The sequence below is a fragment of the Benincasa hispida genome, chromosome 3 (genome assembly GCF_027475165.1).
Source record: "Benincasa hispida cultivar pf3 chromosome 3, pf3_genome.v1.1, whole genome shotgun sequence".
NCBI lineage: Eukaryota > Viridiplantae > Streptophyta > Magnoliopsida > Cucurbitales > Cucurbitaceae > Benincasa > Benincasa hispida.
The window spans coordinates 28,976,369-29,048,457 of NC_143480.1; the positions used below are offsets into that span (position 1 = coordinate 28,976,369).

Genomic DNA, 72,089 nt, shown 5'->3' on the forward strand with positions numbered 1-72,089 from the left:
GAATGGGTCTACCATCGATGAAGGCAGCTAGGTTAGCATAATCCTGCATTCTTTACGTGAGAGCTTCCTGCATTTTGTTAGCAATGTGATTCTTAACAAAGTGAAATATAACCTTACAACTCTCCTCAATGAGTTGCAGACATACCAATCTTTACTGAAAAGTAAGGAGAGGCAGAAGGGTGAGGCAAATGTTTCTTCATCCTCCAGGACGTTCCATAGAGGTTCAACCTTAGGAACGAAGTCTACACCTTCTGCTTCTAACTCTGCAAAGGGGAAGAAGAAGAAGGGTGGTAAGGGAAAAGGGAAGGCACCTACTAACCCACGGCCTGTTGCCCCAAGGAGGCATCCACAAGTTGCTAAAGGAAAGTGTTTCCACTACAACCAAGATGGACACTGAAAGAGAAACTGTCCTTGGTATCTAAACGAGAAGAAAGTAGCCAAGGCTAAGGCCAAGCCCGATAAAGGTAAATGTGATTTACTTGTGCTTGAAATTTGTTTAGTGGAGAATGATGATTTTGCCTGGATAATTGATTCAGGCGCCACTAATCATGTTTGTTCTTCTTTTTAGGGGATTAAATCTTGGCGATAGCTGGAGGCTGGTAAGATGACGATGCGAGTAGGCACCGGGCACTTCATCTCAGGTGTGTAGTGGGAGGACTCCAGTTAGCTTTATAGAATAGGTTTCTTGTTTTAAATGATGTATATATTGTTCCTGAACTAAAAAGGAACCTTATTTCTGTAAAGTGTTTATTGCAATGTAAATATACTATCTCTTTTGATATGAATAAAGTGTTTATTCATAAAGATGGTGTTTTTATTTGCACAGCAAATCTGGAATCAAATTTATATGTGCTAAGGCCGTTAGCCATTAATTCCCTCCATAACACTGAAATGTTCAGAACTACTGTAACTCAATCAAAACGTCGACAAATTTCTCCAAAAGAAAATGCCCAACTTTGGCATCTATGTTTAAGGCACATCAATCTCAATAGGATTGAGAGATTGGTGAAGAATGGACTTCTAAGTGGGTTAGAAGAAAATTCTTTACCTGTGTGCGAATCTTGCCTTGAGGGTAAGATGACTAAACGACCTTTTACTGGAAAAGGTTCTAGAGCCAAGGAGCCTATTGAGTTAGTACATTCTGACATTTGTGGTCCTATGAATGTGCAGCCTGAGGTGGCTATGAGTATTTTATCAGTTTTACTGATGATTACTCTAGGTACGGGTATATTTATCTTATGCAACGAAAGTCTGAATCTTTTGAAAAGTTCAAAGAGTTCATGGCTGAAGTTGAAAACGCATTAGATAGACGGATTAAAACACTTCGATCGGATCGGGGTGGAGAGTTTTTGGACTCCGCATTCCAAGACTATTTGATAGAACATGGAATCGTTTCCTAACTCTCAGCACCGGGTACACCTCAGCAGAATGGTGTAGCGGAGAGGAGAAATAGGACCTTGTTAGACATGGTTCGCTCGATGATGAGTTACGCTTCCTTACCGGACTTGTTTTGGGGTTTTACAGTGGAGACTACGGTGTATCTACTCAACTGTGTTCCCTTCAAAAGTGTTACAAGAACACATCTAGAGTTGTGGAACGGGCGCAAAGCTAGTTTACATCACTTTCGCATTTGGGATTGCCCTGCACATGTGCTTGAGGCTAATCCCAAGAAGTTGGAACCAAGGTCGAGGTTGTGCCTCTTTGTAGGCTACCCCAAAGGTACACGGGGGGGTTATTTTTATGATCCAATGGAAAATAGGGTGTTTGTTTCAACAAACGCTACTTTCTTGGAGGAGGATCATATAAGAGAGCACAGTCCATGAAGCAAAGTCGTGTTGCATGAGCTTTTCAATGAAACTACTGAAACTTCAACAAGAGTTTGAAGAGCCTACTACATCAACAAGAGTTGTTGATGGGAGTTCATCCAGTAGCTCGGTTCCACCTCAAAAGTTGAGGGAACCTCGACGTAGTGGAAGGGTTAGGAACCCACCCGTTCGCTATCTGGGTTTCGTAGAAATCCTTGCTATGGTAGCAGATGGCGATGTTGAGGATCCGTTATCTTATAAAAAGAAAATAGAGGATGTTGACAGGGATGAATGGGTCAAGGCCATGGATCTCGAGATGAAGTCGATGTACTTCAACTCAGTATGGGATCTTGTAGATCAGCTTGATGGGGTCATCCCTATAGGTTGTAAATAGATCTACAAGCACAAACGGGGTGCTGATGGGAAGGTACAAACCTTCAAGGCTCGACTTGTGGCAAAGGGTTATACCCAGGTAGGGGGAGTCAACTATGAGAAGACTTTCTCGCCTATTGCCATGTTAAAGTCGATCCACATCCTTCTGTCCATTGCAGCTTATTATAATTATGAGATCTGGAAAATGGACGTCAAGACGGCCTTTCTGAATGGCAATCTTGAGGAGACCATTTATATGGTGCAGCCTGAGGGATTCATAGCTCAAGGTCAAGAGCAAAAGGTTTGCAAACTGAATCGGTCCGTTTTTGGATTAAAACAGGTGTCTCGATCTTGGAACATACGGTTTGATACTGCGATCAAGTTATATGGCTTTGACCAAAACGTTGATGAACCTTGTGTGTACAAGAAGATCATCAACGCTTCAGTATTCTTCTTAGTGTTGTATGTAGGCAATATCCTACTCATTGGGAATGATGTGGGTCTACTGACTGCAGTTAAGAACTGGCTAGCAACCCAATTCCAAATGAAAGATTTGGGAGAGGCTCAGTTTGTTCTAGGTATACAGATCTTTCGGGATCGTAAGAACAAAGTGCTAGTACTATCTCAAGCATCATACATTGACAAGATGTTGCTCAAGTACTCGACGCAGGACTCCATGAGGGGCCTACTGTTGTTCAGGCATGGAATCACTTTGTCTAAGGAAATGTGTCCTAAGACACCTCAAGAGGTTGAGGAGCTGAGACGAATCAGTCTCACCTAGGCCATTTTAATGTTGCTAACTCGTTTACGAAGGCTCTCACAGCTACAGTATTTGAGGGTCACCTACAGAGCATGGGTCTACAGGATCACCTGCGGCTGGACTAGGGCAAGTGGGAGATTTTCTTGTACTGGGCTTTTATGCCCTAGTATATTGTTTTGTACTAAGTTTTTTGTACACCCCATTTTGCTTTAGGACAAGTGGGAGATTGTTGGGGTTGATGCCCTAAAGTCTCGTGTCCTATAGTTTGTAAATAGTATGTACGAACACTTGTGTTGTTAATATCTGATATTTACTTCACATATTGTATTTTGCTCGGTTAATTGTTTTATTTGCTTTACCACAAACCAATAAACATAAAATCTCTGGTTATTTGTATGTGACTCAAGCATGATGTGGTGACATACAAGTGGATCATGTCATGAGTGATAACCAAAATGGTCTGTAGTATATGGATATAGAAGGGAAACCTTATCCTGGTAACGCTACGGATGCGGCCCGCTTTGTGGAATGGTCATAAGTGTTGTGACTTATCACAGATGGTTTGGTCCTGATCATTCGTGTTGGGGACATGCGAGCGGGGGCATCCTATACAAAGAGTTTGTATAAGACCTGACCATGAAGTGTTAACGTCTCATTATATAACACCGTTTATGATAGAGACTTCACTTCACTAGGATGACCATAGGTAACATGACCTAAATCCTGAGTGAGTTGAGAATTCCTGCCATTGAGGGCGGTCCTTTGATTTATATGGGTGCGAGTGGCTAGGTCGCCGATTCAAATCTACCATTTTGGGGATTCGTCTGATTTGGGAGCTGGGAACTCAGCTACATAAGAGGGAATTCACTCCTTCCTCGAGGCAGGGGTAAGTAGATAGATGGCTCCCTTAAGGGCTGATTCCGGGGCTTGAACACTGTGACGCCACACACCTTCTTTTGGTCCGAGAGGTGTTTACATATAGTTGGACTATGTTGTATTGTTCATTAGAGGAATCAGTGGTACTTAAGAAGTGAGATGTAACTACAAGGGCAAAACGGTAAATTGGCCCAGCTATACTTACGAGCATCTGTGAAGGGTCATCGTACTCATGATTGGTTATATCCGATGGACACAGAAATATATCTGTGGTAAGAAGAGTTCAGCTGTCGGTCCTTAGTGGAATGCTTGACAGTTAACGGATGGTGGATCTCATGGCTAAAAAGTTTAGTCAGCTATTCACGTACCGTTGGAACTTCAAGCAATAGGTTCATTAAGTCCCCTGGGTAGCTTGGATAAAGTCGAGAACCAGTATTTGGGTTAATTTGAAATGTTCAAATTGACAAGAGGAAGTTCGATTATATATGATATAATTGGACTGGTTAATTATATAAGATATAATTGGCAAATGTATGAGATACATTATTATGGAGGAAATTAGATATAAATATGATTTATATCAAGTAGAGGAGAAAATACTATAGTAGATATGTGATATCAAACAATAGGAAATAAATATAATATGATTATATTGATTAATTAATTAATTGATTATATGATAATTAATCCTTTTTCCATGTTCGGACGTGGGTTAGTGGGCAGCGTTGGTTATAGTAACCGATAGGTTAAAATAAAAAATATTTTCATTTTTGAGTAGTCGTTCTACCACCCAAAAGATTTCGTGAAGCGCGTGTTGGTGAAAGAAAACGATCGCTCGAGAGCCTATACGATAGTCGTTTCTCCGTCTAAATGATCGTCCATCTCGCGCTAAATGATCGCACACTCTTGCCTACATGATCGGATAGCTTCTCTAAATGATCGTATAGTGTGACGATTTAACTAAACGATTGAATACCTTTTCCTAAACGATCGTTCAGTAAAATCTACATGATCGTGTAGCTTCTCTAGACGATAAGCACTTCTGCTATGCAATAGCATTGTTTTCTCTCCCACTTGCTATCGCCTACACGATTTGTATTTCCTCCGTCTTCTAACAAATTCACCAAAGCCCACCCTTTGGGTTTTCACTCCGAGAATACCCGGGACTCATTAGTGGTGGTGTCGTCCCCGTTGTGGTCGTGAGTTCGCATTGTTCGTGCTACTGCAGTTGACGTTTTCCGTCGAGCATTGGTAGAGCACTTGGAGGGTTCCGTTGCGTTGGAGTTCCGCAGTGTGAAGATTGTCTTCAACTGGTATGGAACTCTATCCCTTTGTTATTTTGTTGTTCGCAGCTTGCCGTTAATCAGAGTTTATTTGCATAACTGTATATGTTGAATGTATAATATTATATTTCGGTCACGGTGAGATCGGAGCGATCCGAACACGCTCATGGAACTCTCGGTATGAGATCCTTCATATTAGACGTCATATTATCATATCTTCGTTTTGTTTGGTAAACACGCACCCACCTTTCAAGACCAATATCCTCCAAATATTTCGATACTGCACCATTTCGAAAAGTACGTAGTTGGTCCCAGTGTGCTTGGAACTCTGACATGCGAAATGCCCTGGCTGCATCCTTGAACATCCCAACAATCGTGTTGTTCTTAAAGTTGGAAAGAATATTATTTTCTAGGTGGTAGGTGCACAATCCATGAAATGCTGTGGGAAAAACTACACGAATGGCATTGCCAATAGATACTGTTCGATCAGACACAAACACCAAGTTAGGGGGTTCTCCAATGGCGCACTTCAAGTTCGACATAAACCACTTCCAAGCTCGATCAATTTCATTGTCCACTATGGCATATGCTAGTGGGTAAACTCGGTTGTTGCCATCCATGGAGATGCCGACCAACATGGTCCCTTTGTATTTTCCTTTCAGATGCGATCCATCAACAATTATCACAGGCCGAAAACTTGAAAAATCTCTAATACAAGGTACTAATTCCATAAACATGTACTTGAAATGGACATCATTTTCAAGTTCAATTTCAAACCTTGTACCTGGATTCTCCATCTTTAACGCTTCACCATATGCAGTAAAACAATGTACGACTCTTCTGGAGTACCCTTGGAGAGAGCATAAGCGGTTTCCCTTGCACGCCACGCCTTATCGTAACTTATGTTTACGTTGTACTCTTTCCTCATATCCTCGACGATGTGACGAGGTTTATAAACATGTCCTATGCCTGTAAACTTGTCTTTGATTAGTTCACCAACTACCGTAGCTGTTGCTTGTCTATGGTCATGATTTAAAATTCCAATAGAACATGTGTGCGACCGCATATACTTCGTGATCTTAAATATGTCAAACCCTGGAATTTTAACTGCACGAAGGCTCCACTTACAATTATCCTCTATACATTTAACAGTAAACAAAGACTTAGTTGACTTCCTTACCTTATATTCAAAATTATTGTTTATGCACATAATAGACAATCTCATTTTTAAATCACTCTTTCTCAAAAAAATTCGACCAACTTCAACATCTTCTCGGATGAAGAGGTGGCAGGCATAATCAATTCCCCTCTACGACATGAAGACATGAAATTCAATCCTACTGATCTCTCAGTAACAACCACTGCAGGTTTATGCACCTCTGAAGGACCACACTCCGTAGAATTTAATCATACTGATCTTTCATTATCGACCACGAAAGGATCACGCTCTTCTGAAGGACCACAATTCATAAAATTCAAGCCTGTTGATCTCTCATTACTAGGCACAGGTCTGTTACATTGAGTTTCTCTTTCCAAGTCCACTGCACGAATGATATCATTGTCTATTGATAATGTTGATGGTTGAGTGTTCATAGACAATGGAATATCACTCTCTTCTCGATTAAGCTCATATGATGCCTCGTATTGTCATGTCTACATCTATACCATCATCACTCATATTCACATTTTCATTGTGGTATGATTTTAGTGTTACATATAGCTGAACTGTAGAAAGATCGTCCTGGCAAAGAAAGAAGTAAACCTCATCGTCATTCCGTATGTACTATGGAGGGGCTTAAAAGTCAAGCTTATATTTAACTCTCATAATAGCATCAAACTTTGAGCAACTTACATTTGAAATCCTGTAAATGTGAGCTTTAAGTTCTTCATACTTCAAGGTAATAGGCACAACGTTTCCTGTTAGCTCGCCTCCAACATATTTTGGTTCTTATCCCAATGACCTCCGTATACACACTTTTTTGTCATCCTACAAAGCAAGAGAACATTTTTTTATTAAGCAGATAGTAATACACATGGGTCTCTCTCACTATTGCTCCCACGTGCTCTCGCTCTCGCAGCTCTTGCTCCCAATTTCTCTCGCTCTCGTGCCTCTCACTCTCGCGTTTCTCGCTCTCGCACCTCTCGCTATCACTCAATCTCACTCTCTCGCTATCGCTTAATGTCGCTCTCTCCACCTTTCTCTTTGTCCCTCTTTCTCACACCCCTTTCGTTATGCTATTTTACAATGTCTATTTACATACCTATTTTGAGACCATGTTTCTACAAACACCAATAAGACCAAGTTCAAGAAAAATTTGTTCCGTTCTGAAAACTTCGTTTGGTTCCGAAAAACTCCACTTTAGAAAATCTCGTTCAATAAATCTCCGTCCAACAAAATGACAGTTCAAATGAAGTTTAGATTTTAAAGAATACACCATTTTGCTGTGTGTTAACGATTTTAAGTTGTAGACAAATTTCATGAAAATTGTCAAATCAATCGTACAGTGACAAACAATCACATCACGATGGAAGGTGAACAGACAGTGAAAGCGAGACGGTTATCAGGGGCAATTTTTGTAATCTCATCCCATGATGACGTAAGTAGAGGGTCAATTGACATTATTTTTTAAAAACGGGTCATTTGTCATTTGATATTTTGGATCCAAAAATTGGGTCATTTGTACAAATTTTCCTTTTCAGCTTTACAAACTCCTTTTTTTTTTCTTTTTTTTTTTTTATTGAGAGAAATTCCTACAAAATCGATTTTGTAAACCTTGATGTGAGGGAAGTGAAGATGTTGATTTTCTACCATAATTATCAGCCTAAAATTACAAATTTGGTTTTATACAAATATATATTTATTTATACAATTTGGGTGCACAAGGAGTTAAATAGATTTTTGGGGTGAAAATCTAAATTAATTAGGGAAAAGGGATGATTTGAACTTATTTAGGGAAAAGGAGTGGATTTTTTATCCTTATCCGAAGAGACGCATTCCAGATTATTTTATTATTTTTTTTCATATATATATATATATATATGTCATCTTCCTTTACAGTTAACAAATTTTCATCTTTCTTTATCTACAACAAACACCCGAAAATTCCCTTCATTTCTTCCACCTTTTCCCTTTATTTTCAAATACCGATCATCTTCTACCTTCATTTCCACCTTCATATTATTAATTTATTTCAGTATATTATTTTATTTGGTAAGTTGATATATTTTTGTTATTTAACAAAAAAATTAAGTTTTTTTATAATCTTTACTGATTTTTTTAATATTTATTTTGTTTACCATGGATATTATATTAAAGAAAAATTCTACAAACCATTATTCAAAGTTTTTTTTTGGTAAGATGCAATATTTTTCTTTTAATACGTTGATATATTTTTTATAGTAGGTTAATTTCTTTTGTATTGATTCTCATAATTTTTTTATATTGGTTTAATTTCATAGATTATCATAAGGGAGAATAACATGTGATTAACATTGTGTTATATATGTTCAGGTTAAGTATTAAAAATATGTTATTAGACTACTAAATGATTCTAGATTTTTTAATGACTTAATAGGGTATTATTGTTATTTATATTGAAATGATTAGCTTTGAAAAAGAAAAATTTTATATTTGAAATCATTAATAATTTATCTTTCTCTAATTTTTTAGCATCATACGTAATAAAAAAATAATAAAAATTACATTTTCCATATCTTTTAGCATAAAATTCATATTTAAATTTTTTTTCATTTGCCAAAATTTTAAAATTTATTAGTAGTTTTAAATGTAAAATTAAGAACATGTTCTTAATGAAAAAAAATAGTGATATTACGTTATTTTGTGGAGAAAAGAAAAAAAAACTAAAATGAATTAAAAAAAGAAAATGAAATCTAAAAATAGATATTTAAATAAGAATTTAAAGTTAATAGACAAAAATAATTAGACAAAAAGATACTTTATAAAAGAAAAATTTCAGACAAAGGTACTTTACAAAGATAATTAGACAAAAAGACACTTTTAAAACTATTTAGATAAATAAGGTATTATTTTTGTTTATATTGAAATGATTAGCTTTGAAAAAGAAAAATTTTATATTTGAAATCATTAATAATTTATTTTTCTCTTATTTTGTAGCATCATACGTAATAGAAAAATAATAAAAATCAAAATTTTCACATATTTTAGCATCACATGTAAAATGAGTGATTTTTTTACAAGAAAAAAAGTTCACATTTTCTCCATACTTTTAGTAAAAATAATCTAACTCAAATTTTTAAAAATAAAAAATTATCTTTAATTCACATTCAAAGAAAATTTTACGAAATTTAAAAATAGGTATTTAAATATGTTCCTAATGGAAAAAATAATTCTTTTTAAATGTAAAATTTATATTTAAATCTTTTTTTCATTTTGCCAAAATTTTAAAATTTATTAGTAGTTTTAAATCTAAAATTAAGAATATGTTCATAATGGAAAAAACAGTGATATTACTTTATTTTGTGGAGAAAAAAAAACTAAAACGAACTAAAGAAAGAAAATGAAATCTAAAAATAGATATTTAAATAAGAATTTAAAGTTAATAGTGGTATTTGATTTAAACTAAAACGTTTTATTTTATAATGGATTAATTGGAGAATTTATTTTGTAGTAGATTAATTGGAGAATTTATTTTATAGTCGGTTAATTGGACGTTTTATTTCTGAAACGAAACAAAAATGTAAAATGTCCATAATTTTGTATTGATTTTTTTTTTTTTTTTTTGTTTACGATGGCTATTATTTCTGAGAAAAACTCTACAATCAAGTCCTTCAAAAGTTATGTATATAGTTATTTACTATTATTTGGAATGATGTATTGATTATTGAATATTGAATATTTGAATGTTAATGTTAATGTTATTGTTGGTATTATTGTTGTTGTTTTGTTTACTATTTATCTAGTCAATTTATTTTTTATTATTCACCTTAATATTCTAAATTTTATGATGATTAAAGAACAAAGATTCATGTCAATATAAAAAGAATATTTATCATTGATTTATGGTCAAATGATGATGCATGACTTTAGTAACAATATTTATCATGACTTTATACCTACTTTTTATTATTATTTTGTTTGAAGGTGGATATTATTTAAATAAAAAACATTTCTTTATACAAATAGTAATAATACATTAATATAGTTGGCTAATATATACTTACATATATTATGATAAATATCAAATTGCATTGGCCAAATTACGACGGACGTTGTGGAATTTGTATGTTATATGCATGGAAACATTGTTAATGGGCCAAACGGGATAAAATATGATAGGTAACCATCACTTCATATAAACATGCATCGTCAAGTTGACTTCAACACATTAATTGATGGATTATGTGATGCATTATCCATAAATAGAGATGATAAGGTAGAGGTAATATTTAGATATGATAGTTATGTAGCGGGATCTACTTTCTATATCCCCATCTCATTACGAAGTGAGGCTGATGTACAGTTCATGATGAGCAACGCTCCATACCCTCCAAATAGAGTTGAGCTATATATATCCTAACCCAGTGTCCCAGGTCCGGCCTCAATGAGAGAAGAAGTTGAAACTACTATTGAGTTGGAAAGTCATGATGTGCAGGATGAGCATTGTGATCCAACTATTACCACAAACGACGAAGAAGTTGAAATAGATGATGATGATATCGATCTAGATCAACTACATGGTCAATTCTATGGCGTTCATGAAGTCCTCAATACATTTATTGAGATAGACCTGAACGAGATGAATATTGAACCCGATTCGACAATAGGGGAAGACAGTAGTATGGGGTCTGATTCACTGCTTAAGGGGATGATATTAATTCCAAATTGGATTTAAAAAATGCAGTGAAAAACTATTCAATCATTCGACATCAAAATTTTGAAGTCATTGAGTTGAAGAAAACAACATGGGATCTTAGGTGTAAAAGATATGGCAATTGGTGCACATGGAGACTTCGCGCTGTTTGCCGTAAAAAAACACCGTAAATTTGAAATTACCCAGTATAATGGCCCGCATTCCTGTGTGTATGCAAGACTGAGTCAGGATCACAATCAATTGGATTTAGATCTAATTGCATCTGAGGTAAGCAACATAGTGAAAAAAATCCGTCAGTTGACATCAAAACATTACAAGAAATTATCTTGAAAAAGTATGGTTATTCCATTAGTTACTGGAAAGATCTCTTACCGAAGAGTTCCATGAGCACGTTCGGATCGCTTTAATCTCACAGTGACTGAAATACATATTATACATTCAAACGCGTAGTTATGCAAACAAATTTTAATTAACGGCATGCTATGAACAACAAAATAACAAGGGAAAGAGTGCCATACCAGTTGAAGACAATTTTCAAACTTCAGAACTCAAAGCAGCAGAACCCTCCACCTGATCAACCAACGGCCAGCAGCAGTGTCGACTACAGCAGCACGAACAACCGCACGAACAAAAACGCCGTAGGGACGACACCACCAAAAAAGAACCCCATGTATTCTCAGAGTGAGAACCCAAAGCGTGGTCTTTGGTGAATTTGGTAGAGGAAGAAGGAAAACTAGATCGTGTAGGCGATAAGCAAGTGGGAGGGAAAAAGGTGCTATCGCATAGCACGATACTTATCATTTAGGAGACACTACATGATCGTGTAGGTTTTACTGAATGATCGTTTAGGAAAAGGTATATGATCGTTTAGGAAAATCGGCACACACTATGATCGTTTAGAGAAACTATGCGATCGTGTAGGAACTAGTGTGTGATCGTTTAGGGGCGAGGTGGATAATCGTTTAGGCGGAGAAGGACTATCGTATAGGCTCTCAATTCTTTAAGCGATCGTTTAGGATATCACCAATGCGCACGACTATTTCTTTTTAGACGACGATTCAAAATGAAATAATTTCATTTTTATTTTATCAGTTACAATAACCGACTCATTCCCACTAACCCACGTCCAAACATGATTTTTGGGTTAATTATCATATAATTAACCAACTAAAATATTAATAAATATAATCATATTATATTTTTAACCTATAGTTTGATATCACATATCTATTATAGTATTTTCTCCTCTACTTGATATAAATCATATTTATATCTAATTTCCTCCAAAATAATGTATCTCATACATTTAGCCAATTATATCATATATAATTAACCAGTCCAATTATATCATATATAATCGAACTTCCTCTTGTCAATTTGAACATTTCGAATTAACCCAAACACTAGTTCTCAACTTTATCCAAGCTACCTAGGGGACTTAATGGACCTGTGGCTCGAAGCTCCAATAGTCCGTGATTAGCTGACTAAACTCTTTAGCCATGAGATCTACCATCTGTTAATTGTCACGCATTCCACTAAAGAGCAATAACTAAACTCTTCTTACCACAGATATATTTCTATGTCCATCGGATATAACCAATCATGAGTACGATGACCCTTCACAGATGCTGGTAAGTACAGTTGGGCCAAATTACTGTTTTAACCCTGTAGTTACATCTCACTTCTTAAGTACCATTGATTCCTCTAATGAATAATACAACATAGTCCAACTATGTGTGAACACCTCTCGAGCCAAGAGAAGGTGTGTGGTGCCAAATCGTTCAAGCCCTAGAATCAGCCCTTAAGGGACATTTCTATCTACTTACCCCTGCCTCGAGGAAAGAGTGAATTTCATCTTGTGTAACTGAGTTCATAGCTCCCAAATCAGACGAATCCCCAAAATGGTAGGTTTGAATCGGCGACCTGGCCACTCGTACCCATACAAATCAAAGGACCACCATCAATGGCAGGAATTCCCAACTCACTCAGGATTGAGGTCATGTTACCTATGGTCATCCTGGTGAAGTGAAGTCTCTGTCATGAACGATGTTATATAACGAGACGTTAACACTTCGTGGTCAGGTCTTATACAAACTCTTTGTATAGGATGCCTCCGCTCGCATATCCTCAACACGAATGATCAGGATCAGACCATTTGTGACACGTCACAACACTTGTGACCATTCCACAAAGCGGGCCACATTCGTAGCGTTACCAGGATAAGGTTTCCCTTCTATATCCATATATTACAGACCATTTTGGTTATCACTCAAGATATGATCCACTTGTATGTCACCACATACATGCTTGAGTCACATTCAGATAACCAGGAATTTTATGTTTATTGGTTTGTGGTAAAGCAAATAAAACAAGTAATTGAGTAAAATACCATATATGAAGTAAATATCATATATTAACAACACAAGCGTTCATACAAATTGTTTACAAACTAGAGGACACGAGACTTTAGGGCATCAACCCCACTTGATTTTGTACTTACAACACAACCACATATCCGAGGCTATTTGGGAAGGCGAGTATATCGATGTTATGCATTGTCGAGGAAGAGAGATTGTTATTCGAAGGCAAGAGAACCCAGACCCTCATATATTGAACTATCTACGAGCAGCAGGATTCTACGGAGTCTCTTATATAAAATTTATACAACTAGATTGACATCTGATAACGACATTAGTGGAATGATGGCGGCAAGAGACACACACTTTACACATATTGCATGGAAAGTGTACAATTACACTTCAAGATGTAGCTATCCAATTTGGACTCCCGATTAATGGAAGACCATTGATCGGGTCACTAAATTATGACTGGGAACAACTTTGTGCCCTTCTTTTAGGTGTAACCACAAATGACGCTGTTCTTAAAGGAGTCATCTAAGCCTGACATGGTTAGCTAATCAATTTAACAACTTCGCCCATCTACCAGATAATGCAGATGAAGAGGGCCTGCAACGATGTGCTCGAGCATATATTCTCACATTGATTGGAGGATTGGTATTTCTCGACAAATCCAACAGCAGAGTGCACCTGATTTATCTTCCTCTCTTGGTAGATTTTAATGTTGTCGGGACTTACAGTTGGGGGGCTGGATGTCTTGCATGGTTATATAGGCAACTTTGCAAGAGTGCAGTTATAGATGGAAAAGACATTGCATGCCCACTTCTATTGCTGTAGATTTGGGCATGGGATCGATTTCCTCTTCTAGCACTTCGACGACTCCATCGAAATGAGAAAAACTTAGATGACAGATCACTTACAGTACGATAAGCATATTTACCTCATTATTGTGTGTTCATTATGAAATACTAATAGCTAAAATTCAGCTTGTGATTGTTGTATATGGAATGACAACTATTCTGTAATTAGAGCGCTGGCGCATGTTCTAGTACAGTATATGCACATACTAGATACGCATATGCCTAACCAGGTAATATTTTATTCATTCATATATCATATATTCATAATGTTTCAATCTTCTGGTTCATTCATATTTTGACATATGCATGCAGATTATTTGGGAGCTATATAATCATCTCATCCAACTATTGTTGCCATATTGTCTCGATGGTAATGAGATATGGACATTTAGATGTCCACTTATATGCTTCTTTGTTGTGAAGTGGCATCGCCCAGATCGTGTGATGCGTCAATTTGTGATGTTGCAACAAATTCCTCAACCTTGCAATACAGACACACGACTTCATTCACACGATCTAAGGGACATGCATGAGCGAGACTGGATTGCATATTTAGCTCCTCAAATTTCAATATGGGAAAATCGTTGGAGTTTGGTTGTTAATGGACCTCCTATTAACAACGGTGTAGGTACTGAGCCTGGATATATTGACTGGTATTCTACTGTGAGCAGACGGTACATACCTAAAGCAGGAGCATCCTATCACTTGTTAGTATGAGTTTATTGTTTACTAGGATTGTTTGATTTTATTTTTTCATTGCACACCAAAATAAATTTTAAAGTCATTAACTTGTTATTCAATTCTTTTTCAACCTGAGCTTCCAAATTTGCCATTATCTGCTCAAAGAGCCTTGCATAGACCCAACTCTATATATCGAGTGCGATATTTCGATGGTGATGTTCCAATGGAAGAACAAGGTGATTCAACAAGACATCAGGATATTCCTATTCGACCTAATGTTCGGAATGAATATCCAACAACGCCACTCGATCATTTTACACATACATCTATGATGTCCTCTCCCTCAACATTTAAATTTTCTCCAACCACCCTCAGTACACTAAGTATGGAAGAAGGACAAACTTCACATGTCCATCCAGATGTCCATGATCAGTATGTGACATATCGACAACGTAATGAATGTATACACTTCACAGAGAAAAGTCAACCATCAAGTGTAAGAGGACGTAGCGATCATGGACACTATGTGACTCAACATGATCGATCTAGGCATAATGGAGGATCTTCTTCTAGTCGTGAATAAAGAACATTGTACATATAATTAAATTTACTAATGAAATTCAATCCGAAAATGCACTTGCAGTCTACAACACATCCTAAAAAACCTTGAATATTATTTACAATAGTCAAAAGCTAATATCTATATTTTTGCATAAGTTTCTAACAACTTTAAACAAAAACAATAATTTGAAATTAAAAATTAATATTGAGTATATCAAATCAATCATAGAAATTTCTTAATCTCAAAGTAACATTATTGTTTATACTGTTAAAAAACTAGTAATATTACTATCAAAATAAAAATAAAAAATAAAAAAGGAGATTAGTAAATAGTTGATTTTAGGTAACAATGATTTAGAATTAAACAAATGGAATATTATTAACTGTAAGAAAACATAAGTAATGAAAGAGTTGGGTTTCGGGTTATTAAAATAATGAAAAAAATAAAAGTAAAAATATTTTATTAATTTATTAATGAAAGAGTTGGATTTTGGATTATTTTGTTATTATTATTATTATTATTATTTTAAGAGTGCATCTCTTCAAGAGACGCATCCTTATTTTATTTTATTTTTTTTAATGAATGCGTCTTTTCAAGAGACACATTCAGTCGGGAAAAAAATAATAAAATAATCTGGAATGCTTCTCTTGAGAGACGCATTCGGATAAGGACAAAAAATCCACCATTTCTCCTAAATAAGTTCAAATTACCCCCTTTTCCCTAATTAAATTAGATTTTCACCCCAAAAATCTAATTAACCCATGCACAAGCGTAGGTGGTTTTAAAATTACAATTTTTGTTTCTTTTATATTTACTTTACCCTTTGTAATGATTTAGCCTAATTGATAAACTAATTAAGATAACAATTTATTTATAAATTATAGAAAGTTATTCATTTGGTAATTATTTAGTTTTTTATTTTTATTTTTTGAAATTTAAACCCATAAACAATTCCTTTCATCTTAATTGCTACAACTTGTTCTTGAATTTGTTTATGTCAATCTCTTGATTTTGAAATTCTTGTTTAAATTAATTGCTAGAAAAAAGTTTATTAATTTATTTAATTGGGCCCACGTTAGAGAAAAAATTTCATTAGTCTAAATGAACCTTATATTCACCCCTCTAGGGTTGCCATACCGCTTCGACAATTGGTATTAGAGCTAATAGATCTTCTACATATAAATATTTTTCAAATACTATTTTAATACTTAAAGTAACTTATATTTAATTTTAAAAATTATTTGAAACGCTTGATTGCTAGAGCTATGACAACTTAGAAGATCATTCTATTGATAGGCCCCGTTTATTTAATGGTATTAGAAATTATGGTGTTTGCTATGGATTTTAACATTTTGTATCTTTATGAGCATGATTTATCTAAATAGCAATTAAATAATGAGTTGCTCACTTTTAATGTCAAGGCTATGAATATCATATATTGTGCATTTGATAGGTAAAAATATGACAAAATTTTACATTTTGATTATGCATGTGATATTTGGAGTTTTCTCGTTAATATGTATAGTGTAGAAAATTCTCCTTGTACTATTAATGTTTTATTTGATGTGAAGGAGAATTATAATTCTTGTTGACCGGTATGGCAACCCTAGAGGGGAATGAATAGGGTTTAATTAAACTTTTTCTTAAATATGTTCAATTTAATCTAATTAGATATTTTTAAATTAAATTGATAAAAAAACTCTAATTTTTGCTAAATAACAAGATTGATAAAAATTATGTAACAATATACTCAATTAATCTCAACCAACAAAATCAAGCAATTAAAATTAAATGCAAGAATAACGAGGAAAGAGATAGAGAAGAAGACACCGTGGGTTTTAAAGTGATTCGGTCAAACACAACCTACATCCACTTTCCCAAGCTCCTCTTGGGACTTTGATTAAAAAAATCTTTTTTTGACTCTTTCCACGAATGAGAGCCAAACCACTACCTTGCTCCTTTTACAAGTTCAAGAGCAAACCCGATCATTTCCACGGGTTAGGATCTAACCGCTACAATGTTTTGAAACTTTAAATCACACCATGAAACTCTCTAAAATGAGTGGGTATACAAGATTGAGCTCACACACTTTAATCCTCACAATACAATAGAAATTTCTCTCAAGAATAAGATGAAAAGAAAGAAATTTGAAGCTTGTAGAGAGAGTAACAATGGTGACTTTTTTTTTTTTTTTTTTGCAAATTTTGAGGATTGTAAAATATGAAAAGTTGAAAATAATTTTCGAGAAGATAAAATATAAAAAGAGGGGGAAGTGGGGTAAAAAGAGGGTATTAATTTGAGCCATTGGATTGTTCAAAAACTTAAATTGAATGGTTGAGATTTAAACTCAACTAGCCATTAGAGACAAACAAAATATAATATAATAATATATATCTTTTAAAAACATTTATTTTAAAACCCAACAAAAAAACAAGAGCCCACCATTTGTTAAAAACTAGCCTTTAAACACAAACATAAAATAATATTAAATTAATTTTAAAAAAAAAAATCATTTTTTCATTTTTTTTAATTTAACAAAATCAATTTCTCTTACAAAATCAATTTCTTTTAATTCTCTTTTCTTTCAATAAAAACTAAAATCCACCCATTGCAAATTTAAAGTCTCATATGTCCCTCACCCTATAGCTCCAAGTGGCTTTCTTTAATTGGTCTAATTTGATGATTAATTTGCCACATCACCATCTCAGGTATGTTTCCGTTACACTTCTTTTTGTTATATCTATTTCATCCGAACTCCGATTTGGGTGATTTAAGATGCATCGGAATCATTCTTCTGAACTCTACACTATTGACTATTCAAAATAATAAAATTATTAATAAACAGAATCAGGTTTGTTATCATCAAAATATTAATTAATTAATTAATTTGGGATTAAGGGCCAAAAAGCCAACAATCTCCCCTTTTTTATGATACAAACCATAGAAGTAGAAGAACTTGAAATGCATATAACCATAGCAACACATATTACCAACAAGTAATTTTAATATCAAGTATACATATCATCACAAAGATCATGCCTAAAATTCATCAAAAGAATTAACTTCTTCCCTTTAACTAATTCTCCTCCTAAATAATACATTTAACACAATCATAACACATTTTTCTTATACTTCTCCCCCTTTGGAATCATAAAAAAGAACAATAAACATATAAGTGCTCCCCTTAAAATATGACATAAACAAATATTTCAATTCTCCCCCTATCAATATGCATTATATAATAATATCAAGTATGATAGGAAATCAAGATGCATCACAACAAATAATACCAAGCTCAAACCTATTTTTTTAAAAAACTTTCTTCATTCAAATGCTTGAAAAAAATATCAGCTAATTAATTCTTAGAACTTACAAATTCAAGGGTAATATTACCATTTTGCATATGTTCTCTAATAAAATGATGTCTAATATCAATATGCTTAGTCCTAGAATGATGGATAGGATTCTTAGTCAAATTAATAGCGCACTAGTATTATCACAAAATATGGGCACGCCATCAAACTTTAATCCAAAATCACAAAGAGTTTGTTTCATCCAAAGAATTTGTGCACAACAACTAACAACCGCAATATATTCGGCTTCGGTCCGCATCGGAATATCCAACTGAATTAAATTCAACATTTCAAGGATATCAGAAGCCTACATCAATAGTTTCAAGTAAATATTTAAATATTCTTTTCACGGCATGCAAATGTGATTCCTTAGTACAAGATTGAAATCTAGCACATAGGCATACACTAAACATGATATCGGGTCTACTAACGGTCAAATAAAGTAAAGATCCGATCATACCTCGATAAGTCTTTATGTCCACACATTTACCTTTTTCATCTTTGTTGAGCTTAGTGGTAGTGCTCAAAGGAGTTTTTGCAATTTTACCTTCATTGAATTTGAATCTCTTGAGCAAATCCCTTGTGTATTTTTCTTGACTTATGAAGATACCATCCTTTGAGTTAGTTTGATTTGGGGTCCAAGAAAGAAACTAAGTTCTCCCATCATACTCATCTCAAACTCACTATGCATACATTTAGAAAATTCTTCACACAAAGATGGATTAGTAGAACCAAATATAATATCATCCACATATATTTGCACTATAAGCATATCATTATCCTTAACCTTAATAAAGATAGTAGTATCAATTTTTCCCATTTTAAAGTCATTTTTAAGTAAAAAGTTGCTAAGTCTATCATACCAAGCTCTTGGGGCTTGTTTTAAGCCATAAAGAGAAACATGATTAGGTAAATCAAAACTTTCAAAACCTGGAGGTTGTTCTAATAAACTTCCTCCATAATATAACAATTTAAAAAGGCATTCTTCACATCCATTTGATACAAAATGAAATTCTTATAAGAGGCAAAAGCAAGCAACATTCTAATAGCTTCTAATATAACAACCGGTGCAAAAGTTTTTTTCATAATCTATGCCTTCTTCTTGACAATAATCTTGAGCTATAAGTCTAGCTTTATTTCCAATGATATTTCTATTTTCATCCATTTTATTTATAAATACCCATTTGGTTCCAGTTATATATGCATTAGAAGGCCTAGGGACTAATTCCCAAACTTTGTTCTTTTCAATTGATTTAATTCTTCTTACATAGCTAAAATCCAAAACTCATCACATTCGACATCTTTATAACTTTTAGGTTCAATTAAAAAAGCAAGATTACTAAATAAATTAAGAGAAGAACGAGTTTTCACACCTTGTTCGGGATCACCAAGAATCAAATCCTTGGGAGGGGATGAAGCATATCTCCATTCTTTAGGCATGGATGAAGTATCATCTTCCTTCTTTTCATTGATACTCGCTTCTTGTATACTTGAGATTTTCCTTTTTCACTAACAAATAGATCTCCAAAATCCTTTTTTAAATCATCACTACAAATAGACTCGTTAGAAATATTATTATATGATTCATCAAACACAACATGCATAGATTCCTCAATAACTAAAGTTCTCTTATTGAAAAAGCTATAAGCTTTACTAATAGAGGAATATCCTAGGAAAATACCAACATCTATCTTAGAATCAAAATTTTCAAGCTTTTCTTTGTTATTCAAAATAAAACATTTGCAATCAAAAACTTTGAAATACTCAATATTTGGAATTTTTTCATGTCAAAGCTCATAAGGAGTTTTATCTAAATATGGTCGAATTAAAACTCTATTTAAGACAAAGTAAGCGGTATTAACGGCTTCCATCCAAAAATATTTATATAGACCATACTCATTCAACATTGACCTAACAAATTCTTGCAAAGTACGATTTTTTCTTTCAACCACACCATTTTGTTGAGGAGTTCTTGGAGAGGAAAAAATTATGAGAAAAATCATTTTCTTCACAAAAAGCTTTAAAAGCATCATTATCAAATTCTCCTTCATGATCACTCCTAATTTTAGAAATGAAAATCCTTTTCCATTTTGAACTCTTTTAGCAAAACTAATAAAACTTTTCAAAGCATCTTCCTTATGTTTTATCATCAAAACCCAAGTAAATCTAGAAAAATCATCAACTATCACAAATGCATAATAATTTCCTCCGTGGCTAGCAATTCTAGAAGGGCCAAATAAGTCCATGTGTAATAGTTGTAGGGATCTAGTAGTAGAGACCACATTTTTAGATTTGAAAGAAGACTTAGTTTTCTTTTCCATTTGACAAGCATCACAAACTTTATCTTTTTCAAATTTAAATTTAGGAAAGCCTCTAACCAAAGAATTTTTGGAAATATTTGAAATTAAGTGTATGCTAGCATGTCCAAGTCTTCTATGCCATAACAAGAATCATCTTGCAACACGGAAAGACATTTATCAATAATAGGACAATAACTCAAGTCAATGGTATAAACATTTTCATCCCTATTTCTAACAAACATGACTTTTCTATTATAAGCATTTTCAATGATGAAATTATTTTTATCAAACACAATTATAAATCCTGTCACACAATTGACTAATACTAAGTAAATCATGCTTTAAACCATCAACTCAAAGCACATTTTCAATCAAAATAGAAGATTCATTACCTATATTGCCCTTGCCAATAATTTTACCTTTCTTGTTGTCACCAAAAGTTACCATGCCTACATCTTTCTGGAGAAAGAAATAAACTTGGATCGGTCTCCGATCATGTGCTTTGAGCAACCACTATCCAAGTACCACTTATTTTTCTTGGAGGCTTTCAAACAAACCTATAAACAAAAAAATTCAAGTTTGATTCATTGGTATCCACACTTATTTGGGTCCAATGGTGTTAGCATTTACAAACTTAGGGATACATTTCATTTTTGCATTAGCATTAAATGCATTGGATCTAGAAAAATAACAAGAATAAGCTTTATGTCCATAATTGCCACAAGAAAAACAAACAACGTTATGCAAGGATTTATCTCTAACAACAAATTTATGCACTTTACTCTTGGAGGAATTATTTCTTGGAGCATTGTAAAACTTTGCTCGTTGAAAAAAGTTTCTTTTTTTAGTAGTGTGATCATACTTCAATTTAAAGCACTTAGGTCTAGTATGACCTTCAACACCACAACTATGACATATAGGCACAAAACTAGATTTAGCATTATTAGACACAACATTAGGCATATTATGCACAATAGAAGATTCTTTAACAAATATAGTTTTAGAACTTGAAGGAGTAGAACATTCATCAATAGCCCAAACCTCTCTTATCATCAAAAGGCTTGCCTACTTCAATTAGTTTGTCCAATCTTTGAGCACCCATGGTCAACTAATCTTTGAGCACCTATGGTCAACTTTTTAAAGACTCCTTAGCTTTATCAAGTTCTTGCAAAACATTTAATTCTTGTTCTTTAAGTGATTTAATCAAATTATCCTTTTCACAACCATCATGCTCAAGAGATCCAACTTTATCAAGCGACGCATTTCTCTCATCATAATCACACACATACTTATTCTCTTTAAAGCAAGCAATTTCATCAAGTAAAGACTTATTTTCACTAGTCAAAGTATTGTATTTCTTCTTAAGCACAACATATTTTAAGCTAAGTTTTTCTAAGTCATTTTGCATACTTTCAAAAGCTTCAAACAATTCATCATAAAGGGATTCTAGAGTTACTTCATCATCAAGTTTATTATCCTTTTCACTATATAATAATATATATCTTTTAAAAACATTTCTTTTAAAACCTAACAAAAAAACAAGAGCCATCATTTATCAAAACTAGCCGTTAGACATAAACATAAAACAATATTAAATTCATTTTTTTTTAAAAAAAAAAAATCAATTTCCTTTTTTTTAATTTAACAAAATCAATTTTTTTAATTCTCTTTTCTTTCAATAAAAACTAAAATTCACCAATTGCAAATTTAAAGCCCCATATGTCACTCACCCTATAGCTCCAAGTGGTTTTCTTTAATTGGTCCAATTTGATGATTAATTTTCTATGTCACCATCTCGGGTATGTTTCTGTTACGTTTCTTTTTGTTATATCTTCTTCATCTGAACTCCGATTTGGGTGATTCAAGATGTCTCAGAATCGTTGTCCCAAGCTTATGCTATGGATTATTCAAAATAATAAAATTATTAATAAACAGAATCAGGTTTGTTATCATCAAAACATTAATTAATTAATTAGTTTGGGATTAAGGGCCAAAAAGCCAACAATTCTAATAATCAAGAAAGAAGTGAAAAATGGAAAATGTGATAAGTCCTCTTTGTGCTTGATGGCTCATTCAAGAAACACTCCGGTGATGAGACCGATGAAGATGAGATATGTCACAAATCTCTATCTTATAATGAGCTATATGATGCATTTAAAAGTATGCAAAATGATTTAGAAAAAGGTAACTCTAAATAAAATTGTAATGACCCAACTCTATAAGACACCTGATAGGGTCGTTACTTCATGCATGTATAAACTTATACATAGACATTTGCAATTAAAACAAGAAAGGACTACTTTATTAAGCAAAAAATTAAAACAAAATTTTCTGCTCAAAATTAATAACGTCCTGGGTCAGGGTACCCCTAAACATAAATTTTATAAAAAGGAAAAATAATTGAAAATAAAAAGTTCTAACACCTATATTTTGTCCAAAATCAGATTCACAAAAGAAACCGTAAAATGTGAAAAAGAAAAAATAAAATAAAAACATATGAACTCAAATTCGGAAGCATCTGTTTAGTCCCTTTGGCACTATTACGGATTCCTCTTGTCAATCGCCCAAGTATCCTCATCTTACCTGAAAAACATGTAAACATAAAGGTTGAGTGTAAAATACTTAGTAAGTGACCTCATTACCAGAATCAGGTTATGCATTCACATATAGTGAATGCCTGAGGGTAATAGGACTTACATATTGAAGTTGTTCCTGAATGGCTAACTAAGGGAAATGACCTATCTCGCCCTAACATACATGTCTAGTAGCTTGATGAAACACCGTCAAATAAAACATGAAAGTGAACCTGTCGATTCACCGAGTTGTAGCATGCAAATGAACTCGTCAGTTCACGCATGTCTAGTGGCCTAATGACACATCGTCAAATAAAACATGAAACTGGACCCATTGGTCTGCGTCAAGGCGAGGCGGTATATCGCCCCTACTTTTCTAACATGCGTCACATACAAAAATCTCATAAGAGGTCCCACAACATAAATCTATATTACATATTTCAAAATGCTCACAATCTTCATAAATTTCATGCATACAGTGGGTAACACATATTCTAAAACATGCTACCAAAATCCAATGAATATCATGAAAATTCCGAACTAAGACGCCTGGCACAGGGACATCCCGATAATAATATCACTTACCTCAAATTAAGTCCCAACGAAAAAAAATATTATTGCGGCAACTAACTCCATAAAATTCTCAAATTGGGACCTACAACATGATCCAAATTTTAAATTCAAATTTTTAAGTCAAATTTCAAACACCAATTAACCAAGTAGCTCCAACTTGAAGTACATTAAAAAAATCTTTGTTAAACCCACCTAAAATCGATCTCTAACTCTGGATAACACGTTCTCAAATCTATAATTACTTCAAAGCTTGAATCTAGGTCAAACACATTGGGTAAAATCTAGATTAATCCAAGACCCGCTGGGTAATCTAGACTTATTGCTAAAACCAACAACTTCATCAAAACTCACCCTAAAAGACACTTTTTCGGCAGGCGGCGATGGTGAGGACTAGTGGTGGCGGCTAGACTGAGTGGCGGACGGATCTGAACGAACAGTAGGTGGGTGTTGGGTCGTCGACCGGCTGAAAAAGGAAGGAAAAATCGAGGGAGAGAGAAAACTTTTGAAGATGATGATTTAGATGGCTTGTTTAGGACTGCATGTGGCTTATTTTGTCATCTATCACCTCTTATATATATATATATATAAATGTTTTAAACCAAAACCCTAATTGCTTTTATCTATCTATCTATATAGATAGATAGATAGATAGATAGATAGATATAAAAATTGGGTCAACGTAGAATTCTATCTATCTATCTATCTATCTATCTATATATATATATATATATTCATATTCCCTTTTCCTTTTCGCATTCCAAAGAACAAAAATTCCTCGAATTCTACATTGACCCAATTTTTTTCCAAAATCAAATTTTAATCTAAAAACTAAAAGTAACAAACAAATAATTTAAGATAATTAAAAAAAAAAAGAATTGCCTAAAAAAATTTGGGTTGTTACGTACTCTCCTCCTTAAGAAACTTCCGTCCTCAAAAGTTTTAATCTTGAAAAAGTTATGGGTACTGAGTCCTCATCTCACTTTTTCATTCCCAAGTTGCTTCCTCAAACTAATGATTCTGCCATAACACTTTCACTAATATTATTTCTCTGTTGCATAAGATCTCCACTTCTCTTGTGAGAATTCGGGCAGGCTTCTCCTCATAACTCAAGTTCTCAATCAACTGTAAAGGCTCATAGTCCACTACATGAGATGGATCTGCCACATACTTCCTCAATATGGAAACATGAAAATCGTTATGAACTGTAGAGAGAAACGGAGGTAAAGCTAACCTATAAGCCACAAGGTCACTTCGCTCTAAGATCTCAAATGGCCCAATGACATGAGGACTTAGCTTCCATTTTCCTGCCAAACCTAAAAATCAAGGTCCTTATGCCAAACATCAGCATAACTCTTCTGTCTATTCTAGGCTGTCTGCATCCGAGCTTTAATCTTTTGTATTGCTTCATTCGAAGTTCGCACTAGTTCGGACCCCAACAACTTTCGTTCACCAACCTCATCCTAGTAGATAGGGGATCTACAACCTTTCCCATATAGGGCCTCAAATGGCGATATGCCAATAGTAGCCTGATAACTATTGTTATAAGCAAACTCTATTAGATGTAAGTAAGTGTCCCAACTCCTTGAAAACTCAACGCACAAGTGCATAACATATCTTCCAACGTTTGGTTCAAACGCTCCGTCTGCCTATCTATCTGTGGGTAAAGTGTTGTGCTGAAATCTAACCTGGTACCTCTGACTGGAGGCTTTTCCAAAAACTACATGTGAAATGAGGGTCTCTGTCAGACACGATAGATACTGGCACCCCATGCAATCTCACCACCTCTTTCATATATAACTGTGGCCACTTATTCACCAAGTAAGTAGACTTTCCAGGAATGAAATGTGCTAACTTAGTGAGTCTGTCTACTATCACCTAAATCACAATAAAGCCCTTTGCTTTCCGACGCAACCCTACGATGAATTCCATAGATACATTTTCCCACTTCCATTATGGTATGCTTTAGGGCTGCAACAAGCCCGCTAGCTTCTCCCTTGGAGCTTTCACATGCTGACACACCAAGTACTTACTGACAAATTCTACAATTTCTCTCTTCATGTCATTCCATCAGTAGCAATATTTCAAGTCTTGGTACATCTTGGTATGGAGAATTGTGAGCTTCTAACAATGGTTCCTTCTTAAAGTCACCATCTGCAGGTATGCATAAGCATCCCTAACAGAGAAGACCATTATCTACGGACATTGAGAACTCATCACCCTGTCTTGACTCCACCTTGCAAAATTTCTCAACAAGGTAAGGATCACCTCGTTGAGCATCAATAATCTTTCGTTTTAAGGATGGTTGCATTGTCAACTATGTCAAACATGCAGTTATTTCCCCCACAACTACTGCAATCTTAGCCCATTCAAGATCCTTGCACAGATGAGTTTGTCTAATAATCAGGGCTGTTGAATAGGCTGTCTTCCTACTTAAAGCGTCTACCACTACATTCACCTTTCCTGGATGATATAGAATATCACAATCATAATCCTTTCCTAACTGCAGCCATCTGCGCTGTCGCATATTTAACTCTTTCGAAGTGAAGAAGTACTTTAGACTCTTATGGTCTTTGAAAATTTGTATCCTCTCTCCATATAAGTAATATCTCCAAATCCTTAGGGCAAAAACTACCACTGCCAACTCTAACTCATGTGTAGGATAGTTCCGTTTGTAGTTCTTCAATTGATGGGAGTCATAAGCAACCATCTTGCCTTGCTGCATCAGCATACACCCTAATCCTTTCTTGGAGGCATTACTGTAAATAACGAAGTTACCCGACCCATCTAGTACCATAAGTACTGGAGCAGAAACCAACTCCTATTTGAGATATTGAAAACTATCTTCACAAGCCTTACTTCAAACAAAAGAAGCTTCTTTCCTAGTTAACTGAGTCAAAGGAGTGGCTTTGTGAGAAAAATATTTCATAAAACGACAATAATAGTCTGCTAACCCTAGGAAACTATGCACCTCACTGATTGTGGTTAGGTGAGGCCATCTCATAACTACCTCAATCTTTGCAGGGTCAACAAATACTTCTTCCTTTGATACCACATGTCCCGAAAAGGACACTTACCTCTACCAAAACTCATATTTAGAAAACTTGGTATATAACTTATTTGACCTTAGGGTCTCCAAAACCTTCCATAGATGCTTCTTGTGCTCTGCCTCGGTTTTAGAGTATACTAAGATATCGTCAATAAAAAACTATCACAAAAGTGTCAAGGAATTCCTTGAACACCTTATTCATTAGGTTCATAAACACTGTTGGGGCATTTGTCAGGCCAAATGACATTATAATGAACTCATAATGTCCATATCTAGAACGAAATGCAGTCTTGGGAATATCACTGTCTTTTATTCTCGACTAGTGATATCCTCAACGAATATCAACCTTAGAGAAAACTGTAGCCCCTTGTAACTGATCGAACAAGTCATCAATCTTAGGAAGAGGGTACTTGTTCTTTATGTTTGTTCAACTCTCCATAATCAATGCATAAGCAGAGACCCATCATTCTTCTTTACAAATAACACTGGTGCACCCCAAGGTGATACACTTGGTCATATGAAACCCTTATCAAGTAATTCCTGCAACTGAGTCTTGAGCTCCTTCAACTTTGTTAGAGCCATTCTATATGGAACTTTCGAGATAGAAGTTATGCCGGCTCCAACACGATTGTAAAATCTATCTCCTGATACGACGGCAACCCTGGGAGATCTTCTGGAAAACATTTGGATAATCTCTTCCCACTGGCTTTGAAGTCAATGAGACCTTAGCTTTTCTGGTGTCAACCCCATTGGCCAAGATACTCCAAGTACCTAGATTAAGCAATTTGCTGGCTTTCATCTTTGAAATTATTTTGGGCAAGACCACATTCCAGACCCCTTTAAACTTAAAGCTAACTCCCATAGGAGGGTTAAAAATCACCTCCCTGTGAGAATAGTCTATACTGGCATGGTTAGTAGCCAACCAGTCCATGCCAAATATCACATCAAAATAACACATGTCCAAAACTATTAAAGTCACATTTAATATACGATTCACTAATTCAATCTGACATGCTTTTATCCTTTCTTTCACTAACATAATTTCTCCAAACGAAGTAGATACTGATAAAACATAGCGTGAAGGCTCTAACTTCAATGTGGCATGCTTAACAAATATTGAGGATATGAATGAATGAGATGATCTAAAATCAAACAACACCAATTCATAATGTCTCAAGATTGGGAGCGTACCTATCACAACAGAGTCTAACTTCTCATCCTTCGTTGGGTGGTTGAGTAAACAGGACCTTGTTGTTGCTAGTGTCTGCTCGAATCCTTCTGTCCATGACCTACAAACTAGCTTTCGTAACATGGTGCGTTTCTATTAAGGCATTTATCAATCGTGTGCCCCTCTTGCTTGCAATGAAAACAAACCCCAAAGCCAAACAAACATCGTCCTCAATTACGTCTTCCATAGAGTTACACATTGGTCGACTTCTTTCTACCATTCCCGACTCGATAACCTGCTATTTAAAATGTCAAAACGATCTGTCTGAGGGACTCTTCTGATAGGAATAAGGCTCGAAAGCCTTCTGATTTGTCTTCCTCTTCTGACTCGAGGAAGGTCCTACACCAAATTCCCTTAAATGCTCGTTCACCAACTGAGAGTCCATCTCAGCTGCCAAGCGAAGTGCTTCAGTGTGACTGTTTAGTTTGAAGGTGCACAATACCTCGTATACCATCCTTCAAACCCTGAACGAACCTCTCTTCTTTCATAGCCTCCGTAACAACCAACTTTGGAGCAAGATGGGATAGTGTGTCAAACTTCTAATCACACTCCTCTACGAACATGTGCCCCTGCCTCAAATCCAAGAACTTCTTCTGCTTATTATACCTCAAGTTAACATATAAGTACTTTGCACAGAAGTGCTCCTTAAACTACTCCCACGTCATGGGTTCACCTCTCCCGTCTATCATCCTTTTCGTTGAATGTCACCAAAATTGTGCTTTATCAGTGAGCATGAAGATGACACACTGCACTTTCTGATCTTTTAAGCATTTCATATAATGGAAAATCATCTCAAAAGTCGACAACCATAACTCTGCATTAGTAGGGTTCTTCAGTGACCCGTTGAAGGTGCTGGGGTTATACTTCCTGAAATCCCATAATTGTTTGGCCTCTACTAAAAGGTTGGACATGCTCTGATTCTTAGTCAAGTTCTGGGTTTGAACTTGCGACATCTGAACCTGCATGGTAGTAATTGCTAGGACTAAGCAAACTGAGCCGTTCGTCCATCATGTCCTTTACCTTAGCACCATTGATGTGACTGCTTCCTCTATAGCTACTGCCAAATCATTGAACTTTATCGAGACGGCTAGGGGTGACATTGTCTATGGGGGCATAGCTGTGTTTTGGGCTCGACTTCGTGCCTGAGTTCTCTGCCACCCTGACCCTGTTGGGGTTGATGCCCTAAATCTCGTAGAGTTCTATAGTTTGTAAACACTTGTATGAACAAACACTTTGTGATTTATAATATATGATATTTTATTCACTTCAGTCTATGAAATATTTGATATTTTAGTTGCATTAACCACAAATCAATAAACTAAGATCCATAGTTATCGTTGTAACTTAAACATGTATGTGGAGACATACAAGTGGATCGTGTTTTAAGTGATAACCTAAATGATTTGTAGTGTATGGATAAGGAGGGATACCTTATCCTGGTGATGCTACGAGTATGACCCGCTTTGTAGGTGTTACAAATGTTGTAAAATGCTACAAATGATCTAATCCTGATCATTCGTGTATTAGACATGCGAGCGGGGATATTCTATATAAAGGAGTTTGTATAAGACCAGACCACGAAATGTTTAGATTCGTTATATAACGTCATAATAATTGAAACTTTCATTTCACTAGGATGACCATAGGTAACATGACCTTAATCCTGAGTGAGTTGTGAACTCCTGCCTATGAGAGCGATCCTTTGATTTGCATGGGGGAGAGTGGCCAGATTGCCGACTCAACAAGCCTACCATTTTGGGGATTCATCTGATTGGGGAGCTGGGAAATTAGTTACACAAGATGGAAATCACTTCTTCCCTAAAGTAGGGGTAAATAGATAAATTGCTCCCTTAAGGGCTGATTCTATTACTTGAACAATGTGGCACCACACCCTCTCTTGGCTCAAGAGGGGTTTAGTCATAGTGAGACTACGATCTATTATTCATTAGAGGAATCAGTGGTACTTAAGAAGTTAGATGTAACTACAAACGCAAAACGATAATTTGGCCTAACTGTACTTATAAGCGATCTGTGAAGGGTCATCGTACCATTGATTGGTTATATCCAATGAACACAGAAATATATCTGTAGTGCGAAGAGTGCAGCTGTCAGTCTTTAGTGGAGTACCCGACAGTTAGCGAATGGTGGATAATGTAATTAAAGAGTTTAGTCAATTATTCACGTACTGTTGGAGCTTCAAGCTATAGGTCCATAAGGTCCCCTTGGTAACTCAATGGATTCAAGTTGAGAATCAGTTTTTGGGTTAATTTGAAATGTTCAAATTAATAAGAGGGAATTTAATTATATATGATATAATTAAATGAATTCAATTATATATGATATAATTGATATAATGTATTTGATACATTATTGTATGATTGAAGGAACTAATATTTGAATATGATTCAAATATAATTTCTATGAATTAGATTCATAGTCATTAAATTTAATATAAATATGATTTATATTAAATGCCATAAAATAGAAAAAGAACTATGGTTTATATATTGTATGTGATGCAATATTAAAACTATAGCTTATAAATATAATATGATAAGTTAGTTATTGTATTTATTTATAATTTATTAATTATTTGATAATTAAATTTCTTTTTCTCCAATAACCACCATTAGTGGGTGGTTATACGGTTTTATAGCAAATGAGTGGAATAAAGATGAAAAAATATTTTTCTAATCATTCTACAAAACGACTTACATGATGAACTATCGAGTGACTACATGATAGCATCGAGTTTACTAGACAATATCAAGAGAGCCTAAACGATCGAGTATAGTCTATGAGATAGACTTTGTCATCTACACGACAGTATTGTTCTCAACTCAATCGTCTTCCTCCTTCCCTCTAACCAAAATAAGCCAGAGCCCACCACTCCTGGATTCTCACATCGAGAATACCAAGGTAATAAAGTCGTAGTGTCCAGATCTGTTCGAGGATCAAGTTGATACTCGTTGTTGTTAGAGGGAGTTCGACTTGCTCGTTGCATTCGTGACTGATCGAGGGATATTCTTGAAGAAGTGTTCTTCAAAGGTATTGTCTCTCTAATCTTTGTATTTATTTCAAGAAGCATGTTGTAATTTATATTTAATGCATAATCTGTTTATATGACTGTGAATGTATGTGTTCTTTCACAATGGAGTTTGGACGATCTGCTTCCGCTCATTAGTCCTCCATAATTAGAGTTCCTTCATACCTAGAAGGGTCTCTAGCCAGCAAGGGATCCTCCGGTACTAGAGGCACGAACTTGCGAATCTTGAATTTGTGGATCCCCATCATGTGGATCCTGATCTTAAACTAGATCTTGGTCCTGAACCGTCAGGTTATGTCCTTCGGGACCTTGTCCACTTTTATAATCCTATGGCTATCCCTTCTCCTAACACGTACCATTTCCTGACAATCGTTTGCAACCAATCTTTAACAACTTTCTTTTACTAGTTATATATATATATATCAACCATGATTATACCCTCAACACAAGCGTGCACAACATTTTGGAATCTTTTCTTAAGGGATTTACCTGCCGATGATGACGAATCCATAGATGGCTAAAAGGGACAATTTGGACTTACCTAGTAAGTCAATCTACCCAAAATATGGGCTCTGATACCAACGGTAACGACCTAACTCTATAAGACACCCAATAGGGTCGTTACTTCATGCACGTATAAACTTATAAATAGACATTTGCAATTAAAACCAGAAAATACTGCTTTATTAATCAAAGAATTAAAACAAAATTTTCTACTCAAAATATAACAACATCCTGGGTTGGGTACCCCTAAACATAAATTTTATAAAAAGGAAAAATAATTGAAAATAAAAACCTTTAACACCTATATTTTGTCCAAAATCAGATTCACGAAAGAAATCGTAAAACATGAAATAGAAAAAAAATAAAAATATATAAACTCAAATACGGAAGCGTCTGTCTAGTCCCTTTGGCATTACCACGAATTCCTCTTGTCAGTCGCCTAAGTATCCTTGTCCTTACTTGAAAAATATGTAAACATAAAGGTTGAGTGTAAAATACTCAGTAAGTGACCCCATTACCAGAATCAGGCTATGCATTCACATATAGTGAATGCCTGGGGGTAATAGGACATACATATTGAAGCTGTTTCTGAATGGCTAACCAAGGGGAATGACCTATCTCGCCCTAACATGCATGTCTAGTGGCCTGATGGCACACCGTCAAATAAAACATGAAAGTGAACCTGTTGGTTCACCAAGTCATAACATGTAAATGAACCCATTAGTTCGCGTATGCCTAGCCGCCTGATGGCACATCATCAAATAAAACATGAAACTGAACCCATCGGTCCCCTGTATCAAACATACGTCAAGGCGAGGCGGTATATCGCCCCTACTAGTCTAACATGCATCACATACAAAAATCTCATAAGAGGTCCCACAATGTTGGTTGGAAAAGGTAAAGGAAAATAAATATGCTTGCCTTATGTTATGCATTAATCTCCATGCGTCGACGGTCATGCGTTGGACTAGAAAATATGAAATATGCGTTAAGCTCTTATGCAATAACCTTGCGTTCCTATCACAAGTTTTCTTGCTTTCTCGCCAAGTATAACGAGAACGCAAGTTTCTCGGGATGATCCGAGGTCGAACATAGGGACTTATAACTAAATAGTATTTGTGAAATAATGTGTTTGAGGCGATGAATAAAAGTAAAAAGACAGAAGTTAAAGGATTATGTACTACTCCTACTCCTAACTAAATAGATCGAGCAATGGAAGTTTAATTATGAGAATTGGTAGAGATGCAACAACTGTTAACGCATAATAATGTTCATTATGTTAGGTCGCTCAAGTAATCCCAGCTCGCCACACTAACGCATCACACACCTCTCGGTGGCCAGCCACATGCTTATATCTCTATAATGCATGGTTGCGTCGAGCATAAGATCGTGCCTATTTCTAAGAACAAGGCTTACTTTGCTTTAGTATGTTCCACTACTTACCTCCTCAGGCAGTTAGTTGTGGCTAGTCAGCTCATAAACAAGCATTGTGATAGCTTATAGACAAGTGTTGTTTCAGCCTCACACCAAGCGAAGAGGACTAACTCACTATACTCATGCAACACACACCTCTCGGTGGGTTGCTGATTGCACGATTGAGTATGCGATTGTCTTCGATGCTTAACTAAATGATGAACGTAGATGATGATAAAGAAGAAGAAGATGATGAAGATGGTGTTGAAGGAACTAAGATATGCATTTATTACAATCGGAACTAAGATATGCATTTATTACAATCTGTATTAATGTCTTACGCCAAAATGTAATACAATACAAAGATAAGAGGAGAAATGGAAGGCTAGATGAAAACAATCTCTTGTTTTTCTTCCGAAATGCATCAAGGCTGCTGGTGGTACCATGGATAGATGGTGGAGAAGTCTCTTTCGAGCTCTATCTTCGGCGAAACCTCGATCGTCACTCGGAATGATGTGGAGGTGAAGAATCCTCAAAGAGTGTCTTGCTCATGCTCTCATCTGTGATCACAAGGATCTGCCTTAAGATAGAAGCTCGGATGGTTTGAAGTGAAGATCCAAGGTGCTATTTATAGAGTTCAAACGCCAACAACATTGATGATTGTGTTCTGACTCACTGCTACCTTTGTCCTAGTATAGAAAATGTCAGCATCACCTTATCTTGTTGATACTCCCAAGGTATGCGTTCAAGCTTGTTTCTCCTAAAGTGTCAACGCATTCCACCCACTTGGTGATCAATCTTCCATTACGATGATCACTGTTGATGCAACATTCCATGCGTCGAACTAGTCTTTATGAACCTTTGTATGCGATTATTCTTACGGTAGTCTGAGGTTGATGCATGTGGTCAATTCCTGTAATGGCTGCAAAAATAGACGTTTTGATGCATAATAATGCATGATATAAGGTTAGTGAGGGTTTCTGGTCCTGGTCGATGCAAGCTCACTTTTCCATATGAATTCTTGGTGTTATTGACATATATTCTGTTTATTAACCCTCATGATTCTAAATAAAAGGCTACAATAGCTTGTATTTCTACAAGCTATCACACAACATAAATCTATATTACATAATTTCAAAATGCTCACAATCTTCATAAATTTCATGCATACAGTAGGTAACACATTTCCAAAACATGCTACCATAATCCAATAAATATCATGAAAATTCTTAACTAAGGCGCCTGGCACGGAGGCACCCCAGTAATAGTATCACTTACCTCAAATTAAGTCCCAAAAAAAATATAATCGCGCCAACTAACTCCACAAAATTCTCGTATTGGTACCCACAACATGATCCAAATTTTAAATTCAAATCTTTATGTCAAATTTCAAACACCAATTAACCAAGTAGCTCCAACTTGAAGTACATTAAAAAAAATTCTTTGTTAAACCCACCTAAAATTGATCTCCAACTCCGGATAACACGTTCTCAACTCTATAATTACTTCAAAGCTTGAATCTAGGTCAAACACATTGGGTAAAATCTAGATCAATCCAAGATCCGATGGTTAATCTAGACTTATTGCTAAAACCAACAACTTCATCAAAGCTCACCCTAAGAGACACTGTTTCGATGGGCAGCAACAGCGACGGTGAGGACTAGTGGCAACGGCTAGGCTAGGTGGCGGACAGATCTAAACAAACAGCAGGTGGGTGTTGGGTCGTTGGCCGGCCGAAAGAGGAAGGAAAAATTGAGGGAGAGAGAAAACTTGTGGAAAGAGGGAAGGAGAAGGTTGAAGATGATGGCTTAGATGCCTTGTCTGAGGCTACGTGTGGTTTATTTTGTCATTTACCACCTCTTATACATATATAAATATTTTAAACTAAAACCCTAATTACTTCTATCTATCTATCATCTATCTATATATATATATATATTAATATTCTCTTTTCCTTTTCGCATTCCAAGAACAAAAATTCATCGAATTCCACATTGACCCAATTTTTTTCCAAAATCAAAATTTAACCTCAAAACTCAAAATAAAAATAAAATAATTTAAGACAATTAGAAAAATTACCAAAAAAAATTTGGGTTGCTACAAAAATTATCAAAGAAGTTTAAGGCATTGTCTAGTAAAAATAAATCCTTGATATATGAAAATGATTGTTTGAAAAATAGAGCTGCTAATGATGTTTGTTGTGTTGAGAAAAGTGCATTGAAAGATAGAATTGTTTTTACTTAAAAAGAGAATGATGATCTCAAATATTTGTCATATGAATTGAAAACTGAATCTTTCTCTTTGGAATTAAATGATCAAAATTCTAGTTTGAAAAATAAAATTATTAATTTGAAAACTAGCAATATAGAATTAGAAAAAGAGAAAATTTATTTTCTTGACAAGTTTAAATATCATATTGAAGAGCAAAATAATATTTTGCATATACTTAAAAAGAAAGAATTGTTTTCTACTAAAGAGCTTGAACTTTCAAAAGAATCATAAATAAATTGACTATTGGTGCACAAAAATTAGATAAAATTATTGACATGCGTAATCTTCTAATGAAAAAAAGGGACTAGGCTATATAAATGAAAATCTTTGATCTTTGTTAAAGCCTCCCTTATTATGCCTCAGGAAGTTTTATCTAACATGTCTAATGTTAAATCAAATTTTGTGTTTAAACAATTCCACGCTAGATCAAAATGTGCACATAGTGGTAAATTTGTGCCTAGACATATAAATATTAGGGATATGTATGAAAACTCAAAATTTATGCCTAAACATGGTCATCTAAAATCTAAATGTATGCATAGTGCTAAATTTACATCTAATCATGAAAAGGCTAGAAATGTTTTTGAAAAAACAATGTTTGTGGCTAAACATAACCATCCTAAAACTCTTTGCATGAATAATTCTAAATTTGTGCCTAAACATGTAAATGCTAGAGATTTGCATGTAAAATCAAAATTTGTGTCTACTTGTCATTTTTGTGGAGTTAAAGATCATATTAGACCAAATTGTTTCAAATTGAAAATTGCTCCTACAAAGAATTTCTTGATAGAAATAAGGTACAAAATCAATTAGTTAAAAATTAGCTCTTGCCCAATGTTGTATGTTATTCTTATGCCAAAATTGGTCATAAATATCATACCTGTTGTTTGCAAAAAAAAAAAAATAAAATAAAAAATGCTAGTAATTTTTTGAACCAACTTAAAATGGGTACCAAAATCTTTGCTCACTAACAATGAATGACCCAAGAAATGGGTAACAAAATCTTTTAGTTGAGCTTTCATTGTAGGTGTGATGCAAGAAGCAATTAATTGCTTTGATTTTAATTGGGGAATTAATTCAAATTGGAGCAACTAAAAAGCTTGCTTGAATCAAACAAAGAAAATTGCATATTTGGTAACATTTATTTTTTTATTTATTGAGATAAATATTCTTTTGGTATCTTTATGAAAATTAATTATGAGCATGTTATGTGGTTTATGTTGAAAATGTGTGATTTGCAATGTTATTTGGAAGGGTTGTTAAATTCTGATTTGATTTACTTTCTTGATCCCTGTTAGCATTTTATTCAAGATTAGTATAAATATATTTGTTATGCTCATGCTTATATTTGATTGATAATGCCCTCTTTGTGACAAAATATGTGATAATATTGATTTGCTATTGTTTGGTATCATTTGTTTTTCAATAATTGGTGTTTATGTTATAATATTTGATATTTTAGTATCTCAATTGGTTGAATTACTTGAATGATCTTATCTCCTTGGTTTTAATTGATATTTCTTATTAAAATGAAAGTGCTTGGTTTTACGAGAAGTTATATACTTTTATATATGAATTTCATGTTTGAATGAAAATTGATTCCCATATTGCTATATTGTTTTGTACCCCTCTTATGCATGTTATTGTTTTTCCTTTAGAAGACTTGTTAATAGGAGATGAAATGCAAAATTATGTGTTCATGCTTTGTAGAACGTTCATGTCTTTATGTTATTTTTCTTAATTGTCTTTTTTTATTGATTCCAAAAGGGGGAGAGGTAATAAGAAAAATGAAAACATGTTGTAGTTGAATATATCATTTGTGTTCAAGTGATTTGAAATTATGTATGTGTTGATTATGCATCCCGAACATATTTCATTCACACACGACTTTGGATTTCATTTTTCTTGAGTTATTTGTCACCATAAAAAAAGAGATTGTTGACTTTTTGGCCCTTAATTTCAAATTAATTAATTTTGATTAATTGATTAATTATTATTTTGATGATAACAAATCTAAATTAATTTAATAAAAATTTGAGTGTTTTGAAGTGTCTACTACGTAGAGCTCGTAACAACGATTCCGTAGCAATTTGGATCACTCAAATCAAAGTTACATAAAGGAGATATGACCAAAACAAGCTTAATGAAAATATCCCAAGCTGATAACGTGGCAGAATTTTTCTCATCAAAGTAGACCAATTGAAAGATACCAATTGGAGCAATAGAAGAGTGACATATGGTGGGCTTCTAATTTTTGGATTTGTTTTTAAAAAGAAATGAATTTTAAAATAATGAATTTAATATTATTTTATGTTTGTATCTAATGACTAGTTTTAAACACATGGTGGTCATTTGTTTTTTTGTTGGATTTTAAAAGAAATCATTTTAAAAGATATATATTATTACATTATTTTTTGCTTTGTGGCTAATAACTAATCGTTTTTAAAAAAAGAAAAATCACCACTATTATTTTTCATTTCTAAGACCTAATGGTGCAAATTAAATGTGATTTTCACCAACTTCCCTCTCTTTTTAAACACTTGATCATCTCCAAAATTTTTAAAATAATTACATATTTTTACAATCCTCAAAACCACCATTGTTATTCTCTTTAAGCTCTTAATTTTTTTCTTTTGATCTTATTCTTGAGAGATTTATTGCGATATGAAAACACTAGGATTTGAAAAATTAGGAACCCAATTACTGAAATCCTAATATCAAATTCTAAAATTCCCAATCAATTTGACAACAATCTAAAGGGAAGGATTAGATTTGGATTACCTTTTGATCGAAGACCATGAGGTAAGAAGACCTACTTCCTTACTCACAATTTGAATACTCCACAAGCAAGTTGATCACTCTTACCTGAATGCTCAAACATGCAACCCTAGATCAAGAATTACAAAAGATGTTGGTGATGAATCTCTATCATCAACGTAGAGGAAAATTGTCATTCCGAAAATTTAAAATTCAAAAACTCCCTTTTCACATCTTAATGGCCAGGCTTTATATAGCATCCACTGAAATCCTAATGCAACATCATTAGGTCATAATAAAATTCCAAAAATAACCATACTTAAAATATCATAAAAAAAGGTTAAAATTAGAAAATACTAAAATTACATAAAAATTATTAAATAAAAAATTGGTTAATAATTTGATGCCTGGACGATTTATATCATCATCTCCTTCTTTTGAAGGATTTGTCCTTGAATCCAAATCAAAGCCTTGTAAAGCAGTTTTGAAGTCATGAGAAGAACATGACGTTAATTTTCTAGCACTCCTCTTGGATGATCTCCCTTGTAAAGCAATGGTGTAGTCGTGAGATGTCAAAAGTTGATACCGTCTTAGATTCCATCTATTTTGGAAAGAACATTGATCCTTCCAACCTTCATTCCAATTTGACCATCAAAAGAAGTAGGCACAATCTTTGAGCTTTGCTTTGTAGTCAAAACTTTAACATCCAGCAAAAACTCAAAGAAAAAAAAAACTAGGAAAACTTGGTTGAAACTCACCAATTAGAAAACAAACTCTTTTGTTATCCTCATAAAATTTCAATCTCATATTTTTGCCTTTTCTCTCATTTTATGTTTGCACAATTTTCTTCTTCATATATTTCTATTGCTTTTACGTCGGTAATATCATGTCTTTTGCTTCCCAACTCACACACATCAAGTTTTACTTCTCTTGGAAGCAATGATAAAAGAATATAATCAAATGTTAATTTGGGCTCGGATAAACTAGCAACATCAGGAAAAAATATACTAGTTTCGAGTTCACTATCATCTACTTTCTTTATCCCACTACCATTAACACATGCTTCTCTAGAAATATGTGGTTCAACAACAATACCAAAATTATAGTCATGTGGGTCCTTGCAATCTAATGACTTACTAGACAAAACATCATAATCATGCATAGACACAACATTATCAAATTTTTCTTCTTCCCACCTTATCAAAATTCTTAGATATAGTAGATAAACTAATCTTTTCCACTAATGTGGTAGCATTGAAACTAGATTTAGTTTTAATGCACCTTGAAGATTTTCTTTGGAGTTGTCATTCTATCTTGATGGCAATGTGCACCATTTCTTCCAAATCCTCACATGGTTGAATTCTTCAAGATTGACAAACATATCAAATATTTTCTTATTAAGGTTGTTATAGAATCGATTCATGATAACTTCTTCATCCTCATATATGACTGATCACTTGTAGAAATACAAGTTATGGTATATCTTTCTTTAGAATAGAGGAAAATTTATAGGAAAATGTGTTAAGTTGATATGAAATCCATGACAAATAATCTTATTCTACGTCCATGTGTTTACAAAACTCATAATCTTAGAAATTATAAGATTGCTCATTGTTGAACGCAAGTTTTGAAGAAAAATGAAGGAAAATGGTCAAGGAAGCAAAAGTTGCAGCCTTGGACGCATAGAAGAGATCAGCTCAGTGCCCAACTTTGCAATATAAAAAACTACGTGATGAGATGAAACGTGAAGAGAGAAAATGAAAAATGCGTAGATGATGGACGTCACATCAAGATGCAAGTTGGTCGTTGATTTAAGACATACACAACAGAGCCAATGAATTAGTGATGCGAGTAGTTGGTGCAGCAGGGCATGGAATTAAATGCAAGGTATGTCAGTACATCATTAGAGAGAGGCAAAGAACCTTCTTTTTTACACTTATAAAAAGCCCATTGAAGATTTGTCTAAGTATGAGAGAAGAGTCCAAGAAATTGGTCAAAGCTTTATTCATTCACCACTTGAAATCCGCCATTGCCATCACTCCTTCAAGCTTTTCTTTGGAGAATTTTGAGTGAGAGCTCAGTTTTCTTCTATAGAAAAGGAGAAGAGAGACCACCACCACTGTATAACCACATTGAAGCAGGATCATTAGAACCAAAAGGAACAAGAAATTGTGACCTACAGCTTGATATTTTTATTTATTACTTTTCATTACATTTTTCTCAACATCTTCATTTTGTATTAAGTTGTAGAGATTGAAAACTCTTTACGAATACAATGTATTCCATATTCTATTAATCCATATCTCTTTTCGTAAGCATGAGCGGCTAAATTCTTAATTGGTTGAGGAAGATAAGTTAGCATTTTTACTAAGTTGTGCATAAGTAGGTATTCATCTTGTTTAATGCATACACACTGAGTTGCTGAGATCAAATCAAGAGATTAGTCTAAATAGAAAACAATCAATTGCTTGAGAGAGAATGTGATTATGGAACATGTTAAACAAAGATAGAAGTGGCTTTAAAGATAAAGTTAACTTGTTGCAATCAAAACTCATCGCATGCATCCTAGAATAGGACATTGTGGCTCAAAACACTAAGAGGTGAAGTTTATAATTACTTTATGAGTTTATAGCATGAACACATGACTTATGTACTACTTAGGAAAATGTTAGTGGGCCTTTCACAAATCCTGTCTTGTTATTGATATTTTCTCCATTTTCAACGTACGCTGCTCATATAGTGATTGTAATTGTCATCACACATTCATCATCATTCATTGCATCACTATGCACACACTCACAATCATCCACTCCACCATATTTGTAAGTATTCATTAGTTAGGAAACAACATTTTCAATGCATACTTGAAAACGAACTACTGCATTAAGATCAAACAATCATTTCATCGTACTTTAGTCGTATGTTCCTGTGTTTGACCTCTGATCTCACCGAGACTACTCTATTTAGGCTTACACTTTGATCTAAATAGGAAAACATTGTGTTCAAAGTAAATTATTCATAGAATTCAGAATTCAGAGCATGACATAAGGGTATCATATCATCACATCGTTCTAAAAAATGCAACAAGTTTTTGGTGTCATTCTCGGGGACTATGGTAATTTATTTGTGTTAAAATTTTTGTTTTCGATTTTTGCAGGACCTTGATTTAGTGTATTGCATCCTTGTTTGAGAAGTGGTGCAAAACATTACATGAGTGAATGCACAACGCCTAAACTAGTACATGACCATGAGATCGAACGGACTTTTCTTAGACACATAAGAACAAACCAGAAGAGATGACAGAGAAACATACCTCAAGTAATGGGAGATCAATAAAACAACCCAGTAGCATCAAACGTGATCAACAACAGAGGTAACAATGCAATGAATAATGCATTGGTGCCTACCAATCCCATACTTCTTGCAAATGATCGCAATAGACCAATCAGAGACTATGCTTCGCCCAACGTATATGACTTTTTGCCAGGAATCATGCGACCATTAACTGAAGGTACTCGATTTGAGATGAAATCAGTAATGCTGTAAATGATCCAAATAGCCCAACAATTTAAAGGCGTGCAAGAAGAAGATCCATATGCCCGCTTAAAAAGTTTCATTGGAATTTGCAACTCTTTTGTGATTCCAAATGTCTCGGCTGAGGAAATTCGATTGTTCTTGTTTCCATTCTCTCTGAAAGATGAATAAAGACAATGGACATATGAACTAGAACCAGTTGAAATCAGCTCATAGGAACAGATGGTGGCTAAATTCATGAAGAATTTCTTCCCTCTTATGGAAAATGCAAAGAGGCAAAGAGACATCACTAATTTTCAACAAAGGATCAAGAAACATTTAGTGATGCTTGGAAGAGATTCAAGAAATTAGTCAAAAACTGCCCGCATAATGCATGTCGGACTGCGTGCAAATGAAGATTTTTTTATGATGGACTTACAAAAGCATCACAGACCGCAACTAACTTTATGGCAGAAGGTGACTTGCTATAAAATACATACACTGATGCAAATGTCATCTTAGATCGAATCTCACAAAACCATGAAGATTGGGAGGACAATGGGTTTTGGATTATAGTCAAGTTCAAAAAAGAGAAACAATTCGAGAACGGATAATGACACCATTGCAACACTACAAACGCAAGTGATCACAATGATGAAGTTATTGCAAGCTATGACAATGAAGAAAGATGATGCAGAGAATGGTAATTAATTAGGCTTTGTGAATCAAGTCACTGGCCTAAAATGCATAGTATGCGGTGGAGCACACATTTTTTAGATGTGCCCGCATAACCCACAATCTATATGCTTCATTAAGAACAACCCATTCTCGAATACTTACAATCCAAGCTATAAAAACCACCCAAATTTATTTGGGGGGAAATCAGTAGCCATATGCAGACCAACAATCAGAATATGAATAGAAGTGGACCACCTGGGTTCCACCAAGGACAACAGAGACATCAACAAATTCCAAGTTCATCGCAGTAGCCATCAACTTCATCATCCTCATTAGAAAATTTACTCAAAGAGTACATACAAAAGAACAAAGCCCTACTATAAAGTCAAGCATCGTTTATCAAGAATCTAGAACTCTAAGAGGGTCAACTTTCCAGAGAACTGAAAAATAGACTACAAGGAACCTTACCAAGTAATACAGAAGTTCCACACTCTATGGGGAACTTAGTTAAGGAGCGATGTCACAGGGTGACATTGAGAAGTGGGAAGCCATTAATGGAGACTTCCAAAATAAATAGCTCATCGATCAGATCAACCACCGAGAAGATTATCGATTTTTCTGACCAGAAACCCAATGATTAACAAATACAGAATTCGAAAGCACACAACTTGATGCAAAAGAACCAAGAAAGTGAGTGTAGAGAATCATCCATGAATGTGTCGACCTTAAATGCATCATCAAAGAAGCAATCACCGCCCCATCCACAAAGGTTAAAGAAAAAGAATGACAAAATCCAATTTCAGTGCTCCTTAGATGTGTTATCAACATTTCGTTGGTAGAAGTGTTGGAACGTATGCCATTATATGTGAAATTTTTTAAGATATACTCTCTAAGAAAATGAGGATTGGAAGATTTGAGACAGTGGCTCTGACACATGAATATAGCACCATGATACAAGAGAACATCCTAGCAAAGATGAAAAATCCTGAGAGTTTCACCATTCCTCGCTCCATTGAAGGTGTTGACATAGGGCAAACTCTATACGATCTAGGGGCTAGCATAAATTTGATGCCCATATTTGTCTTCAAGAAGTTAGGAATTGGAGAAATGAGACCAACCATAGTGACATTACAAATGGTGGATCGTTCTCTAGTACACCCTAGGAATAATTGAAGATGTACTAGTGAGAGTTGATAAATTTATCTTGCCCGTAGACTTCATAATCTTGGATTATGAAACAGATCGAGATGTGCCCATCATTTTGGGCAAACCATTCCTATCCACTGGGTGGACGCAAATTGACGAGCATGAGGGTGAAATAACAATGAGGGTAAATGGATAAGAAGTAAAATTGAGCATCCTCAAGGCGTTGGAATACCCGAATGAAATGAACCCATGTCAAACAATTGATGCAGAAGACGATTGGCCATGTGAAACAAATCTTGAAGGTGATATTGAAGATGAAGAAAGTGAAGTCGACATAAAGCTCTCTGACACATGTTATGCGGTGAAAGTAATTCAGATGGACTTTGAGCCTCTGGACTTAGGTGACTGAGAGAATAAGGTTAAACCTTTGCTGGAGCAGTCGCCTGCATTGGAAATTAAAATTCTTCCTACTCATTTAAAGTATGCCTTTTCTCGATGAAGGAGAAGCTTTTCTTGTTATTATCTTAGCTACGCTCACTCCAAACAATGAACAAACCCTTCTAAAAGTTTGAAGAAATACATCTGAGCCATTTGATGGACTCTCACAAATGTAAAGAGAATCAACCCTTTACATTGCATGCACAAGATAAGGCTTGAAGAAGGAAGTGAGAGCTCAATTGAACATCGACGCAGACTTAACCCTATGATGAAGGAAGTGGTGGAAAAGAAAATAATCAAGTGGTTGGATGCATGAATAAGCTTCCCCATTTTTGATAGTTAATGGATGAGTTTATTCCAGTGTGTGCCAAAGAAAGGAGGAATCACTGTGGTGGCAGATCAGAACAACAAATTGATACCCCACTCAAACTGTCACCAAGTGGAGAATGTGCATGGATTACAGGAAATTGAATGCAACAATCAAGAAGAACCATTTCCCATTACCATTTATTGATTAGACGATTGATAGACTAGCAAAAAAGGACTTCTTTTGGATGGATATTTGAGATACAACCAGATATTGATAACATCAGAAGACTAAGAAAAAACCACATTCACATGCCCTTATGGGATATTCGCCTTTTGGCACATGCCCTTTGGGTTGTACAATGTGTCAGACACCTTTTAAAGGTGCATGATGGCCATTTTTTCTGACTATGAAGAAGAATTAGTTGAGATATTCATGGATGATTTCTCAGTGTTTGAAAAATCCTATAAGTCTTTCCTAGCTAACCTTGAGCTAGTGTTGTGGAGGTGTGAAGATACCAACTTAGTACTGAATTAGAAAAAATGTCATTTCATGATAAATGAGGGGATTATGCTCGGACACAAGGTATCTAAACATGGTTTAGAGGTTAATAAAGCCAAAATTGAAGTTGTGAGAAAATTACCTCCTCCAACAAGTGTGAAGGCATTGAGAAGTTTCCTAGGCCACACCAACTTCTATTGCAGGTTTATAATTTTCAAAGATAGCACGTCCGCTGAGCATGTTACTTGAAGTAAATAAAACCTTTGTTTTTTATGATAATTGTTTACAGGCATTCGAAACATTGAAGCAAGAATTAGTTACAACATCTATCTTAATCACGTTGGATTGGTCGTTTCCCTTTGAATTAATGTGCAATGCGAGTAGGTGTTGCTCTAGTTCAGTGCAAAGATAAAATTATTCACCCTATCGCATATGGCAGCAAAACTCTCAATGAAGCGCAAGAAATTACACAACCATTGAGAAAAGAACTATTGGTAATGATATTTATTGTAGAAAATTTCAAAGCCCATTTATTGGTGACAAAAGTCATCATTTAAATCAACCACTCTACAATCAAATACTTGATGAGTAAGAAGGATGCAATATCCCAATTGATCAAGTGGATTTTGTCATTGCAGGAGTTTGATACGAAGATTATTGATATAAGGGGTACAAAGTGCCAGATCATTTATCTCGTCTTGAGAATACCGAAGTTGATTGCATGTAACCAGAAGTTAACGCATGCTTTCCTGATGAAGTAGTGTTGAAGATTGATGACTTTTCTCTTGGGTTGTATGTCCTAAAACTCGCAGTTTGTAATCTTTAAACTTATTCTATTTGCAATAAAAATTGTTACTGAGGTTTATTCAATAAAGTTGTTATTGAATGTGTAAATTGCACTTGCAGAACCCCGAGCAATAGTATGAATACTTGAACTTCATATAGAGATATTAAAGTAGATCAAGTTTGAGTATATAGCCAAAATGGTATATAAGTATAGGGATGGGGTTGGGTGCCTTATATTGGAAATACTGTGAATGCGACCCACTTTGTATATGATACAAACGATTGATGTTGAAATCATTCATGTAAAGACATGCGAGCAAGGGCACCCTATGCAAAAGATGTTTGCATAAAACTAGACCATGAAAAAGTCACTTTTTTTTTATAATACGGTTTACAATTAAAACTAACTAGTTCAAATCAATAACCTAAGGTAATTCAACCTCAATCCTGAATTAACTATGGACTTCTGTTTACTCGGAATTATCCTTTAATCTGCATGGTGAGAGTGGCTCATCAACGTTGACTCAATAAGTCTCCTATTTTAGGGATAAGACTGGGTAGATAGCTGGGGACATTGTCCTGCAAGATGGAATTCACTCCTATCCAATTTCAGGATTAGCAGATAGGTCATTTCTTTAAGTACTGACTCTTAGTCTTGAACAAAATGTCCCACCCTCTCTATGACTAAGAGGGACTCGGTTTATTGGTAAGACTATAAACCAATTGTTCATTAAAGGATTAATGGAGACTTGAGGGACAAGATGTATTACAGGGGTAAAATAGCAATTTTGACTCAGCTGTAACTACGAACAACCTGTGAAGGATCGACTTACTGATTATAGTTAAAACAAGTGGACAAAAAGATATCTACAGTGAGTAAAGTACAACTATTGGGTTTTAATGAAGTGTCCCAGTAGTTAAGGAATGTTGGTTAATTTGGTTAAAAGAGTTTAGCCAATTGATCTTAGATCGTTGGAGCTCATGATCTATAGGTTCATTAGATTCCTCTACTAGCTCATAAATGGATTAAACCTTAGAATAGTGTGTTGAGAGAATTTGAAATGTTCAAATTCGAATTGGGTTTGGAATTTTATATACGTTATAATTGATGTTTAATTATCGAATTAAACAAAATTTGAGAGTTGAAAATATTTAAATACGATTTAAATATTAAATATATGAATAGTGATTCATATTTGAATTAGGTATTTTATTAATTTAATATTTGATATTAAATTAATGAATTAAATTATTTATTTATTTATTTATTTATTTATAAATTATTATTAAATTTTAGTTTTTCTCAAATTTCAATTAATTTAATTTGGTTAAATTAAATAGAAAAATGAATAAATAAATTGGATAGTGGGTTTCTCCCACATCATCCATTTCATAAACACCTAATCAAAATTATTTAGTGGATTTGTGTGTGTCAATTTGTGGTTTAATTGATTTGCATGTTAGTTTTCTATAAAATAGTTAATTTTATTCAGGTAAGGGTGAATGTAAAAAAAAAAAAAAAAAAAAAAATCACAAATTGAAGAAAAAATTTTGTTTTGAAGTTTTCTGTACATTACCTTTCCAACTCGAAAATTCATCCAAATTCTTACTCAATTTGAATACCACCATCCAACCTAGGGCCAAGAGAATAGTTGAGAAGTTCTTGTGGTAGTCTATATCAAGTTTTCAAGAAGAAATTTGCAATAGATTGGAGCAATCAATGAGTTCTTCAAAAATTGTGCTCTAAACCCTAATTTTGAATAATATGAACTAGTATGTTTAATCCATGAAATTAGTGTAATTAGAGTATTTTTTTTATCCAAATTACTTGCACTTTCATGCTCGTAACTCTTTCATTTACACCATGGTACATGGACATAGTAAACTTCTTAGCATGCAAGCAATTTCCTGAGGAGTATAATTTGCAACAGAAAAAGAAGTTGATGCATGAATGCAAATTCTATTACTGGAATGAGTCTCATTTATACAAGCGTGGACTTGACCACATTTTCAGGCAGTGTGTTCCTGAAAGTGCATACTACTACATATTATCCCAATGTCATGAATCACCTTTTGGAGGCCATTTTGGAGGGGAGCAAACGACTACTAAGGTCCTTCACTGTGAGTATTATTGGCCCACATTGTTCAAGGATGCCAGAGAATTTTCGATGAAATGCGACAGACAAATGGACGAAGAAGGTAAGGTGTATGGTGTACATCATAGGATTGCACGCATATCATATACAGACAAATGAACAAAGTTGAAATTTTCAACCGCGAGATCAAATTATTCTTGAGAAAGTTATCAACACAACTTGCAAGGACTAGGTGCAAAAGCTAGATGAAGCGTTTTAGGCCTACATATAAGACACCGATTAGGATGCTTCTTATGCGTTGGTATTTGGTAAAGCCTATCATTTGCCATTAAAGCTAGAGCATAAAGCCTATTGGGCCACCAAGACGCTAAATCTTGATCTGAGTGCAGCTGGAGACGCGAGGAAACTACAATTGAATGAACCAAACAAATGGAGACTTCAAGCTTATGAAAATGCAAAGATATGCAAAGAAAGAACGAAGAGTCGACATGATCAACGCATCAGTAAGAAAACTTTCTTTGTAGGCAAAAAAGTTTTTCTATTTAACTCTTGATTGTATTTGTTTATAGGAAAATTGAAATCAAAATGGTCAAAACCTTTTGTTATCAAAGAAATCTCCCCTCATGGAGCTGTTGAACTGATAAAAAAATATGACACAAATATGTTTAAAGTTAATAGGCAAAGAATCAAGCCGTATCATGGAGGCGATGTTGACCGCAAGAAAGTCTCCATTGATCTTGGAAAGCCCGAATGAAGGAGAATGAATGGTCCTTGCAGCGACAATGATAACATCTCACTAGGGACACGTCCTAACTTTTTGTCTTTACATTACTACTTTGCTTTCTTAGTTTCATGTTTTCTTTAATTTATTTGAATTTCTTGAGTTTTGTGAAATTTAGATGCTTTTAAATAGGTTGTGATGAATTATGTTTGGTATCTTTGAACTTAAAATTTTTCGAAAAAACAAACTAGAGTTGCATTAAGTGCGGGATGCGTTGAGTAATACTTCATCGAATCTAAAACACTAACTGCAACTAAGGGTACCCAAAGGTTTTATAACCATTAATGGAATTTGAAGTGAAAGCGTCATATGCGCCGCCTGACATACATTCCATTAGGTGTTATCAATGCGCCTTCATGACACTAATGTCATCATCCAAATCACGTGCCCACTAACCTCTATAAAACCCCTTCCCCTCATCTTCTTCCTCTTTCTTTTTCCCCAAAATTCGATTTTAGCTCTCTGAAACTCTCTCGTTCTCGTTGTCTTCCAATACTAATCTGACGAGCTTTCAACCTTTCCCTTTGATCATCTTACCCTATGTCTACTTCACAACAACTAATGGAAGGCTAGGAAAAAGCACCAAGACCTTCTCTGCCCAACCTTCTTCGTCAAACCCAAGAACAACTTCCTCATCTTCTCAGTCCCCTCGACATCAGCTTCGATTAGCTATTTCGGCGAGGTGGGCTCCATCCATTTTTTTCTCAAACACAAACTACCCAACAGATTTGCTCAGTCATTCGTCCTAACCCTGTTCGTTGGAGATTCCATCCATTCGACCTTCAGCCCTTTCATTAAACATCCAACCCTCTCCTCAAATCGGCCCCTCCCCTTGAAGGAAATCAGACATGAGGATTTCCATGAGCAACGGAATGATCGTTCCAAATTCTATTTGAAATTGAACACAAACAATTACAGTCAAGAAACGGAAACTAACCGGTCATGCATAAAATGAAATTATAGCATGCTTTACATGATAATCAAGGGATTAAGCATACCTTTGAAGACTCATCTTCACAGTCCCTTGATCCCGAACGCTCGTTCAATCTCCAAGACTTCAACACAAGAACGCTCGAACGTAGCGACTGCAACACAGCACGATCAATCAGCAACGACCATACAAACACCACAAACTCAACGAACGGCCTCCAAAACCTCGACCTTAGTCGAGTTGAGTAAGACACCACCACAATGGCTACCTTGGTAATCTCGGTGGGAGAATCCAGAAGTGGGGGCTTTGTGTGAACTTGGTTAAAGGAAGAGACCGGAGGAATAACAATCGTGTAAATGATTGAGCAAGTGGGAGATGACAGAAGTCTATCCTATAGACGAATGACTAATCGTTTAACAAATGCTCCGCGATCATTTAGCTAAGGACCAACTGAGTGAACTATCGTGTAGTGTCACTCCGCGATCGTTTACTCTCTCTTCAGCTATCGTTCAGTGAATCTTATTCACTTGATAGCGATTTCGTAAGTTTTCTTTCCGAGAATGGAAAATCTCAAATCTTCTAATAAATTTAAGAATTTTTTTTTCCTTTTATCTCACGGTTACCATGAAACCACCATAACCTCCTACTCAATTGGATATTAGAGAAAAAATAATAATTATCCAATAATTAATATTATTATAAATATATGTGATAACCAACTTACCATATTATATTTATAACCTATAGTTTTAATATTTCATCTCATGAAACATATAAACCATAGTTCTTTTTCTATTTCATGGTAGTTAATATAAATCTCATTTACATTAATCCTCCACTTGATGTATCTCATACATCACACCGATCATATCATATTTCGAATTTTCTCTTGTCAATTTGAATATTTCAAATCAACACCAAGAACTAATTCTTAACATGAATCCATTGAGCTACCAAGGGGACCTTATGGACCTGTAGCTTAAAGCTCCTACGATACATGAATAACTGACTAAACTCTTTAGTCACGGGATCCACCATTCATTAACTGCCAGGAACTCCACTAAAGATCGATAGTTGCACTCTTCTTACTACATATATATTATGTGTTCATATCAACCAATCAACAGTGCGATAACCCTTCACAGATTGCTCATAAGTACAGCTGGGCCAATAATCGTTATGCCTCTATAGTTACATCTAACTCCTGATCCCTCTAATGAATATAAGTCATAGTCCTACTATAACCAAGTCCTCTCTTCCAAAGAGAATTTATGGCCACTATGTTCAAGACCCGGAATCAGCCCTTAAGGGAGCAATCTATCTACTTACCCCTGCTTCGGGGAAGGAGTGAATTCCATCTTGTGTAACTGAGTTCCCAACTCCCAAATCAGATAAGTCCCCAAAAAGGTAGGCATGTTGAGTTAACAATTTGGCCACTCTCACCCATACTAATCAAATGACCGCCCTCAAAGCCAAGAGTTCCCAAAACACACAAAATTGAGGTCATGTCACCTATGGTCGTTTAGATGAGATGTAAGTCTCAAGTATCAACGGCGTTATATACAGAGAATAGTCATCTCGTGGTCTGGTCTTATACAAACTCTTTGTATAGGACACCCCTGCTCGCATGTCTCCACATAAATGGTCAGGATCTACCATTTGTAGTAGTTCACAACACTTGCAAACCTCTACAAAGCGGGTCATATTCGTAGTGTCACCAGGATCAGGTATCCCTCTTTAATCCTTATACTACAGACCTTTTTAGGTTATCACTTAAGGCATGATCCACTTGTATATCTCATATACATACTTAAGTTTTCATACAATAACCATGGAGCTTTGCTTATTGGATATGAGTAAATGCCAAATAAAATAACTCTTATTTTATTCATAACAATGTGTACAGTTTACAAACTACGAGACTGCGGGAGAATTAGGACACCAATCTCAACACCTCTACCCTACGACCAACTGTCCTTGTTAACCTTAAACCATTGGAGAAAATTTTCCCTCATAAATCAGCCATGTCGAGCTCTTCATCACCACATGAAGGCAAAAATCAAACTAAGCCATCCACCGTGAGACTCACTGCAGAACCAAGCAAGGAGAAGGTCCACCCCAACAGCCCTGATGTATACGATGTTATGTACTAGACCTAACATCTATTATGCAGTCGGAATAGTCAATAAATATTAGTCTAATCCAAGATTTGACCACTGGACCATCGTTAAGAATATCCTCAAGTATCTTCAGAGAATGAGGGACTACATGCTTATGTATGGATCTAAGGATTTAATCCTTACAGGATACATGGACTTTTATTTCCAGACTGATAGAGATTCTATGAAATCCACTTCAAGATCAATGTTTACTCTTAATGGAGGGGCTGTAGTCTAAAGGAGCACCAAGCAGGGGTGTATTACCGACTCCACTATGGAGGCTGAGTATGTAGCAGCTTGTGAAGCTGTCAAGAAAGCTGTGTGGCTCAGGAAATTCCTGACTGATTTGGAAATGGTTCCAGACATGTCAAAGCTCATCACGCTTTATTGTGATAATAGTGGTGATGTGGCTAATTCTCGAGAGCCTAGTAGTCACAAACACGGGAAGGACATCGCGGAAGTATCATCTCATTCAAGAAATTGTGTATTGAGGGGACGTGATCATCACACAGATGGCTTCGACGCACAACATTGTTGATCCATTTATGAAGGCCCTCACAACTAAGGTGTTTGAGGGTCATCTGTAGAGTATGGGTCTACGAGACATGCCATATCTAGTCTAAGGCAAGTGGGAGATTTTGTACTTGGCATGTATTATGCCTTAGTTTCTTGTTTTGTGTACTTTTGTATTAGTATGACTTTTATGATGTACACCCCACTAGCTTTAGAAGTGGGAGATTGTTGGGGTTAATGCCTTAAATCTCGGGGGTCCATAGTTTGTAATTATATTGTACAAACAGTTTATTTATTTAATAAAATCTGAGTTATTTTATTTGACATATTGATAACTTGTAGAAATACAAGTTATTTATGCCACCTTATCTAGATATTGTGGCCAAAAGTTAGTAAATATGCGCCAATTGTATGAAGATTAGCTTAGAATTACAATAATTATAAATGAGCACAATTACACCCACTAATACCATAAAGATGGAAGACAAGCCAAATTCTTTACTCTGTTTTGTAGGAAACCAAGTCACCGCTTGCGCTCAAGGCTCATGAGAAACTGATCAACGCATCTCTGTCACATTGCGCCCATCAATCAACAATGAAGAGACGATCACCGTAATGGCGGCGCAATGCGACAGTCGATCCAGAGCTAACTTTCAACCGCATGCGGTAATAAAAACAACACCGCATGTGAAATCACGATCGAAAGATGCAACTGGGCAATGCAAAAGCGGAGGATTGAGACACGTGTACAACTAATGGTTGTGCAGAATTGACGGTCTGATTGCATAACAGAAGGAATAATATCCCTCCATCTTCGGAATTACCATAACCATCAGTGGGGACCACAAGGCCGGAGTCAAAGACCTGCACCTATAAATACCCCATAGATTTCAGAGAAAAGTATGCTACTTGATACGGGGCTAAGTGCTGCTAAATTGTTGAGAGAAAAGGCTGAGCTGAGTGCTTAAGTGAAGAAATCTGGGAAGAAGATGAGATAAGGCCAAGAGGTGAATCTCAGATCTAATCTGCTGAATACTTGATCGAAAGCTCTGTGCATAGATCTCTGCTACCGGTGGAGCAAGCCTGAGAGGGAAGCTCTCCCTACCATCAAATCCATCTTATCCGGTAAGCAGATCTCCATCGAATCAGTGCCAAGACATTGGCACTTGTTTGTATCTTTTCTATCTCTTTCATCGTTGTATTTCACTTTCTCTTTAACTTTTCATTCACACACCATGTTTCAAATGCTTAATAGATATATTAAATGTTTCGATAGCTTTCATATACCATTCTCTGTCTATTTATGTTCCTCCATTAATCATTTTCTCCATGATGTCTTTTTAATCCCCTAATAGTTAATATGAATCAAACAAGTACTTAATTTGTGTTAAAGATATAAAATGCGTTTAACTAAGGCATGCTAGACGGCATCTTCACCTGTGAGAGCAGAAATGAAGATGCCATTCTGATCTATCAAGAGAGGGTTAGAAGAATGCGTTAACTAAAGAAAGTAGTACTTCCAGACATGGAAGCAACCTTGCATTCATTACATTATTCTCTGTTTCACCACAGACATGTGGGAGCGTGGCCGATCACTGAAAGGTGTACGCCAAGAAAAGAGCGGAACAGTATTTCTAGCTTCAACGCAATTGAGAACTTGTGCTGTTTATATTATTTATCTTTCTCTTTCTATTCTGTTCATAAGACTTGTCGCCGAATTCCATATCTTTGCATAACTTTCATAGCCAGCCTTGACCCCAGCACTTGTAACATGAAGCCTGTATCTTGTATCATCTAGCTTAGGTTTACTGTATTTCATTTTATTATTGCATTTTTACTGCTTTACTTTACTTGACCGCAATTTTAATACTTGTATAAACACATCTTTTTAGATTGAAAAACCTGGTTGCATATATCATGAACATATCACAATAACCTAAAACAGTCCCTGAGTTCGACCTCGAATCACACCGAGAAACTTGCGGTGGAATTACACTTGGTTCCATCGTAAGGAAACTTGTGACAACGCATGGCATACTACGTGAACATCCATAATTAACGCATATCTAGTAGTAGTATCGCATCATTTCGAGCATAGAACATCATCAATTATACCTATCAATGATTCATCAACAAGTTTATGGTGTCGTTGTCAAGGACTTGTTAATGGTTTATTGTTTGAGTGTGTTTTTGGTATTTTGTAGGACAGATCTCATTGTACTGGTTGTTCAACGTGGAGAGCAGTTTGACAGTTTATGAGTCCTGGTGCTGAACCGAAATTCGAAGCTGACCCTAAGATCGAGCGTACTTTCCGTGCAAGAGCACGTCAGAAGCGAATTAGGCAAAAGAAGGCAGCCAGCATGACGGACAACAATGATAATGCGGTACTGGTTGCAAACCAAGGGGATGTTCGACCGGCTCAGGATCTTGTTTTCCTGGCGGCTGATCACAAAATCCCAATGCATAATTATGCGGCACTCAATTTGTATGATTTTTTGCCTGGAATCTTAAGGTCGACTATGGAAGAGAATGCGCGTTTCGAGATTAAGCCAGTCATGCTGCAGATGATTCAAAACACCAGGCAGTTCGGAGGTCTACAAGGTGAAGACCCACATGCCCATCTGACCACTTTTTCGAGATGTGCGGCAATTTTTCCTTACCTGGCATGACCCTGGAGAATATAAGACTGTATCTGTTCCCTTACTCCTTGAAGGATGAGGCTAAGAGGTGGGCTTACTCACTTAAGCCAAATGAAATCACTTCATGGGATCAACTGGTAGAGCAGTTCATGAAGAAGTTCTTCCCACCTGCCGTCAATGCAAGGCGACGAAAGGATGTGTTGAACTTCGAACAGATGGAGAATGAGACCCTAAGCACTGCCTGGGTGCGATTTAGGAGACTGATGAAAAACGACCCGCATATTGGGATCCCCGATTGCGTCTTGATGGAAACGTTTTATAATGGCCTGAACAGAGTAATGCAGGCTGTTGTTGATGCCTCCGCGGCAGGAGGTTTTATGGATAAGACATACACAGAGGCTAAAGTCATCCTTAACTGCATCTTGCGGAATATGGATGGCTGGATCGACGATGGATATGGAGGCTGAGGCACCGAGGGAAGGAAAAGTGAAACAGCCATTGTCCTTGTAGAGACAATGACCACGTTGGCTGCGCAAATGGCCGTGGGGACCTCGATCCTCCAGTCAATGGCTACAACCAAGGAGCCATTGCTCCACAATCAGCGCAACCCGCTGCACCGGCTCAAATGGCTACAATCAGTTGCGTCAATTGTGGAGGGGCTCACGGAGCTGACGTGTGCACATTGAACCTTCAGCAAGTGTGTGCTATCTAGAACAACCCCTTCAGCAATACCTATAATCTGAGCTGGAAGAGCCATCCTAACTTCGGTTGGGGAGGCAATTCCAACCAAGGGGGGCCAGATTTTTGCCCGTTGGAAAGTTCGTGCACAAAAATTGAGCCCCGGGGCACCTCCACGGGCCCGATAGCCGATTGGGGCACCAAACAAGCTTCGTTCCCAAAACCGTCTGCGCGCACGTCTTTTTCTCATCGTTATGAACCCCTGGTTCTGTTTTCAGATTTTTCGCCCGCTGGAAAGTGTACTCATAAAAATTGGGCCCCGGGCACCCCTGCGAGGGTCGATAGTCATTTGCGGCACCAGACGAGCTCCGTTCCCAAAACCGTGTGCGCGCACGGCTTTTTCGCATCGTTCTGAACCCTTGGGTCCGTTTTTAGATTTTTCGCTGGCCGAAAATTTCGCGCACAAACATTGGGCCCTGGGGCACCCCCGCCGAACCCGATAATCGTTTGGGGCACCAAACGAGCTCCGTTCCTAAAACCGTCCACGCACACGGCTTTTTCTCATCGTTCTGAACCCCTGGGTCCGTTTTAAGATTTTCGCCCACCGGAGAGTTCGGGCAATAAAATTGGCCCCCGGGGCACATTCGTGGGGCTCGATAGCCGTATGGGGCATCAAACAAGCTCTGTGCCCAAAACATTATGTGCGCACGGCTTTTTCTCATCATTCTGAAACCCTGGGTCTGTTTTCAAATTTTCGCCTGCCGGAAAGTTCGCGCACAAAAATTGGGCCCCGAGGCACCCCTGATAGGTCCGATAGCCGTTTGGGGCACCAAACGAGCTCCGTTCCCAAAACTGTCTTCGTGCATGGCTTTTTCTCATCATTCTGAACCCTTAGGTCCATTTTCAGATTTTCGTCCGTCGGAAAATTCGCGCACAAAAATTGGGCCCGGGAAACTCCGCTGGGCCCGATAGCCCTTTTTGGCACCAAACGAGCTTCGTTACCAAAATTTTCTGCGCATGGATTTTTCTCATCGTTCTGAACCCCTGGGTCCGTTTTCAAATTTTCGCCCACCGGAAAATTTGCGCACAAAAATTGGGCCCCGGGACACCCCGCTAGGCCCGATAGCCGTTTTTGGCACCAAACAAGCTTCGTTACCAAAACTGTCTGCGCACACGACTTTTTCTCATCGTTCTGAACCCCTGGGTTCGTTTTCAGATTTTCGCCCACCGAATAGTTCGCGCAGAAAAATTGGGCCCCAAGGCACCCCCGTCGGGCTTAGCCGTTTGGGGCACCAAACGAGCTCTGTTCCCAAAACTGCCTGCGTGTACGACTTTTTCTCATCGTTCTGAACCCCTGGGTCCGTTTACAGATTTTCGCCCGCCGAAAAGTATGTGTACAAAAATTGGGCCCCGGGGCACCCCGCCGGAGCCGATAGCCATTTGGGGCACCAAACGAGCTCTATTCCCAATGTCTGCACACACGGCTTTTTCTCATCATTCTGAACCCCTGGGTCCGTTTTCAGACTTTTGCCCCTCGGAAAGTTCACGCACAAAAATTGGGCCTCGGGGTACCCCCGCTGGCCACAATAGCCGTTTGGGGCACCAAACGAGCTTTGTTCACAAAACCGTCTGTGCGCATAGCTTTTTCTCATCGTTCTGAACCCCAGGGTCTGTTTTTATATTTTCGCCCAGCGGAAAGTACGCGCACAAAAATTGGGCCCCGGGGCACCCCCGCTGGTTACAATAGCCGTTTGGGGTACCAGACGAGCTCCATTCTAAAAACCGTATGCGCACACGACTTTTTCTCATAGTTCTGAACCCTTGGGTCCGTTTTCAATTTTTTGCCCACAGGAAAGTTCGCGCACAAAAATTGGCCCCCAGGGTACCCCGCCGGGCACGATAGCCGATTGGAGCACCAAACAAGCTCAGTTCCCAAAATCGTCTATGCGAACGACTTTTTCTCATCGTTCTGAACCCCTGAGTCTATTTTTAGATTTTCGCCCGCCGGAAAGTTCGCACACAAAAATTAGGCCCCGGGACACCCATGCCGAGCCCGATAGTCGTTTAGGGCACCAAACGAGCTCCGTTCCCAAAACCGTCTGTGCGCACGGCTTTTTCTCATCGTTCTGAACCCCTGGGTTCGTTTTTAGATTTTTCGCCCGCCGAAAGTTCACGCACAAAAATTGGGTCCCATGGCACTCCCCCCCGAGTCCGATAGCCGTTTGGGGCACCAAACGAACTCCGTTCCCAAAACCATCTGCGTGCACGGTTCCTTGTTCTGAACCCCTGGGTTTATTTTCAGATTTTCGCCCGCCGAAAAATTCACGCACAAAAATTGGACCCCGGGACACCCCCGCCAGGCCCGATAGCCGATTGGGGCACCAAATGAGCTCCATTCCCAAAACCATCTACGCGCATGTATTTTTCTCATCGTTCTGAACCCCTTGTTCCGTTTTCAGATTTTTCGCCCATCGGAAAGATCGCACACAAAAATTGGGCCCCGGGGTACCCCCGCGGGGGCCGATAGCCGTTTGCAGCACCAAACGAGCTCCGTTCCAAAAACCGTCTGCACGCACGACTTTTTTGCATCGTTCTGAACCCCTGGGTCTGTTTTCAGATTTTTCGCCCGCCGAAAAGTTCGCGCATAACATTGAGCCTCGGGGAACCCTCACCAGGCCTGATAACCGTTTGGGGCACCAAACGAGCTCTGTTCCCAAAACCATCTGCGCGCACCGCTTTTTCTCATCGTTCTGAACCCCTGGGTCCATTTTTCGATTTTTGCCCGCCGAAAAGTTCGGCCACAAAAATTGGTCCCCGGGGTTCCCCACTGGGCTCGATAGCCATTTGAGGCACCAAAAAAGCTCTGTTTCGAAAGTCGTCTGCGCGAACGGTTTTTTCTCATCATTCTGAACCCCTTGGTTTGTTTTTTCAGATTTTCGCCCGCTGGAAAGTTCGCACACAAAAATTGGGCCCTGAGGCACACCCGCTAGGCTCGATAGCCGTTTGTGGCACCAAACGAGCTCCGTTCCCAAAACTGTCTACGTGCACGGCTTTTTCTCATCGTTCTGAACCCCTGGGTTCGTTTTTCAGATTTTCGCTCACCGGAAAGTATGCGCACAAAAATTGGGCCCTAGGGCCCCCACGCCGGGCCCGATAGCCATTTGGGGCACCAATCGAGCTCTGTTCCAAAAACCGTCTGCGCGCACGGCTTTTTCTCATCGTTCGTGCACAAAAATTGGGCATTAAGGCACCCCGTCGAGCTTAGCCGTTTGGGGCACCAAGCGAGCTCCGTTCCCAAAACTGTCTGTGTGCACGGCTTTTTCTCATTATTTTAAACCCCTGGGTCCATTTACAGATTTTTACCCGCCGAAAAGTACGCGCAGAAAAATTGGTCCCTAAGACACCCCCCCCCCCGGGCCCGATGGCCGTTTGGGGCACCAAACGAGCTCCGTACCTACAATCATCTGCACGCACGGCTTTTTTTATAGTTCTAAACTCCTGGGTCCGTTTACAGATTTTCGCCCGCCGGAAAGTTCGCGCACTAAAATTGGGCCCCAGGGTACCCTCGTCGAGCCCGATAGCCATTTGGTGCACCAAACGAGCTCCGTTCTCAAAACCGTATGCGCGCACGACTTTTTTTCATCGTTCTGAACCCTTGGGTCCGTTTTCAGATTTTCGCCCGCCGAAAAGTTCGCGCTAAAAAAGTGGGCCCCGGGGCACCCCGCCGGGCCCCATAGTCATTTGGGCACCAAACGAGCTCCGAAATCAAAACCGTCTGCAAGCACGGCTTTTTCTCATCGTTCTGAACCCATTGGTCGATTTTTCAGATTTTCGCCCGTCGGGCCCAATAGCCATTTGGGGCACCAAACAAGCTCCGTTCCCAAAACTGTCTGCGCGCGCGGCTTTTTCTCATCGTTCTGAACCCCTTGGTCCGTTTTCAGATTTTTGCCCGCCAACAAGTTTGCGCACAAAAATATGGCCCCAAGGCACCCCCGCCGGGCCCGATAGCCGATTCCGGCACCAAATGAGCTCTGTTCCCCAAACTGTCTACGCGCACGACTTTTTCACATCGTTCTGAACCCCTGGGTTCGTTTACAGTTTTTCGCACGTTGGAAATTTCGCGCACAAAAATTGGGCCCCAGGGTACCCCACTGGGCTCGAAAGCCATTTGGGGTACTAAACGAGATCCGAACCAAAAACTGTCTGCGCACATGGCTTTTTCTCATCGTTCTGAACCCTTGGGTTCGTCTTCATAATTTCGCCCGCCGGAAAGTTCGTGCAAAAAAATTGGGGCCCGGGGCACCCCTGCCGGGCCCGATAGCTGTTTGGGGCACCAAACAAGCTCCGTTCCAAAACGCGCACGACTTTTTCTCATCGTTCCGAGCCCCTGGGTCCATTTTCATATTTTCGCCCGCCGGAAAGTTCGCACACAAAAATTGGCCCCGGGGCACCCCCTGCCGGACCAGATAACCGTTTTGGTCACCAAACGAGCTCCGTTCCCAAAACCATATGTGAGCATGGCTTTTTCTCATCGTTCTGAACCCCTTGGTCCGTTTTGAGATTTTCGCCCGCCGGAAAGTTCTCGCACAAATATTGGGCCTCGAGGCACGCCTGTCGGGCCCGATAACGATTTGGCAAAACAAACGAGCTCCGTTCCCAAAACCGTCTGCGCGCACGACTTTTTCTCATCGTTCTGAACCCCTAGGTCTGTTTTCAGATTTTCGCTCGCCGGAAAGTTCGCGCTAAAACATTGGGCCCCGGGGCACCCCCGCCGGGCACGATAGCGGTTTCGGGCACCAAACGAGCTCCGTAACCAAAACCGTCTGCACTCATGGCTTTTTCTCATCGTTCTGAACCCCTGGGTCGGTTTTAAAATTTTGCCCGCCGGAAAATTCGCTCACAAAAATTGGGCCCAAAGGCACCCCCACCGAGCCCAATAGCCGTTTGGGTTACCAAACGAGCTTCATTCCCAAAACTGTCTGTGCGTGCGACTTTTTCTCATCCTTTTGAACCCCTTAGTCCGTTTTCAGATTTTCGCCCGCCGGAAAGTTCACACACAAAAAATATGGCCCCGAGACACCATCGCCGAGCTCGATAGCTGTTTCGAGCACCAAACGAGCTCCGTTCCCAAAACCGCTGCGCTCACGACTTTTTCTCATCGTTCTAAACCCCTAGGTTCGTTTTCAGATTTTCGCCTGTCGGAAAGATTGCGCAAAAAAATCTGGCCCCGGGCACCCCCGCTGGGCCCGATAGCCGTTTGCGGCACCAAACAAGCTCCGTTCCCCAAACCGTCTGTGCGCACGACTTTTTCACATTGTTCTGAACCCTTGGGTCCATTTTAAGATTTTCGCCCGCCGGAAAGTTTGCGCACAAAAATTGGATGCCGAGGCACCCCAACCGGGCCCGATAGACTTTTGGAGTCACCAAACGAGCTCCGTTCCCAAAAACCGTCTACGCGCACGCCTTTTTCTCATTGTTATGAACCCCTGGATCTACTTTCAAATTTTCGCCCATCGGAAAGTTCGCACAAAAAAATTGGGCCTCAGGGCACCCCAGCAGGGCCTGATAGACATTTGGGGTCACTAAATGAGCTCGGTTCCCAAAACAGTCTGCACGCACTTTTTCTCGTCGTTCTAAACCCCTGGGTCTGTTTTCAGATTTTCACCCGCTGGAAAGTTCGCGCAAAAAAATTGGGCCCCGAGGCACCCCAACCGGGACCAATAGACGTTTGGGGCACCAAACGAGCTCTAATCTATGCCTTTTTCTCATCGTTCTGAACCCTTGGGTCCATTTTCAGATTTTCGCTGCCGGAAAGTTCGCGCAAAAAAATTGCGAGTCGGGGCACCAAAGCAGGGCCCAATAGACGTTTGGGGTCACCAAACGAGCTCGGTTCCCAACACCGTCTGGGTGCACGACTTTTTCTCATCGTTCTAAACCCGTGGGTCCATTTTTAGATTTCCGCCCCCGGAAAGTTCGCGCACAAAAATTGGGCCTCAGGGCACCCCCACCGGGCTTGATAGCGGATTGAGCCACCAAACGAGTTCCGTTCCCAAAACCGTCTACGCGCACGACTTTTTCTCACCATTCTGAACCGCTGGGTTCGTTTTCAGATTTTCGACCGCCGAAAAGTTCGCGCACACCCCTGCCGGGCTCGATAGCCGATTGGGGTACTAAACCGCCTGCGCGCACGGCTTTTTCTCATCGTTCTGAACCTCTGAATTCGTTTTTCAGATTTTCGCCAGCTGGAAACTTCGCGTACAAATATTGGGCCCCGGGACACCATCGCCAGGCCCGATAGTCGTTTCGGGCACCAAACGAGCTCCGTTCTCAAAACCGTCTATGCGCACGGCTTTTTCTCATCGTTCTAAACCCCTGGGTTGGTTTTCAGATTTTCCCCTGCCGAAATGATCGCGCACAAAAATTAGGCCCCGAGGCACCCCTGCCGGGCTTGATAGCCGTTTGAGGCACCAAACGAGCTCCGTTCCCAAAACCGTCTGCGAGCACGGCTTTTTCTCATCGTTTTGAACGCCTGGGTCCGTTTTCAGATTTTCGCCCGTCGGAAAGTTCCCGCACAAATATTGGGACCGAGGCATGCCTGCCGGTCCCGATAGCCGTTTGGGGCACCAAGCGAGCTTCGTTCCCAAAACCGTCTACGTGCACGGCTTTTTCTCATCATTCTGAACCCCTGGGTCCGTTTTTAGATTTTTGCCAGCCGGAAAGTTCGCACACAAAAATTGGGCCCCGGGGCATCCCCGCCGGGCCCAATAGTCGTTTTGGGCACGAAACGAGCTCCGTTCCCTAAACTGTCTGCACGCATAGCATTTTCTTATCGTTCTGAACCCCTGGGTCTATTTTCAAATTTTCACCCACCGAAAAGTTCGCACAGAAAAATTGGGCATCGAGGCACCCCTGCCGGGCCCGAAAGCCGATTAGGGTACCAAACGAGCTCCATTTCCAAAACCGTCGCGTGCACGGCTTTTTCTCATCGTTTTAAACTGCTGGGTCCGTTTTCAAATTTTCGCTGCCCGAAAAGTTCGCGCACAAAAATTGGGCACCGAGGAACCCTCGCCGGGCCTGATAACCGATTGGGGTAACAAACGAGCTCCGTTCCCCAAACCGTCTGCGCGCTCGGCTTTTTCTCATCGTTCTGAACCCTCGGGTCCATTTTTAGATTTTCGCCCCCGGAAAGTTCGCACAAAAAAATTGGGCCCCGGGGCATCCCCACCGGTCCCGATAGTCGATTGGGTACCAAACAAGCTCCGTTCCCCAAACCACCTGCGCGACTGGCTTTTTCGAGGACCAAAATTGGGCCCCGGGGCACCTCCACGGGGCCCGATAGCCATTTGGACACCAAACGAGATCCATTCCCAAAACCATCTACGCTGACGATTTTTTCTCATCGTTCTGAACCCCTAGGTCCAGTTTCAGATTTTCGCTAGCTGGAAAGTTTGCGTACAAAAATTGGGCCCGGGACACCATTGCTGGGCTCGATAGCCGTTTCAAGCACCAAACGAGCTTCGTTCCCAAAATCGTCTGCGCGCACGACTTTTTCTCATCTTTCTGAACCCCTAGGTCCGTTTTCAGATTTTCGCCTGTCTGAAAGATTGCGCAAAAAAATCTGGCCCCGGACACCCCCGCTGGGCCCGATAGCCGTTTGAGGCACCAAACGAGCTCCGTTCCCCAAACCGTCTACACGCACGACTTTTTCACATCGTTCTGAACCCCTAGGTCCATTTTAAGATTTTTCACATAGCCGATTAGGGCACCAAACGAGCTCCATTCCCTAAACCGCCTGCGCAGACATCTTTTTCTCAACGTTTTGAACCCCTGGGTTCGTTTTTAGATTTTCGCCAGCCGAAAAGTTCGAGAACAAAAATTGGGCCCTGAGGCACCCCTACCGGGCCAGATAGCCATTTGAGACACCAAACGAGCTCCGTTCCCAAAACTGTCTGAGCGCACGAATTTTTCTCATCGTTCTAAACCCCTGGGTTCGTTTTTCATATTTTCGCCAGTCGGAATGTTCGTGCACAAAAATTAAACCACAAGGCACCATCGTCAGGCCCGATAGCCGTTTAAGGCACCAAACGAGCTCTGTTCGCAAAACCGTCTATACGCACGACTTTTTCTCATCATTCTGAACCCCTGGGTCCGTTTTCAGATTTTCGCCCGCCGAAAAGTTCGCGGACAAAAATTGGGCCCCAGGGCACCCTCGCCAGGCCCGATAGTCGATTGGGTCACCAAAAGAGCTCCGTTCCCCAAATCGCTTGCGCGCATGGCTTTTTCTCATCGTTCTAAACCTCTTGGTCCGTTTTAAGATTTTTGGCTGCCGGAAAGTTCAAGCAAAAAAATTGGGCCCCGAGGCACCCCCGTTGGGCCTGATAGTCGTTTGGTACACCAAACGTGTTCCGGTCCAAAAACCGTTTACGTGCACGACTTTTTCTCATCGTTTTGAACCCCTGGGTCCGTTTTTCAGATTTCACCAGCCGGAAAGTTCGCGCACAAAAATCGGGCCCCGGGGCACCATCGCTGAGCTCGATAGCCATTTGGCAAACCGAATGAGCTCCGTTCCCAACACCGCCTGCGCGCACGGCTTTTTCCCATCGTTCTGAACCCCTGGGTCCGTTTTCAGATTTTCTCCCGCCAGAAAGTTCGACCAAAAAACTTTGGCCCCGGTGCACCCCCACCAGGCCCGATAACCGTTTGGGGCACCAAACGAGCTCCGTTCCCCAAACCGTCTGCGCACACGACTTTTTCTCATCGTTCTGAACCCTTGGATTCGTTTTAAGATTTTCAACCGCCGGAAAGTTCGTGCACGAAAATTGGGCCTCGGGGCACCCTGCCGAGCCCGATAGCCGATTGTGGCACCAAAGAAGCCCTATTCCCCAAACCGCCTGCGCGCACGACTTTTTCTCATCGTTCTGTACCCCTGGGTCTGTTTTAAGATTTTCGCAAGCCGAAAAGTTTGAGCACAAAAATTAGGCACCGGGGCACCCCCTTCGGGATCGATAGCCGTTTGGGGCACCAAACGAGCTCCATTCCCCAAACTGTCTATGCGCACGGCTTTTTCCCATCGTTCTGAACCCTTGGGTCCATTTTCAAATTTTCGCCCGTCGAAAAGTTTGCGCACAAAAATTGGCCCCGAGGTACCCCTGCCGGACTTGATAGCCGTTTGGGGCACCAAACTAGCTCCATTCCCAAAACCATCTGTGCACACGACTTTTTCTCATCGTTCTGAATCCCTGGGTCTGTTTTAAGATTTTCGCCCGCCGGAAAGTTTGCGCACAAAAATTGGGCTCCGTGGCACCCTCATCGGGCTCGATAGCCGATTGGGGCACTAAACGAGCTCCGTTCCCAAAACCGTCTGCACACACGATTTTTTCTCATCGTTCTGAACCCCTGGGTTCGTTTTCTAATTCTCGCCCGTCGAAAAGTTTGCACAAAACGAGCTATGTTCCCCAGACCGTCTTCGTGCACGGATTTTTCTCATCGTTCTGAACCCTTGGGTTCGTTTTTAGATTTTTGACCGCAGGAAAGCGCACAAATATTGGGCCCTAGGGCTCCCCCACCAGGCCTGATAGCCGTTTGGGGCACCAAACGAGCTCCACATCCAAAACCGTCTGCGGCATGATTTTTTCGTATCGTTCTGAACCCCTGGGTCTGTTTTCATATTCTCGCCTGCGGAAAGTTCGCGCACAAAAATTGAGACCAGTGGCACCCCTATCAGGCCCGATAGCCATTTGGGGCACCAAACGAGCTCCGATCCTAAAACCGTCTACACACAAGGCTTTTTCTCATCGCTCTGAACCTCTGATTCGTTTTCAGATATTCGCCCGCCGGAAAGTTCGCGCATAAAAATTTGGCCCCGGGGCACCCCCGCCAGACCCAATAGCCATTTGGGGAACAAAAGGCGCTCCATTCCCAAAACCATCTGCGTGCACGTCTTTTTCTCATCGTTCTAAACCCTTGGGTCCGTTTTTAGATGTTCGCCCGCCGGAAAGTTCACGCACAAAAGATGTGCCCCGGAACACCTCCGCGGGACCCGATAGCCGTTTGGGGCACCAAACGAGCTCCGTTCCCAAAACCGTCTGCGCGCACGTCTTTTTCTCTTCGTTCTGAACCCTTGGGTCCATTTTCAGATTTTCGCCCGGCGGAAAGCTCGCGCACAAAAATTGGGCCCCGGTACCCCCGCCGGGCCCAATAACCGTTTGAGGCACCAAACGAGTTCGTTCCCAAAACCGTCTGCGCGCAGGGCTTTTTCTAATCGTTCTGAACCCCTGGGTTCGTTTTCAGATTTTCGCTCACCGAAAAGTTCGCGAACAAAAATTGGGCCCCGGGGCTCCCCCGCCGGGTTCGATAGCCATTTGGGGCACACAACGAGCTCCGTTCCCAAAACCGTCTGCGCACACGGTTTTTCTCATCGTTCTGAACTCCTGGGTCCGTTTTAAGATTTTCGCACACCGGAAAGTTCGCGCACAAAAATTGGGCCCCGGGGCTCCCCCGCCGGGTTCGATAGCCATTTGGGGCACACAACGAGCTCTGTTCCCAAAACCGTCTGCGCACACGGTTTTTCTCATCGTTCTGAACTCCTGGGTCCGTTTTAAGATTTTCGCCCGCCGAAAAGTTCGCGCACAAAAACTTGGCCCCGGGGCCCGATAGCCGTTTGGGGCACCAAACGAGCTCCATTCCAAAAATGTCTGCGTGCACTGATTTTTCTCATCGTTCTGAATTACTAGGTCCGTTTTTAGCTTTTCACCCGCCGGAAAGATCACGCACAAAAATTGGGCCCCGTGGCACCCTCACCGTGTTCGATAGCCGTTTGGGGCACCAAACGTCCTCCGTTCCCAAAACCACGCACACGGCTTTTTCTCACGTTCTGAACCCTTGGTCCGTTTTTAGATTTTTGTCTGCCGGAAAGTTCGCGCACAAAAATTGGGCCCCGGGGCTCCCCCGCCAGGTTCGATAGCCATTTGAGGCACACAACGAGCTCCGTTCCCAAAACCGTCTGCGCACACAGTTTTTCTCATCGTTCTGAACTCCTAGGTCCATTTTAAGATTTTCGCCCGCCGAAAAGTTCGCGCACAAAAACTTGGCCCCGGGGCACCACCGTGGGGCCCGATAGCCGTTTAGGGCACCAAACGAGCTCCATTCCAAAAATGTTTGCGTGCACTGCTTTTTCTCATCATTCTGAATTACTAGGTCCGTTTTTAGCTTTTCACCCGCCGGAAAGATCGCGCATAAAAATTGGGCCCCGGGGCACCCTCGCCGTGTTCGATAGCCGTTTGGAGCACCAAACGTCCTCCGTTCCCAAAACCACGCACACGGCTTTTTCTCACGTTCTGAACCCTTGGTCCGTTTTCAGATTTTTGTCTGCCGGAAAGTTCGCGCACATAATTTGGGCCCCGGGGCACCCCCGCCGGGCCCGATAACCGTTTGAGGCACCAAACGAGCTCCGTTCCCAAAACCTTCTGCACGCACGACTTTTTCTCATCGTTCTGAACCCTTGGGTCCATTTTCAGATTTCGTCCGCCGGAAAGTTCACACACAAAAATTGGGCACCGGGGCTCCCCCGCGGGGCCCGATAGCCGTTTGAGACACTAAACGAGCTCCGTTCCCAAAACTGTCTTCGCGCACGGCTTTTTCTCATCATTCTTAACACCTGGGTCTGTTTTCAGATTTTCGCCCGCCGGAAAGTTCGAACACAAAAATTGGGCCCCGGGGCACCCCGCCGGGCTCGATAGCCGTTTGGGGCACCAAACGACCTCCGTTCCCAAAATCATCTACGCGCATGCCTTTTTCCCATCGTTCTAAACCCTTGGGTCCATAATCAAATTTTCTCTCGTCGAAAAGTTTGCACACAAAAACTTGGCCCCGTGGCACCTCCGCCGAGCCCGATAGCTGTTTGGGGCACCAAACGAGCTCCGTTTCCAAAACAGTCTACGTGCACGGCTTTTTCTCATCGTTCAGAACCCCTAGGTTCGTTTTCAGAATTTTGCCCGAAGAAAAGTTCGCGCACAAAAACTGGGCCACGGGGCACCCCCGCCGGGCCCGATAGCCGTTTGGGGCACCAAACGAGCTCTGTTCCCAAAACCGTATACGGACACGGATTTTCGACATTGTTCTGAACCCCTGGGTTCGTTTTCAGATTTTCGCCCGCCGGAAACTTTGCACACAAACACTGGGCCCCGGGGCTCCCCCGCTGGGACCGATAGTCGTTTGGGGCACCAAACGAACTCCATTCCCAAAACGTCTGTGCGCATGGCTTTTTCTTATCGTTCTGAACCCCTAGGTCCGTTTTCAGATTTTCGCCTGCCAGAAAGTTCGCGCACAAAAATTGGGCCCCGGGGCACCCTCGCCGGGCCCGATAGCCGTTTGAGGCACAAAACTTTCTCCGTTTCCAAAACCGTGTGCGTGCATGGGTTTTTCTCGTCGTTCTAAACCCCTGGGTCCGTTTTAAGATTTTCGCCCGCATTAAAATTCACGCACAAAAATTGGGCCCCGGGGCACCCCCACCGAGCCCGATAGCCGTTTGGCGCACCAAACGAGCTCCTTCCAAAAACCGTCTGCGCGCACAGCTTTTTCTCATCGTTTTGAATCCCTAGGTCTGTTTTGGACCCCGGAGCACCCCCGCGAGTCCCAATAGCCGTTTGGGGCACCAAACAAATTCCATTCCCAAAACCGTCTGCGCGCACGGCTTTTTCTCATCGTTCTGAACACCTGGGTCCGTTTTGTAATTTTCGCCCGTCAGAAGTTGGGCCCCGAGGCACCCCCGCTAGGCCCAATAGCCGTTTGGGGCAACAAACGAGCTCCGTTCCCAAAACTGTCTGCACGCACGACTTTATCTCATTGTTCTGAACCCCTGGGTTCGTTTTTCAGATTTTCGCAAGGCCCAATACCGGATAGTTTGCGCTCAAAAATTGGGCCCCAAGGCACCCTCGCCGGGCCCGATAGACGTTTAGGGCACCTAACGAGCTCCGTTCCCAAAACCGTCTGTGCGCATAGTTTTTTCTCATCGTTCTGAACCCCTGGGGCCGTTTTCAGATTTTCGCCCGCTGGGCCCGATAGCCGTTTGGGGCACAAAACGACCTCCATTTCCAAAACCCTCTGCGCACGGCTTTTTCTCATCGTTCTGAACCCCTGGGTCCGTTTTCAGATTTTCGCTCACCGGAAAGTTCACGCACAAAAATTGGGCACTAGGGCACCCCCGCTGGGCCTGATAGCCATTTGGAGCAACAAAGAGCTTCGTTACCAAAATCGTCTGCGCGCACGGCTTTTTCTCATCGTTCTAAACCCCTGGATCCGTTTTCAGATTTTCGCCCGCAGGAAAGTACGCGCACAAAAATTTGGCCCCGGAGCACCCCCGACGGGCCCGATAGCCGTTTGGGTCACCAAACAAGCTCCGTTCCCAAAATCGTCTGCGCACACGGCTTTTTCACATTATTCTGAACCTCGGGGTCCATTTCAGATATTCACCAGCCGGAATGTTCGCGCACAAAAATTGGGCTCCGAGGCACCCCCGTCGAGCCCGATAGCCGTTTGGGGCACGAAACGAGCTCCAACAAAATACCCAAAAAAATTGAACGATCTTAGATTCACCATGCGCGGGTTCAATTCCCGTCGTTCGCTCATAAAATATCCCAAAACCGTCTGCGCGCATGACTTTTTTTTTATCGTTCTGAACCCTTGGTTCGTTTTCAGATTTTCGCCCAATAGAAAGTTCGTGCACAAAAATTGGGCCCCGAGGCACCCCGCCGGGCCCGATAGCAGTTTGGGGCACCAAACGAGCTCCGTTCCCAAAATCTTCTACGCGTACAGCTGTTTCTCATTATTCTGAAGCCCTGGGTTCGTTTTCAGGTTTTCATCCACCGAAAAGTCTGCGCACAAAAATTTATCCCCGGGGAACCCCCGTCCGGCCCGATAGCCGTTTGGGGTAACAAATGAGCTCCGTTCCCAAAACCGTCTGCGCGCACGGCTTATTCTCATCGTTCTGAACCCCTAGGTCTGTTTTCTGATTTTCGCCCGCCGGAAAGTTCGCGCACAAAAATTGGGCCTCGGGGCACCCCCACCAGGCCCAATAGCCGTTTGGATTACCAAACGAGCTCTGTTCCCAAAACGGTTTGCGCGCACAACTTTTTCTCATTGTTCTGAACTTCTAAGACCGTTTTTCAGTTTTCGCCCGCCAGAAAGTTCGCGGACAAAAATTGGGCCACGTGGCACCCCCGCCGGGCCCGATAGCCGTTTGGGGCACCAAACGATCTCTACTCCCAAAACCGTCTGCGTGCACGACTTTTTCTCATCTTTTTGAACCTCTGAGTTCATTTTTAGATTTTTGCCCGCCGGAAAGTTCGCGAAAAAAAAATTGGGCCCCAGGGAACCCCCGCCGGGCCTCATAGTTGTTTCGGGCACCAAACGAGCCCCGTTCCCAAAACTGTCTGCGCGCACAGTTTTTTCTCATCGTTCTAAACCCCGGGGTCCATTTTCAAATTTTTGCCCACCGAAAAGTTTGTGCCTAAAAACTTGGCCCCGGGGCACCCCTGCCGGGCCCGATAGCCGTTTGGGGCACCAAACGAGCTCCGTTACCAAAACGTCTATGCGCGTGCCTTTTTCTCATCGTTCTTAACCCCTGGGTCCGTTTTCAGATTTTCGCCCGCCGGAAAGTTGGTGCACAAAAATTGGGTCCCGGGGAACCCCACAGGGCCCGATTGCCATTTGGAGCTCCAAACGAGCTCCATTCCCAACACTGTCTGCGCGCACGGCTTTTTCTCATCATTCTAAACCCTTGGTTCCGTTTTCAGATTTTCGCCCGCCGGATAGATCGCGCACAAAAATTGGGCCCAGAGCACCCCCGCCGAGCCCAATAGCCGTTTGGGGCACCAAAAGACAACCGTTCCCAAAACTGTCTGCGTGTACGGCTTTTTCTCATCGTTCTGAACCCCTGGGTCCGTTTTCAGATTTTCGCACGCCGAAAAGTTCGCGCACAACAGTTGGGCCTCAGGGTACCCCCACAAGGCCCGATAGCCGTTTGGGGCACCAAACGAGCTCCGTTCCTAAAACCGTCTGCGTGCACGTCTTTTTCTCTTCGTTCTGAATCCTTGGGTCTGTTTTCAGATTTTCGCCCGCGGGAAAGTTCGCACAAAAAATTGGGCCCCGGGGCACCGAACGAGCTCCGTTCCCAAAATCGTCTGTGCGAACGACTTTTTCTCATCCTTCTGATCCCCTGGGTCCGTTTTCAGATTTTCACCCGCCGGAAAGTTTGCGCATAAAAATTGGACCCCAAGGCACCCCCGCCGGTCTCGTTAGCCGTTGGGTGCACCGAACGAGCTTCGTTCCGAAAACTGTCTACGCGCAGGGCTTTTTCTCATCTTTCTGAACCCCTTAGTCCGTTTTCAGATTTTCGCTCATCGGAAAGTTCGCGCACAAAAATTGGGCCCCGGGGCACCCTCGTCGGTCCCGATAGCCGTTTGGGGCACCAAACGAGCTACGTTCCCATAACCATCTGCGCGCATGGCTTTTTCTCATCGTTCTAAACCCCTGAATCCGTTTTCAGAATTTCGCCCGCCAGAAAGTTAGCGCACAAAAATTGGGCTCTGGGGAACCCCCGCCAGGCCCGACAGCCATTTGGAGCACCAAACGAGCTCCGTTCCCAAAACCGTCTGTGCGCACGGCTTCTTCTCATCGTTTTGAACCCCTGGGTACATTTTCAGATTTTCTATCGCCGGAAAGTTCACACACAAAAATTGGGCCCCTGGCACCCCCGCTGGGCCCGATAGCTGTTTGGGAAACCAACAGAACTCCATTCCCAAAACCGTATGCGCGCACGGCTTTTTCTCATCGTTCTGAACACCTGGGTCCGTTTTCAGATTTTCGCCCGTCGGAAAGTTCGTGCACAAAAATTGGGCTCCAGGATCCCCCGCCGGTCTCGATAACCTTTTGGGGCACCAAACGAGCTCCATTTCCAAAATCATCTGCACGCACGGCTTCTTCTCATCGTTCTGAACCCCTGGGTCCGTTTTCAGAATATCGCCTATCGGAAAGTTCGTGCACAAAAATTTGGCCCCGGGGCACCCCTGTTGGGCCCGATAGCCGTTTTGGGCACCAAACGAGCTCCGTTCCCAAAACCGTTTGTGCGCACGACTTTTTCTCGTCGTTCTGAACCCCTTGGTCCATTTTAAGAATTTCACCCGCCAGAAAGTTCGCGCACAAAAAATTAGCCCCAAGGCACCCCCGCCAGGCCCGATAGCTGTTTGGGGCACCAAACGAGCTCTGTTCCCAAAATCACCTGCACACATGGCTTTTTCTCATCGTTCTGAACCCCTGGGTCCGTTTTCAGATTTTCGCCCGCCGAAAAGTTCACGCACAAAAATTGGTCCCCGGGCACCCCCACCGGACCCGATAGCCGTTTAGGGCAACAAACGAGCTCCGTTCCCAAAACCTTTATGCGCGCGTCTTTTTCT

The 72,089-nt window shown here is 39.5% G+C and overlaps 1 non-coding gene across 1 annotated transcript; it reads right to left on the minus strand.

Moving 5' to 3' along the window:
• Window positions 1–42,279: 42,279 nt before the first annotated feature.
• Window positions 42,280–42,381, minus strand: LOC120074862 (small nucleolar RNA R71). Its single transcript, XR_005481138.1, has one exon. It is a non-coding gene; the product is annotated as a small nucleolar RNA R71 (small nucleolar RNA).
• Between the last annotated feature and the right edge of the window lie 29,708 nt (window positions 42,382–72,089).